This window comes from Eurosta solidaginis, chromosome 2 (genome assembly GCF_040869045.1).
Source record: "Eurosta solidaginis isolate ZX-2024a chromosome 2, ASM4086904v1, whole genome shotgun sequence".
Classification (NCBI taxonomy): Eukaryota; Metazoa; Arthropoda; class Insecta; order Diptera; family Tephritidae; genus Eurosta; species Eurosta solidaginis.
In genome coordinates, this window is record NC_090320.1 from 269,906,174 (window position 1) to 269,978,262 (window position 72,089).

General features: G+C 35.4%; 1 protein-coding gene across 1 annotated transcript; it reads right to left on the reverse strand.

Moving 5' to 3' along the window:
• Positions 1–14,350: 14,350 nt before the first annotated feature.
• LOC137242765 (apolipoprotein D-like) lies at positions 14,351–43,449 on the reverse strand. The gene is made up of 6 exons (XM_067770016.1): positions 43,367–43,449; positions 24,293–24,407; positions 22,412–22,545; positions 20,663–20,742; positions 17,345–17,437; positions 14,351–14,656 (listed from the first exon to the last, which is right to left on the reverse strand). Exons 1-6 carry the CDS (start codon positions 43,387–43,389, stop codon positions 14,511–14,513), a joined length of 591 nt encoding a protein of 196 aa, XP_067626117.1. The 5' UTR covers positions 43,390–43,449; the 3' UTR covers positions 14,351–14,510.
• Positions 43,450–72,089: the final 28,640 nt, after the last annotated feature.

A 72,089-nucleotide genomic window follows, 5' to 3' on the forward strand; every position in this document is an offset into this window, starting at 1 on the left:
ATGACAACATCAGATGAGGCGGCTCTGAGAGTGTTCGAGAGAAAGTTCCTCGAAAGATTTATGGACCTCTTCGTGTTGGCGATGGCGGATACCGAAGAAGATTTAACGATGAGCTGTACGAGCTATTCGCAGACATCAACATAGTCCAGCCATGTTATGCGAATGAAAGATGACGCTCCGGCCAAGAAAGTATTTCTATCGGAACCCGCCTATGCAAGCAGAGCTAGAGGGCGGCCCCCACTTCGTTGGAAGGACCAGGTGGAAAACGATTTAAACTCCCTTGGTGTGACCAATTGGCGCCGGTTGGCAGAGAGAAGGAGCGACAAGCCTTGTTGGACGGCCATAACCGTTTAAACGGTTAAGCACCAATTAAGTAAGTAAGTAATTCAACGAAAGCACAATATTTGTACTTGAGAAATTTAACGAACGAACGAAAATGTTTTGTGTTTCTAACATATTACAAAGTGCAAGAAGTTAAAACTACTTGCGATCCACCACCTTCAGCTATAGAAATGAGAGACACAAGTGCAAAAATAGTAAGACTTCAAGATTTATTAGATCACAGCTAGAATTCTGACAGTAGATTCAGTGTATAGGATTGGATTGAATAACTTACTTCTATACAGTAAAAGAAACGATAACGAAGCAAGATAAGAAAACCCTGGTACAAAGGCGTTTTCGTGAAGAGCTAGGATTTATCATCGACAAACCAAAACAAGTAAGTTGTAATACTTATGACGGTAATACTGCCAGAAGATTTTTTCACAATGCAAGCTGCTCTTCTGAAATTACAGGAGTGGATATAAATTTGATTAAACGACTTTACATAATTCTGCAAGCTCTTTCATCCGGTGTAATGATAAATGCTGAAAAATTTGGCAGTTATGCTACGGAGAGTACCAGGATCATGCCGTCTACAGTTCACAAAATTTTGATTCATGGAGAAAGTGTCATAAAGCATTTTGCAGTACTTCCTATTGGTCAACTTTCGGAAGATGCACAAGAATCCCGTAATAAGGATTATAAAAATTTTCGTCTACATCATGCTAGAAAATGCTCAAGATCCTTACATAAGAAAATGTTCAGATCCCTACATAATCAGCATTAGAAAACTGTATACTAAAAACGTAAAAGAACTGGATGAAGACACCTTAGATCTTTTGAAAATGAACGAATTAATTTTAGATCCCGAAGTTCATCAAGTATAAATAACATAATAAACATATATGTACAATAACAATAGTAAACATTACAATTACAATTAATTAATTAATAAATTTCAATCACAATTTTTTTATGTTTTTATTATTTAAATTGATTTTTATTTCGATGTACAATTTGATATTTGGCTTTTGTAGGCATTAAAATAATAGTATTCATTGTTAAAAAATAAATATTGGATATTTTTGATAATTTTGAATTTCTTTTACTTTTTAAGGTATGGTTTTAAATTAAGTCATAATAAATCACATTCCTTTTGAAGCCATATACCCTTTTCTATATTTGTGCAAAGTTTTAGAACATAATATTCAGAAATAAAAAAAAGGACGTGTGGCACTCGGGGTGTTATATATGAATCATAAAAGATTATAGATTCTTTTTGTTTATCACTTAGTTAATCATTCACTATGGTATAAGTCCCATCTTTTGTACACATTATTAAAATACTATTGAATATCTAACATACTTTAATATCTGTTACTTGATAAAAATGTTATGTTATCTGAAAATGTATTTTGAAGAAAAATATTGAAGTATGATAAATGTTATAAATATGCGCAACGCCAAGAAAAATTTGTTCATTTCACATTTCAAACTGAAAACTTCAAGAATATAAAATTTGTTCTTAAAATAACAAAATTATTTTCAAATCCTTTTTTGAACAATAATTTTGGAATTGGCGCAGTCGGTAGGATACTCTTTGTAAAATAAGCAAAGAATCCTTACAACAAAAACAGATTTTTAGTACAAAAATTTAAATTTTTTAAAATCGGAGAAAGTATAAATTGAGCTGTCATATATCGTGTATGCAATACCAATAACTGAATGCAACAATCAAAGGACCATACCAACGAATTGAATGCAACATTAGTAACTGAAAGCAACAATCGAAGGCAGTATCAACAATTGAATGCAACAATTAAACGGCAGTATCAATAATTGAATGCAGCAATGAAGCGGCAGTATCACAATCAATACTTATTACATGCAAATATCATTCACTCATTAAGGTTTGAAGCACGAAGCAATCAGAAAGCCTGAATATCTTTCCATATTGTGAACATCCATAGAGGAGCACTTCCAACAAAATGAGTTTTCAACCAGCAGATAATATTCCAGGAGCAGCAGCAAATGAAGGAGCTAATACACATGATGATAACAGTAGTTTGAGAAATTTAGATTTAAATCCGTTTAAATATATAGAAAGGTTACAAAATTTTGATGGAAAGAAAGAGGATTTACCAATTTTCTTATCAAATATCGATGATATTATTCCGACGTTTAGTCTATACAATGAGCAGTCACAACGAATGTGCATTAATGTGATTAAGAGCAAGCTAGTAGGTCGTGCTAGGCAAGTAATTGAAATACATATCCATTTGTGTACGTGGTCAAGCATAAGAGAAATGCTTATACAAAATTTTAGTAGTTTCAAAACAAGTTCACAACTGTATGAAGATTTGCGATCTGTACAGTATAGAGGCGACGTCTTTAATTTTTTTTCAAATATTCAGAAGGCATTAACGATTTTAAATCAAAAATGTTTACAAGAAAATAATAATGCCGATATTCCTAGAAACATTGAGGCAGCTTTAAAAATATTCAAGGAAAAATTACCTGTTCATATGAGAACAATATTATATGCATTAAAACCTTCGACCATAGAAGAAGCTTTACATGAATTAACAGCAGCTGGATTAATGAATGAATCGCAGATACCTAATAAGCCGCACTACCAAGGTGGTAAAAATGATAGAAGTTTTAGAAATGATGTCAGACAAAATAGTACACAGATCACAAAACAAACACAACATTTTAGGAATACTCCTCAACATACGACATGGCAACCTAGAACATATAGTCATAATCATCAATACAGTAGTTTTAGAAACAACAATTTTAGGCATAACACATCACATAATCAAATGTGCAATCAACCTAGAAATACTAATGAACCCATGGATGTGGATATTTCTGGCCAGACAAGAAAACCACAAACTAACTTTAGCGAAACTAGTAAGGATTTTCAATTAACAGCCTCGGAAATGAATCAAGTTTACCCTATATTCGACTAATTAAAAATAATTTGAAAACAAAATTTTAATTGACACAGGTAGTACAGACAGTTTACTAAATAGGCGAAATTGTCCACCTTGTACAATAAAGGATCGTATGGTACCATTAAATATAAAAACTGCTTCAGGAAATATTAGAATTTTTCAAGATGCAATAATACCACAAGGGCGTATAACTTTGCCCATAAAAAATGATTGCATCTTTCATATTTATGATTTTCATTCCAAATTTGACGGACTGATAGGAAATGATATATTAAAAGAAAATAATGGTATAGTAAATTACAAGCATAAAACTTTGATTTTGAACGACCAAATCTTACCAATATTTTTTGATATCGAAGATGAAAGGGATTATAATTCTAATATAAATCATATGGAACAAATTGATCCATATCCAGAAATAATGGATATAAAAAAGGATATTAGAATCGAACATTTGAATAAAGAGGAGAAAGAAAAATTAATTGATCTTTTAAATAATCATAAGAAAACATTTTATAAGAAAAGAGATGACTTGACTTTCACTCATGAATTAAAACATGCAATACCAACTAAAGATAGTTCCCCGATTTATTCACGAATCTATCGATATCCCGAAATACATAAAAAAGAAGTTAATAAACAAATTAGGGAAATGTTAGAACAGTGCATAATTAGTCATAGTACTTCCCCATATAATGCACCTATTTGAGTGGTGCCTAAGAAGGAGGATAACGCTGGAAATAAAGAATGGCGTATAGTAATTGATTATAGAAAGCTTAACGAAGCAACAAAAGAAGACAAATATCCGATACCTAATATTGAAGGAATTTTGGATAAACTAGGAAGAGCGAACTATTTCACAACACTAGACTTAACGAAAGGATTTTACCAAATAGAGGTAAAGCCAGAAGATCGTGAAAAAACAGCATTTAGTACTCTAGACGGACACTATGAATTCAATCGTATGCCGTTCGGACTTAAAAATGCACCAGCTACATTTCAAAGGTTGATGAATAATGGTTTACAAGAATTTATCGGAAAAATTTGCTATGTGTATTTGGATGATATAATTATATATTCTACAACCTTGGAAGAACATATAAAAAGTCTAGCAGAAATTCTAAAGACCCTTCAAAACGCAAATTTGAAGGTATCCTTAAATAAAAGCGAGTTTTTAAAACACGAGACAAAATTCTTAGGTCATGTAATAATTCAGGATGGTATAAAACCAAATAGCGATAAAATTGAATATATAAAAAGGTTTCCTATTCCCAAAAATATTAAGGAAATACAATCCTTTCTTGGGCTCACAGGCTATTATAGAAAATTTATACAAGATTATGCTAAAATAGCAAAGCCACTTACTTTGCGATTAAAAAAAGGAACAAAAATTAATATTAACGATAAAGATTTTAAGGAAGCATTTGAAAAATTAAAATGTCTCTTATCCAGCGATTTAGTGATACAATATCCCAATTTTCAAAAGGAGTTTACACTTACTACAGATGCAAGTGAATTTGCGATAGGAGCTGTGTTATCTCAAACACATGGACCAATAGCTTTTATATCTAGGACTTTGAATCAACATGAAATTAATTACTCTACTATTGAAAAAGAATTATTGGCAATTGTTTGAGCGACTAAGCAGTTTAGACATTATCTTTGGGGAAGAAAGTTTCAGTTAAAAACTGATCATAGGCCATTGATTTGGTTAACTAATTTGAAAGAGCCAAATTCTAAAATTCAGAGATGGAAAATCTTACTTAGTGAATATGATTTTGATATTACATACTTAGAAGGTAAAGAGAATAAGGTAGCAGATGCATTGTCTAGAGTAAAAATTAGTTTAAATGAAGTAAATGTATTCGAATGTGAACAATGTAGTAAATCTTTTATAGATAGGCATAGTTTAAATAACCACATAATCCTGCCCAAAAAAAAAGTATACCAATGCCAGTATTGCAGAGCGAATCTTAAAAATGATGAAAGTAAAGTTCGACATGAAGAAGAATGTGAAAATCGTAACAATATATGCTCTTTATGTAATAAACGTTATAAGCGCATAGATACACTTCGACAACATATGATACGAATACATTATCAGAGCAATAGACAAGAAACCAAAGAATTAGAAACTGTTCATAGCGCACAGGATGATTCTATAAAAGGGATTAGAATAAGTGAAAAGCCGCTCAATATGTTTAAAAAACGAATTTTAGTATTAAGCACAGAAGATTTATCGCTCCGCGATACAGTTATATTTAAACAACCTACATACTCTAGAAACCAGTTGAAGGAAATATTGAAAAATTGTGGAACAAACAACACAGGCATATACTTTGATAACGATGATGTATTCAGAGATTTTCAAAAATTATATAATGATTTAAAATCCTGCCCAAATAAAATATATAGGTGTTCAAAGGTATTACCACAATATTCAGAAGAAAAAACATTTGAAATAATTCCTCAAAAACACAGGGAAACATATAATCATCCAGGCATAGATAAAACATATGAAGAATTAAGAAGGGAAATTTATTTTCCAAATCTAAAAGAAAAAATCACTAAAATTGTTAACAATTGCAAAATATGTTCAAAGAAAATTGAAAGAAATCCAATTAAGTTACCATATGAGAAAACACCCACTCCTACACAACAATTTCAACACTATCACATGGACATTTGATACCTTAATAATAACGAAAAATATATTACTATAATAGATAAATTTTCTAAATTTGCGGCTATAGAGCCTTACGATGAAAACAGTTTCATAAATTTAATCAATGTCATGACTAAAATTTTTTCTTATATGAATAAACCCAACTTGATTACTCTCGATAATGAAACAACATTTAAAACACAACCATTTTTAGAATTTCTTGAGAATCTTAATATTCAATATCACTTTACAACTCCTAATCGACATACCGGTAATTCCGACATAGAGCGATTTCATAGTACCTTAAATGAAAATATTCGAATTTTGAAACATAGAGAATCAATCAATGACATCATTTTAAAAACAAACAATGTTTACAAAGCACTAGCAGATTATAATAACTTAATCCATTTATCTACCAAAGAAAAACCAATTAATATTCATCACGGACTTGTGAATAATGAAGTTATTTATCAAAGATTAGAAAATAAAAAGGATCAAGTAATTAACAAAATTAATGAGAAGCAAAATAGGATAGACAAACCTATTGATGAAACAATAGTAATCGATTATAAAGCGCGCACTGCAAATAAAACTGCACCTAGATATTTGGAAGCAAAGTAATAGAAAAACAGGATAGAGAATATAAAGTTAAAACTTCTAGGCATGCTAAACCTACTAAATTTTACACAGGTCAGTTCAGAAAACTGAAGAGGTATCAAAATACTTCTACAAAATCTATAGGTGATGTTGGAAATAATGATGACAATGAATCTAATATTGTAAATCGAGGCTCGATAGCATAACAAATTGTTTAACAATTTAAACACAATTAATAAATGATAAGTGAGGTTAAAATATTTTTAAGAAAAATATTGGACAAACTATTTCGACAAAGAACTAGTGCAAGGGGAGTGTAAAACTAAAAAATAATACTAATGAAATTGAAACAAAAGATTTTACTTAACAACAAATCAACATAAACATATAAATACTATGTAGAATCAAATTTTAAAAATTCCTTTATACGTACAAATATTTAGCTTTATAAAATAAATAAGATTTCAATATGAAGTTAATCTACATATAAATATGCAAACATGTATATAAATGAATTGAACTATCATATTATATGTTGATAATATTACAAAAACTACTGATACTAATTATTTAAGAAACTATGTAATTTAATAGAATTCATTAATTTCAACTTCAGTTTTAATTATAATTATTTTTATTGTAAAGATCGTGTGAAAAAGTTGTGACTTATAAATATTTCCATAGTTGGAACGCATCTTCGGAGGGAGGTGTTATATATGAATCATAAAAAATTATAGATTCTTTTTGTTTATCACTTAGTTAATCATTCACTATGGTATAAGTCCCATCTTTTGTACACATTATTAAAATACTATTGAATATCTAACATACTTTAATATTTGTTACTTGATAAAAATGTTATGTTATCTGAAAATGTATTTTGAAGAAAAATATTGAAGTATGATAAATGTTATAAATATGCGCAACGCCAAGAAAAATTTGTTCATTTCACATTTCAAACTGAAAACTTCAAGAATAAAAAATTTGTTCTTAAAATAACAAAATTATTTTCAAATCCTTTTTTGAACAATAATTTTGAAATTCGGGGGCTGCCACGGTAAAGCTATTGCATATTATCAACTTATGCAATTATAATATTTATGCAACATTTTGCTTTCTTTGATATTAAATCAAGTTTTGTCTTTGATATTAATTCAAGTCAAAATTTTTAAGCGTGGTGACCGATAAGAAAACAAATTTCTTACTTTTATTGAATAAATGAGAAGTTAATATTGATAAAAAAATTTTTATTACTGTCTTACAAGATATGTACATACATAGCTTATTCAGTAATATTTATAATGGAAATTATGGGTTTACGGTAGGTAGGTAGGTTGAACTGGCCGGTCCATGAGGACCTCACATAGACTGATTGAGTCCGTAGTGTTACCAGAAATTTGTTTTAACGACCAAACTGAAAAACCCTATCAAAAACCAGGACCTACGTTATAAAATAACTCCGTCCTCTTGGCAAATACTAGAAGCTTCCTAGGACTTAAGCCACTTGCTGCTTCTAGACCTGACAGCTGTATCACTCCTAATAGCTGGAGTCTTAGCCTGGCAAGTGCAGGGCACGAGCACAGAACGTACTCGATCGACGAGCCTAGTTTAAAGGCATGTGACGCCAGAAGGCAGTGTCCAGTCAGAATACCCGTCACGAGTCTACAGTCCTCTCTTTTTAATGATAGGAGCAACTGTGTTAGTCTAAGATTGTAAGACCTACACATAATCTTCGACACTTTACAGCCCCGCGCTTGAACCCACGCCTTTCCCGCTTGGTCGATCATGTGCACCTCTCGCATTCACTTAATCTCGTCCAATCTAATTGGGACATCTACGGAGCAAGCTTCAAGGGATGCGCCCTTTTTAGCTAGTTCGTCCGCTTTTTCATTCCCATCTATTCCCATATGCCCTGGGACCCAATATAGATGTATGCTTCTCCCTGTCCCGATTCTCTCCAGAGACTGCTTACACTCTAACACGCATTTAGATGCTGTGCTATGCGATATTATTCCCTTAATTGCTGCTTGACTGTCAATATAAAAGTTAACATGGTTGCAGCTTAAGCTAATCTCTTCTAGGGTTTCTACTGCTTTGGTTACGTCTAATATTTCCGCTTTGAAAACGCTACAGTAATCCGGCAGCCTATAGGATCTGCTTATTTCCGGATCAGCGCAGTATACCGCAGATCCTACTCTTTCCACTACTTTGGAACCATCGGTGTACACATGTATCGCCTCGTCCCCCATTTGCGCACCCTTGCGCCAACCGTCCACCTCTATTGTGGCCTTAAGATCTCCCTCGAAGCGCAGATAGATAATCATGTAGTCTGTTTGTCTTGTGATTGATGACGCTATACTACTACGGTCATATGGTCGGCGCTCAAGCTGCCCCGAAGCACCGAGCCTGGTTGCGGTCATTAACGCTTTGTTCTTTGCTACCAGGTCTACAGGTGGTATGTGCAAAATGACATACAGTGCAGCCGTCGGGGTTGTTTTCAGGGCTCCCGTAATGCTAAGCATCGATAGTCTGCATACCCCCTCTAATTTTTTAAGGTATGTTGTTTTTTGTGTGGCTTTCCACCAAACAAGAGCTCCATAATATAGAATAGGGCTTACAATCGCTGTAAAAACCCAATGAGAAAGAGAGAGCGATAGGCCCCACGTACACCCCAGCATTCTTTTACATGCATAGAGTGCCGTTGATGCCTTTTTGACCCTTTCCTCCACGTTGAGCTTCCATGACAGCTTACTGCCTAGGATGATTCCTAAATATTTTGTACGTTTACGGTAACTGAAATAGGAAACATACGTTTGAGACTTGATATCCTCTAAATATCTTGAAAATACCGCGTCAATGGTGGTAACATATTTTGTTGTGGATCCTTTTGGATCATTATTTATTTTCAAATTGAATTTTTCAAAAAGAAAACTTGTCAACCGCTTTGATTTTTTATCAGCGAAATTGATGTTGAAATCGCCGGCCAAGATAAGTGGAAATTTATTAGCATTTGTACTAAGTATTTTTGCCCCTTCTTCAGAGTACTCCAGTAAAGTGCGATGAATAAAATGCTCTACCTCGTCCAATTTTGTATTCGGAGAAATGTAAATTGCTACCATGACAATGTGTAGACCATTTCTAAGTTTACATAAGCACGCACAAATATCTCCAACAAATGAGCACCTAAAATTAACATCGCTAACGTGTGCAATATTTGTTTCAATATTCGGAGTCATAATATTCGTAACGTTATTGTTATTTTGGTAAATAGCTATACCACCCTTTGGAGCAGTATCTCGTTTGAATTGAACAATACATTTGAAATTAGGTATTTCAATCGGATTATCACGCGTCACGCAAGTTTCGGTAAGAAGTAAGACATTTATTTGTCTCATAACTTAATCTTGTAAATCGTATTTGTGACTATTTAGACTTTGGCAATTGAAAGTAATTATTGAAATGCCATTTCTATTACTAATGAAATCTAAGACAATTTGAGCTATCGTCTGATCACTATTTAAAGACAGTCTTTTGAATTCTTGCAACAAAGATGCAGTCGATGCAGCTTGCTTTCGATTATGATAAAACTTAAATGCGGCATTATCGTTTTGTCGTGATATACAATTTTTCAATATTTGTCACCCGAGAGAGCGCATCATAAACATTCCTGAGAATGTGCTTTACTATACTCATATACTATTTCGTCAAAAGTTCCACCTTGCGACTTATGTATAGTTCGAGCAAGAGCTGAAGCTAATGGAAAATGTTTGCGTTTGGCTATACATTTTCTATCCGATGTTAATGAAATATTTGCTGTTCGTAATTCAATGGGTGCCATCTACAGCGCAGTAGTGAAGATAAATGTACACCAAAGACAACAACCAATATTCGCATAAGTAGATCCAATTTTATGTAATCAGCCTGTTGCTAACACCGAAACTTTTGCTGTTATTAACAGATGTTATTCCATGATTTTATGTACATATATCAGTTACGGTTTTTTTTGATTCAGTCGCCACGCTCAAAGCCCGCGATAAAATCTATGCAATAGGTTAAAATCAAAGGGAACAACTATGTACGTAATTACTGTACTAAGTTCAACAGCAACAAAGGCAATTATGTACAGCGCGTGTGTGTTTGTTGGTGTGCATCATCTACAATGCAGGAATCTGGCATCTGGCGGTTACCAGTGCCATCTACAGCGCAGTAGTGAAAATAAATGTACACCAAAGACAACAACCAATATTCGCATAAATAGATCCAGTTTTATGTAATCAGCCTGTTGCTAACCCCGAAACTTTTTCGAACCTTTTTGACAAATATCCGTTACGGTTTTTATTGATTTAGTCGCCAAGCCCGCGATAAAATCTACGCAATAGCTAAAAAGTTATTGATTTTTAATCAGAAACAGGCCTTTATTTTCAAATTTTTATCAAGAGTCTTATTATCAGTCCACGCGTCAAATTTCAACATTCTACGTGTATTATTTACTAATGGGCCGTGGTTATCATCCGATTTTGCTCATTTTCAATACCAATCTCTTCTGAGTCCAGAAAAGCTCGTGTACCAAATTTGGTGAAGATATCTCAATATTTACTCAATTTATCTTGAAAAGGCGCCCACCTATAGAACTAAGGCTCACGCCCTTTTAAAATACTCATTAACACCTTTTATTTGAGAACCATATTCTACAAACGCATTCTAGAGTCACCCCTGGTCCACCTTTATGGCGATATCTCGAAATGGCGGCCACCTATGGAACTAAGGATCACACCGTTTTAAAATACTCATTAATACCTTTCATTTGATACCAATATTGTACAAACGCATTCTAGAGTCACCCCTGGTCCATCTTTATGGCGATATCTCGAAACGGCGTCCACCTATAGAACTAAGGCCCACGCCCTTTTAAAATACTCATTATCACCTTTCATTTGATACCCATATTGTGCAAACGCATTCTAGAGTCACCCCTGCTCCACCTTTATGGCGATATCTCGAAACGGCCTCCACCTATAGAACTAAGGCCCACGCTCTTTTAAAATACTCATTAACACCTTTCATTTGATACCCATATCGTACAAACAAATTCTAGAGTCACCCCTGGTTCACTTTTATGGCGATATCTCGAAAAGGCGTCCACCTATAGAACTAAGGCCCACGCCCTTTTAAAATACTCATTAACACCTTTCATTTGATACCCATATTGTACAAACGCATTCTAGGGTCACCCCTGGTCCACCTTTATGGCGATATCTCGAAAAGGCGTCCACCTATCGAACTAAGGCACACGCCCTTTTAAAATACTCATTATCACCTTTCATTTGATACCCATATTATGCAAACGCATTCTAGAGTCACCCCTGGTCTACCTTTATGGCGATATCTCGAAACGGCGGCCACCTATGGAACTAAGGATCACACCCTTTTAAAATACTCATTAATACCTTTCATTTGATGCCAATATTGTACAAACGCATTCTAGAGTCACCCCTGGTCCACCTTTATGGCGATATCTCGAAACGGCGTCCACCTATAGAACTAAGGCCCACGCCCTTTTAAAATACTCATTAACACCTTTCATTTGATACCCATACCGTACAAACAAATTCTAGAGTCACCCCTGGTCCACCTTTATGGCGATATCTCGAAAAGGCGTCCACCTATAGAACAAACATATTCCAGGGTTACCCTAGGTTCTTTTTACAACATGGTGATTTTCCCTTACTTTGTCTCCACAGCTCTCAACTGAGTATGTAATGTTCGGTTACACCCGAACTTAGCCTTCCTTACTTGTTTCAATTGTCATCAAATTGTCGCTAATACAGGTAAATTCATATAGAAACAGAAATCGTACAGAAAATGAGTGATGACAGTGTAATTGAACCATAAGATAGCCCATGTAGCTCACCGGAAGTATATGTAAAACGAAATCTTGGGTGAATGGGTGGCTCGCCTACTACACAGAAGGTCCTGGGTATTCCAGGAGGAGTAGCACCAAAATGGGAAAAAAATATTTTTTGGGGCTACTCGCGCATCCCCTTCTTGGGGACTGACCAAAGAACACTGAGATTCCAATTGTCGGCCGTGCTCTCGGTCGACCATATTTTGCATAGAAGTTGATGTATGTTCCTCTCCGTCGTATTTGAATAGCTTCGCCATGTTGATTTTTAGTCTGATTTTAAGGAGGGGTCTGCAAACTTACATCACCTCTTCGCCGCCTTCGGCAGCCCCAGAAGGAGCTGCCTATATGATGTTTTTTGTGCATTAGGTTTTCCTGCGAAACTTATACTTCTGTGCAAAATGACGTTGAACTACATCATCAGCTCAGCAGAATCGTGGAAATTATTATTTAATTTGTGCAAGAGGTACAATAGTCTATCAGAGCTAATAATTAGAGTGTGATGAAGACATTGATGTCGTCGGCATGAACACCCGCATCATAAGTTCTGCTTACTCCAAGCTGGCAAAAGACAAAATGAAGTACCTGCTGTCATCAAGCAACGAGTCAGCGCATTTGCGCCTGTGGCAACCATGCCACTGTTGGCAGTCATAATTTCGAAATAGTAAAAGATTTCATTTATTTGGGAACCAGCATTAACACAAACAAAAACATTCGCTTTCGAATCCAGCGAAGAATCATTATTGTTCATAAATGCTACTTGGAATTAGGTGGGCAAAATAAAATTATGCTGTACCGAAGAAGACTTAATGATGAGCTGTACGAGCTTTATGCAGACACGTACATAGTCCAGCGAATTAAAACAAAGTTGTAACGCTGGCTAGGCCATGTTATGCCAAGCTCCGGCCAAAAAAAATGTTCTTATCGGAACCCGCCTATGAGAGCAAAGAAAGACGGCCGCTGACGGCCCTCTGCGCTGGAAAGACCAGGTGGAAACACATCTAAACTCCCTTGGCGTGAACAATTAGCCCAACGAAGAAGCGACTGGCGCGCCTTGTTGGATGACCAAAAGTATTCGCCGATCAAGTTCTAGAAGGCTCGTCCGATGTATCGCCTCTTGTGCTTTATTTGTCGTTGTTGTTTTAGCTGAATATATAGCGGCTATCAAATAAAATTTCGTCATTTAATTTCTTCTAATTTTTATTTTTATAATAAGAAACAATTTTCTATTAATTTCGTAACAGAAACTATGCAACCAAACCTGAAGACGGTTTTTTTTTTAAATAAAACAAAATGTTCCATGTTTTTATTTAAAGTTCTCTGAATTTTTGGGAGTTTGTAACCCAATAAATTTAAGCGGAATTAAATACAAGTAATAGGTTTCTAACAAGTCGCATTGATTTTTGACAACCTTTTTTCGTGCGGTATTTTAGATTTTCCTCCATACAAAGGATGAAACGTTTAAATTTTGGAGTATGAAGAAAATCTTAGACAGGCTTCGGAATAAAGAAATTCCAAATACTTTTAAATTGCACTTTCTAAGACTAGAGATGTTTGGGCTACGAAACTGCTACTCAAAAATATTCATTAAACTCCAAATAATAATTTCGAAATTTTTTCAAAATTTTTCGACTTTTTTCGAGCACATCTGCTTATGTTAAGAAATTCGTAGAAGTTTTTTCGTAAAATATCTAAAATGCACAAACTAAAAATCTATTTGCCACAATAAAAAAAAAAAATAGACTGCTAATTTTCTGTTCGCTGCTGTATATTTAGTGGGGAGAGCTGCATAGTGATGTGAAACACTCGATAATAATAAGTAAAAGTATTTTATTGCATCTTTCATATTATTCGATTTTCTTTACATGTTTGTGACTGATTAAAAGAATTTAAAAACCTAAGTTCATTTCTATGAAGAATTTTTATTTTACACCAAATTGCGTAAAAAAACATTCAATAATGCATATAATTTCTTGGTTGTAGTTCCACCATCAAAATTTTGTAGTCGAATTTCCTGTGATTGTCATCCATAGTTGAATCGGGTGCTTGCGCACGAACAACATCAGTTTACACTATAATTTGTGCAATTTGCTTGACTTGTCATTACTAGCTCATTTGTGGATATATTTTGAGCCTTAAGATCAGCGAGGAAAGTATCTACAACCTCTTGTGATGGATTAGGTACTCGTACTCGGATCCATACGTATTCTGATTTTCGAAAGAGAAAATATTATAATAATTATTATTATTATATGTTTATCATTTGTTTAACACTGGTCCGTTCGTTATATATTTTGTGTCCTTATCGCTACCCCCTTACACCTATCTGTACCACCTTACACCGTTCCCATATTACATCTTCATTACATATCCATATTAACACTTATTTGCAAACTTAAATATGAGCTCGTACGTCTTTTCTGGAAGGTGAAAAGAAATTATAAACAATAGGACTTTGAGGTCTCCATATTTTATCTTAAGCACCTGTTTTCTAACAAAACATTTAACGTTTTTATTTAAAAACAAAATCAAGAAGTATTCTGTGAACAATAAATCTATAATTTCAAAGTTGGTTTAAACCAAAAAGTTATAGTAAAAATAAAAAAAAATAAAAACAATAAAAATATAAATGGACAAAAATCAGAAAAAAATGTCTCCTTGTATAAAGACATATTCTTGCTAAACTTTGATTTTTAAATTTTGACATAGAAATTACAAAAGTATTTATGAGAAGTAGAAATATAAAAGTGGAGCGCACATTACTTGGATTGGAAAGTTGATTGATTGGAAAGGAGATATTATTAGTCAACCAATTGTTCCTTTGTCATGGCGTCTTAACCTATCTGTGAAGTTTCATGTTTGTAGCTCAATGAGAAGTTACTTAAAAATCGATCTCAAAACTCCAAATTTTCAAATTCTTATCTAAATATTTCGATCCGTGCGCCATCTAACGGAATTTTTTCTCCTTTTCTCAAATTTTCTCGGCGTTTTATCCTATCTGTGAAGTTTTACAGTTGTCGTTCAATGAGAACTTACGTTAATATCAATACCAAAATTCCCTCCGTTTCGTACGAGTTTTCTAAATATCTCATCCCGTGCGCCACTAGCGAAATTGTTTGTATCGTGTCATCAGCTGTCATCGACCTATGAATTAAGTTTGAAATTTCAAGTCTCTAGATCATCGAGAAGTTACTTAAACGCTGGTTTGAAAATTTTCAAATTCTTATCTAATTATCTCGATCCGTGCGTCACCTACAGGGTGCTCTCACCTATGTGTAAAGTTTCACGTTTGTAGCTCAATGAGAAGTTACTTAAAAATCGATTGCAAGATTTTGCATGAAAAGCGGACAAACATTCAACCGACCTAATATAAAGAAAGTAAAAAGAAACTTTTTTGACAATCGCGCTTTTAAAACAAATCCAAAATTTGAAAAAAAAAAAACTTTTAACTTTAAAACTTTTCCATCATTTGTTAATGGAATTGAAAGTCATATATTACTTCCCAATATTTTTTATTGAAAGCAAGGCTATGATATTTTTGGTTAACCCAGGTGTGTTAGCTAAGTAGGTTGATAATTTTGACTCGACATCTGTATGCTTCTCTGAAACCAAGTTATACAAACATTTTCAAGAAATCCAGAATAATCAAAAGGTTAAGTCGAAATTGGTATGATCGTATATGTTTATATGTATTAGAGCACTCCGCAGACTTTGTTCTGACCGAAAATTTGTTTGCCTACATATAAAAACTGAGCCTGTTCTTCCGTCTTTACTATCTATCCCATTCTCTTCAACTCTTTCTTCCATTTCTCTTATAACTCTCGTCCATACCTTGTTTGATTTGTCTGTCTCTCATTCCTACTCCCACTCCCCAATCCCTTCCCCGCTCGCAATCCCATTTCTACGTCCACATTCACTCCTACATCAGCTAAATGTACATTCCCATTCGCCTTCCAGTCCTAGTCCCACTCCGACTATAACTACCTCTTCCACTCACAATCCCTCTGCCTGCTTCACCTGGCCGACCGATTTCTATATCTTTGTTTGTATAAACTTTTATGAAATTTTATGAAAACAACCAGCTTTTTCAAATGGCTTTCATTTAAAAAAAAAAGAGTATATATAAATAAATGACCCTTTCTCCTGTCCGGTAATGTTCCGCCTTACGATGTAGCTTCTGCAAACAAAAATTTTTTACTTCTTGCCACTACCTGCTTCCCTTCATATTTGGCACCGTTCTCTGCTACGTATATTTTCTCTTTTACCTTTTTGATTTTTCTCTTTTCTGCTCCCATTTTCTTTCCTGGCAGGTCGCCCCTGGTCCACTTCCCGGAAGGAAAAGTTTCTCATATATAAATCTTTGTCAAGGAGGTAGCATTGTACTTAATTTCAATCGAGTCACATCGTAAACAAGATTATTTGGAAAAGGTGGGCTCTGGTCCACTTTCCGGACCAAATATGAATTTCATCAACATCGCTCGAGTCGTTTAAGAGGAGTTCAGTGAAAAACACACGTTCAGAAGAAATATATATTAAAGATATATATACATAAATAAAGAGTTATGTTGTAGCTCGATGGCACAACAGACAGTGTACCATGAGAGTCTCTTATCTTAACTCACATCTTAATGCTAATTTATGGAGACAAGCCTGCCACGTATGCTTGCTGTTCCGAGCACAAAGATAGACGCTTTAGATTTTCCTTTTATTATGTTATGTTCCCTGTTGTTAAATATCTTAAAGGATGAGAGTAAGTTGGTCGAAGAAGCTCTAGAATGATTAATACTTTGGTCTAAGGTACGAGCAAGCTTTTACTATTTCCTATTCCCACCGTAAAGATAACCCCAGTCTTGTATACGCTGTCTGAGAAGATGATGGTCTGGCGACGTTACTTACCGGCATAGGACCACAATAAATTCTGGCAGGCATATATGATAACATAGTTAACATAATCAGTACTTAAAATTGTGTAAGCGAATGGTGGAGCAGCTAAAAAATATAAATTAAAAATGTTTTTTAAACTTTTTAGAAGCAATGGTTTATATACGGTGGAAATTATATGTGAAGACTATCGCTAGATAACTAATGGTTTCGAAATATTCGAAAATTTTACGAATATTTCGAACTTTTTATCTAGAGTTTCCTGAATTTTTTTGAATATCCAGTTTTGTAGCCCAATCAATTTTAGTCTCACATCCTAGAAGTCATAGGTCTCCCCGAAATATTATTGATTTTTGACAATTTTTTTCGGAAAAGCCTTTTTCATTTCATTCATACAAAAGGGGATAGCTTTGTTACTTATAAAGAAAAAAATCTTAAACCCCTTCGGAAAAAAAAATTATACTACCTACAAACACACACCAAATTTGCAATTTATACCATTTGATAATAATAAATCGCCAATTTAAAAAAAATTGATTAATAAATTGTTTCATACTGCAAATGCAACCTTGTAAAGTGTGTTTATTGAGTAGATTTAAAGTCAGTTACGCATGGCTCAACTATATGGTTGGTTCATCTCATCAGCTGATTTTATTTTTTTCATTTAACTGGAGTAGGGATTGTCAAAAGAAGATGGTAAACTCAAAATGAAACCAAAATATTACTATTGTGTAAGCTAAATTGAGTTGTATGAGCACTACTCAATTTAAATCGGCTCAATTTATTTTTCTGTTTGAACATAGTATTAGAAAATGATTTAGGTGTTATGCATAATCAAAAATAAAAAAAGTGTATAGATGATGTTTGATAAAAATATCCAATGGTATTTTCTTGTTCGCTGCTGTAGTTTCATAGATCAAAGCCTCATTATTTATTGTGAAATTAACGTTTGCTTCGCCTTATCAGCAAACAAACAAATAAACAATGGCTACATGTTACTTGACAATTCCTTTCGCCTTCCTCTTTCACATAAAAGTCGTGTCAAACTTGCTGAATCCATATCCATATGAAACAGCTGATCAAACCAACCGTAGGGAAATCAATGTTGTCATACTATAATGCTCTAGCCATAATCATACCATAACCATATGGTTTTTCGCCATATCCATAACCTATAAATATCTGAGTTTGTGAATTTATTAGCTTTTTAGATTTTTATTTTTTGTGGCTTATTATTTATGGCGTTTGTTAGTAATTGTTTGCACCTTCTTCTTTTTTATGAAGTTGACATTTTTTAGGTTAAAGCTCCAACAACCGATTTCAGTAGACATGGTGAAGTAAAAATATTGTAATGACTATAGCGTTATGACTATGTCAAGTTAGCCAGACCCGTAACGTAGAAAATGTAAAAAGCTAACCCGAAATTTAGATTTGTAAATCTTAATCCCATGAAAAGTTTTTGTTGCCAGCTGAGCTAAGAAAAACAGAAAATGCTTAACTCAGCTGACAAGACAAATTTTCCAAAAATCAAAAACATTTTTCATAGCATTATGTTAGTCTTAATAATCTTAATTTTTTGTACTAAAATTCAATGGTACGAAAAATGGCACACTGAAAGAAATGGTGCTAGTAAAATCAACAAATCGGTTCTGTTGTTCTTGACTTAACGGAGATTCGGTGAAATTGATCGAATTTCGGTTAATTCGACCTAGTTCTTTGTCAAACGAGTAATTTCAACAGAAGAGAAATTGTCGCTCTTAAGTTAACAAAATTCTGTAAAATTGACAGATTCCTGGTCAAACTAACTGATTTTTCTGTTAACACAACTGATCTCACTGGTCATTTCAATAGCTATCAACAGTCAATACATGAGCAAATTTCAAAGAGAATTTTACGCTCACTGCGCTCTCTACTTTGTACTTATGCCGATGGTGCCACTTGTTTAAAAAAAAACACCAAAATAAGAAAACCACCAAATCGAAAAAACACACAAAATGGGAAAACAACAAAAAACTAGTTTTTCAGTTATCAATACAAAACGAAAAACCCTTTTTGAATTTACTGTGCAAAAAATTATGAGATACCGGGACACCTATTTATTGGGTACAATTTTGCCACTTCTCCTCCAAGCGAAATGCAAAATTGCGCCCTCTTGTTGCAAAAGTTTTGTTTGAACGAACATGATTTTTCCAAAGTTAGTAACATTTTGTTCAAGTTTTACAAACTTTCACTCACGCGAACCAATTTAATAAGATAATAAAAAGCACCCTTTTTAAATGTTGATGTTTCCGACAACATAAAATTTTGAGTTGTTTTGGAATCGTTTCAACTTAAAGAGTTAAGAAAATTAAACTTGCCTAGTTACGTGAAAAGTTACTCCAGTGGTGAATTACCTTCTAGCGATTTGATTCTTTACTTTTCTATAACTTACAAGTTGTCTATTTAAAATGTTATGTCAAACATTTATACAAGTTTTGTTCGAAACAATCAAGTGTGGCAACTATATGCGAGAGAAGAAATTGAGAATGAGCTGACCTGCAACTGAAAGAATTGAGAATCAGTTTTGTGACTACTATTTTCATTTCTATTTGCAAAGCGAAGTTCAAAACTATAAATTAAATAAATTATAAAATATAAAATTTGGCGGAAGTGCGTTTAATAAAATAAAATAATAAAGTGTATAATGTTTAGTGTGTGCCAGCATATTTGATGTAAGCCGTTTGGTTAGTAAGTGCCACCGTGGTGTGATGGTAGTTTGCTCTGCCTGCCACACCGTATGCCCCGGGTTCGCACACCGGGCAAAGCAACATCAAAATTTTAGAAATAAGGTTTTTCAATTAGGAGAAAACTTTTCTAAGCGGGGTCGCCTCTCGGCAGTGTTTGGCAAGCGCTCGGAATATATTTCTGCCATGAAAAGCTCTCAGTGAAAACTCATCTGCCTTGCAGATGCCGTTCGGAGTCGGCATAAAACATGTAGGTCCCGTCCGGCCAATTTGTAGGGAAAATCAAGAGAAGCACGACGCAAATTGGAAGAGAAGCTCGGCCTTAGATCTCTTTACTTATTTATATGGCAACATAGGTACTTTCTCGTACAAAGCTGTCGCAACAACTTTTTTTGTTCATTTGACTACTAAAACGGTCAATTACGAATCAACTATTTGTGCGCAGTTGATTCAACATCTTGTTGCGATGGATAAAAATTAACAGAAATTTCGGTTGAATTGACCCGTATTTCGGTTGATTTTACCAGTCTTTTTCTTTCAGTGCATACTCAGGAAAATTTGTAGAGTTCGAATTTTTGCGAATTTTGCATAAGATCTTGAAATAACTTACCGTAGGGTTCGTCATATTGAATTTGAAGTTGGCCATTTCGAAAAAATGTTAAGTTGCCAGTTAATATATTCTCCACGTTGCTTGTAAAGGTGAAACAAATTTTTTTAAATTTGCATATATCTATATAAAAAGGTGTGCTTCCGCAAATATCTAAGCTTTGGTTTGTGTTTAGTGATAAAACGATGCAAGTACTGAGTGAGAAGTATATATTTTCCAAAAACTCGAGTATTTTTTTGTACTCGATGCTTTTAACCAAATATTAAATAAAGTATCGATATCTTACTAATTTGATCATTTCCGCGATACTTTACCAAGTGTTGATGGTCTAACGACCATCTCACTGTGAGTGATCTTTCTTACTCCCTCTGCTCCGCACCTTTCTCCACTCTACTTCTCCGTTTGTATTTGTATTACTTACTTAATTAATTGGCGCTTAACCGTTTAAACGGTTATGGTCGTGCAACAAGGCGCGCCAGTCGCTCCTTCTCTCTGCCAACCGGCGCCAATTGGTCACACCAAGGGAGTTTAAATCGTTTTCCACCTGTTCCTTCAAACGGAGTGGGGGCCTCCCCCTACACCTGCTTCCATAGGCAGGTTCCGATAGAAACACCTTCTTGGTCGGAGCGTCATCTTTCATTCGCATAACATGGCCTAGCCAGCGCATCCGCTGCGTTTTAATTCGCTGGACTATGTTGATGTCTGCGTATAACTCGTACAGTTCATCGTTAAATCTTCTTAGGTATTCGCCATCGCCAACGCGTAGAGGTCCGTAAATCTTTCGAAGAAATTTTCTCTCGAACACTCCCAGAGCCGCTTCATCTGCTGTTGTAATGGTCCATGATTCTGCCCCATATAGCAGGATGGGTACGATAAGTTACTTGCAGGGTATGATTTTCGTTTGCCGAGATAGGACTTTACTTTTCAACTGCCTACCTAGTCCAAAGTAGCATTTATTGGCAAGAGTGATTCTTCGCTCTATTATTTCGCATTTGTATGCTCTTCCATAATGGAGCGCTTTCATTCTCACGCATAGTTTATTGCGTGTCTATCATCCTCCTAATCAAACTAAGACCTCGAGTCTCACGTCGTCGCACGTGGACTCAGTGGCTCAGTATTAAATATGGGGAAAGAACGCTCCGCCACAGCAGCTCCCCATACTGTGATTAGGTCATAAATACCGCCCGCTGTGGCTCGGTATCTGTAAATCTTCGAACGAGGCCAAAATAAAGTCGAAAGTACCCTCTGGTTGCAAATCAGCCAATTGACACGGTCTGCATAACACCCTGGACGGCGGTTGGCAACAACGTCAAAAAAAGGACAACAACATTCCTTCCGGTTTGTCAATAAATAATTCGAACAAAATTTCGAAAGCAAAAACAACAAGCAACGAAATACAATTAATGAATGTTGTGCGATCTTCCTGCCGTTCGTTTAATTGTGTGGCATGCTGGCTATCACTATTAATAATTTGAATTCCATTCAAATTTCATAGCATGTCGGTTATTTATGTGTTCTTGTGTTGAAATCAATTTCGTTATTGGGAGCAAGTGATGTTGCTGGGAGCCATACGGAGCCAAAAGAGTCATTGCGTGGGCACCCTTGGTATAGCTAGTTTGTGCAGCAAAGGTGTAGTACTAAATTGAAATTAACCTCGAGGGTCTGCTGAACTGTGCCAATACTTGGCAGTCAAAAAGCTTTCTCCTCCAACCAAAAGCTAAGACATATTGCAATTGAATGTAAAATACTTACTTTATATTACTTATTTCAGTGTTTCTTACTGAATATTCTTGGTTAGGACCAAGAAAATAATCAAATTTTTGGCAGCGCTTATCCTGTTCGAATATGAAGAGATATCGAGAATATAAATACCAGGAGCCAAGGTACTGAAAATAATAAAAATTTAATAGTTGAAAGATAAGTAAGTATGTACTAATATTATCTTCTATAAATCTTATAAAATAAAGTCGCTAAATGACATGTATGCACATAACTTCACACAGAATGCTCCGATTTTAAAACGGTTTTTGCATTTGAGAGCTTAGCTACGTAAGAGGGTACAGTTAATATAATTTGAAGATATATATCATAGGGGCGTGGCAAATTACCAAAATGTAGTAAAAAATCATAACATTTTTGTGCACATAGCTATATCTCTTAAACGGATGGATGGATTTAAAAAATTCTACTTTTCAGTAAAACTTTGAAATATTTACCTTCGATCTGCATCAAAAAAAAAAAAAAAAAAAAAAAAAAAAAAAAAAAAAAAAAAAAAATACTTGATTCATCATTGAGTCGGCATAAAACATGTAGGTCCCGTCCGGCCAATTTGTAGGGAAAATAAAGAGGAGCACGACGCAAATTGGAAGAGAAGCTTGGCCTTATATCTCTTCGGAGGTTATCGCGCCTTACCTTTATTTTTATTTTTTTAATTCTCTGGTAAAAAAATACATCTATTGTTACCAAAAAATGTGTTTGTGTGGTTGTTCGCTGTGAACTGTGCGCGCTAATTCCTTTTGAGTGAGGCATGATGCGACACCTACATATGTAAATATATAGCATTCGCTGCGTTATTTAACTTCGGGCGTCGGTTTATAGGTATGTATGGATGTACATCACTACATAGTAGAAAACAAAGTCGCTTTTTCTGTCCCTATGTCCCTTTGAATGCTTAAACCTTTAAAAATACGGAACGGATTTTGATGCGCTTTTTTTTTAATAGATAAAGAGTGATTGAAGAAGAAGGAACGGATGAAGATATTTGGCTGAAAATTGGTGGAGGGGTAGCTTAGATCCAGGAGACCGACATAGGCTAATTTTTATCCCGTTCTGGATCGGGTCTTGAGATCAAAACGTGGACCTGGGTAATCCTGGGATATGTTTGTACAATATGGGTATCGAATGTAAGCTGTTTATGAGTACTTTGATACGGGGTATTTTTCGTACCCGCGGGTAACTAGGGTCTCGAGATATAGAAAGTTTTTATAGAATATGGATAACATATGAAAGCTGTTGATGAGTGCTTTAGTACAGAGTAATTTTTATTTATTTTTTTATTTTAATTTTTATACCGCTGGGTGACCACGGTGTCAAGATATAGGCCAAAATCTGGACCCGGATATCCCCAGAATGTTTGTGTAAAAGGGATATCAAATGGAAGCTGTTGCTGAGAGCTTTAAAGTAATTTTCATTATGATATTCGATTTAGTCGCATCAATCTGGCAAAACTGATAAATATGCATGCGAAGCCGAATTAAAGACATGACTTAATAATACCCACATAACTATTTATATACGCCCTATTCGATTTGCCTGACAATAAGGGATGAAGGTTAATGGGAAAAACTTGAGAGAAGAGAAAAGATGGAAGGAGAAGGAGACTGAGAAAGAGATAGAGTGCGACGAAGATAGAGATAGATGAAGCAAAAAGATGGAGGGAGGAGTGAATAAAAAGATTAAGAAAAAGTGAGGGGGGGGGGGGGGAGAAGAGTTAGACGGAAAAAGCTTATTAAAATTTATGTAGATAGACCAATTTAAGGCAGAACAACGCCTGATGGGTCTGCTAGTATAACTTAATTGTACAGCTAGCACTTAACGATGGATTTCTTTATTTATGTGAAACTTAATACTCACCGCAGTTTCGTTCAAGTTTTGCACAGATTTTATTTTCGGACACGAAAGTGGTCTGATAACTTGTCCTGCCACCAAACACGATGATGTCAAGATAATTAAAAGTGGCAAGGGAGCACTGAAAAAAAAAAATTATTATTTAACAATCACTTTCGTGATTTCAATTGTATATATAGTTTAAGATTTAAGTGAATAAAACAGAATAAACTCAGCACACATATTTTTTTCTTTTTGAAAATTCCTGCTACTTTTATAAGGTTTCCTATTCATCAGCATAAAAGCCCATGCATTTATAAAGAATCCGTAAAAAATAACCCACACTCAGACAGAAACGTTTAATGAAATATTTTTGTTTTTACAATCAAAACATGATTAAGTAATGTATAAGTTTTTATGTTAACGAAGAGCTTGAGGCAGGTAACAAGCTTTAACTTAAATTTTGAAGTTTTATTCATACAAATTTGTGGCATACTTCAGCAATTCAGAAGAAATTGAAAGGGGAGATATTTTATTTCCTTTCTTATTTACTTGGCGGCCACCGTGGTGTGATGGTAGCGTGCTCCGCCTATCACACCGTATGCCCTGGGTTCAACTCCCGGGCAGAGCAACATCAAAATTTTAGAAATAAGATTTTTCAATTAGAAGAAAATTTTTCTAAGCGGGGTCGCCCCTCGGCAGTGTATTTCTGCCATGAAAAGCTCTCAGTGAAAACTCATCTGCTTTGCAGATGCCGTTCGGAGTCGGCATAAAAAAAAACATGTAGGTCCCGTCCGGCCAATTTGTAGGGAAAATCAAGAGGAGCACGACGCAAATTGGAAGAGAAGCTCGGCCTTAGATCTCTTCGGAGGTTATCGCGCCTTACATTTTTTTTTTTTTTGTTTTCTTTACTTCTCCCTCCCGCATTCGTCAACATGGATGATATAGGTATGTAGCTTGTATGTTTGTGATAATTAATTAATGGGTACCGTTTGATAATTTTTACTACTGTAAAAAATCAAAAGATCCTTAAATAACTGTTAATTAATAGTACTATTTTATTTAATAAATCATAAAAAATACCAAGCTTTTTATTACTTATATAGAAAACATTTTTTGTTTCTGCGGCTTTTTACTTAACTGACACCTAAGTAGTAGAGAATATGACCAAATATTAAACCATCAGCTTCAACATTAGAATGTATGATCTTTAATTTTGTGTACACCTTTTATATGTAAGTATTTATCTCTAGCTTCGTAAATATTTTTTCAGCGGGAATCGTAAACGCACTTAGCACATTAGACCGGAAAAAAATATGCTTAAAAATCAGGAAATTTTTTATGCTTCGTTGTCACTAGGACAAATTTGTCATATCAATGAAACGGCTTGTCATACAACGTCAAATGCCTTGTTGGTTGCTCCCCGAAGGCTCTGGGGAGTGTTATCGATGTGATGGTCCTTTGCCGGATACAGATCCGGTACGCTCCGGTAACTCAGCACCGTTAAGGTACTAGCCCGACCATCTCGGGAACGATTTATATGGCCACATTAAACATTCAGGCCGTACCTTCCTCCCACCCCAAGTTAGATGAGGAGCTTGGGGTCGCCAGAGACTCGACTGTTAATGAAACAGGATACGCCACGGATATGTGAGGTTGACAATTGGGTTTGGAGAAGCTATATATTGTGCTGGCAACCTGAAAAGGTTGCGCTACACAACCCCTTGAATCTGGTATTTTAGTCGCCTCTTTCGACAGGCATAACTAGCGCGGGTATATTCTAACCACGTGACCCGCTGGGGACGTCAAATGCCTTTGCAGGCCGTTTTGACAACAAAGTGATAACTTACTTGACCAATAAGTGAAAATGGCAATTGGCCAATGGTTTGGCAAATTTGATATTAAAATTTAATTTCATTAAAAATTAAGTAATTTTCAAAATTCGTTGCCTTTATATTTTTTATATATGTAAATATCATGAAAATTGCTTTATAGGTGAACGTTTTCACTCTCAGTTTTCTCAGTTTCCATTTACAGCTTGTCAGTGGTGGTTGGTTTTCAGTAGTAACTTTGTTGTTTGCTGGAATATATACCATTGTTTTTTAGGAATATGTCGAAGAGACGTATCGTTATCTTTTATGTGACTAAGAATTTAATATGTAATTCTTGCCCATAATGGTAATTTAACCTAATATTTTTTTAAATATAATTTAAAACAGTTAACTCATTCAATTCAAATACAAAAAATGTATTTATTTTTAAGAGTTTTGCCATAAACTGAGGTCCTTCGAAAAAGATTGATTTTTGTAATGAATTTTTAATACAAGTCAAACTTAATTTTTAATATGTTAAAGAAACCATATTTTTCTTTAAAAAACATTTAAAACCAGTGAATATATATCAAGTAAATGATAAAAAAAAGTGTAAGTTTTTTAAACTTGAACACGCATCTCAGACGTACGATATTTTTCTAGTATAAAAAAATAACGTTATATCAGCAGAGTTAAAGTAAACAAGGTCTCAACAATCATAATGAACAATTATAATGAAATTCTAATATTATTTTATTTTGCTTGTGATTTTATAAATTTTTTTAACTAAAATTTATATATTTTTATATAATTTTTTATTTCGTTTTATTTTGTTTTATTATATTTAATTTTATTTTATTTTGTGTTGTCTTATATTATTAAATTTTTATTTATTAATTTTTTTGTTTTATTATATTCCCCTTTAGAAAATTTCATTTTATCTTATTTTGTTTTATCTCATTTTTTTAATTTTATTTTACTATATATATTTTTATTTATTATTTTTCATTTTATCTTTTTTTCCTTTTTATACTCAGCTGAGCAGAGCTCACAGAGTCTATAAATTTTGTTCGCATAACGGCAATCCGTAACGGCATAAACTAATCAAGATAGATATAGACTTCTATATATCAAAATGATCCGGGCGAAAAAAGAAATTTATTTAGCCATGTCCATCCGTCCGTAAACACGATAACTTGAGTAAATTGAGGTATCTTTATGAAATTCGGTATGTAAATTCCTGGGCACTCATCTCAGATCGCTATTTAAAATGGACGAAATCGGACTATAAAACCGAAAAAGTGCGATAATTCATTACCAAAGACGGATAAAGCGATGAAACTTGGTAAGTACGTTGACCTTATGACGCAGAATATAATTTGATTCCCATATCATACAAACACATTCTAGAGTCACACCTGGTCCACCTTTATGGCGATATCTCGAAAAGGTGTCCACCTATAGAACTAAGGCCCACTCGCTTTTAAAATACTCATTAGCACCATTCATTTGATTCCGATATCGTACAAACACATTCTAGAGTCACCCCTGGTCCACATTTATGGCGATATCTCGAAAAGGCGTCCCCCTATAGAACTAAGGCCCACTCCCTTTTAAAATACTCATTAACACCCTGTCATTTGACACTCATATCATACAAACACATTCTAGAGTCGCCCCTGGTCCACCTTTATGGCGATATCTCGAAAAGGTGTCCACCTATAGAACTAAGGCCCACTCCCTTTTAAAATACTCATTAACACCATTCATTTGATTCCGATATCGTACAAGCACATCCTAGAATCACCCCTGGTCCACCTTTATGGTGATATCTCGAAAAGACGTCCACCTATAGAACTAAGGCCCACTCCCTTTTAAAATACTCATTAACACCTTTCATTTGATACCCATATCGTACAAACAAATTCTAGAGTCACCCCTGGTCCACCTTTATGGCGATGTCTTGAAAGGGCGTCCACTTATAGAACTAAGGCCTAATCCCTTTTAAAATACTCATTAACACCTTTCCTTTGATACCCATATCGTACAAACACATTCTAGAGTCACCCCTGGTCCACATTTATGGCGATATCTCGAAAAGGTGTCCACCTATAGAACTAAGGCCCACTCCCTTTTAAAATAGTCATTAACACCATTCCTTTGATTCCGATATCGTACAAACACATTCTAGAGTCACCCCTGGTCCACCTTTATGACGATGTCTCGAAAAGGCGTCCACCTATAGAACTAAGGCCCACTCCCTTTTAAAATACTCATTAACACCTTTCATTTGATACTCATATCATACAAACATATTCTAGAGTCACCCCTGGTCCACCTTTATGGTGGTATCTCGAAAAGACGTCCACCTATAGAACTAAGGCCCACTCCCTTTTAAAATACTCATTAACACCTTTCACTTGATACCCATTTTGTATAAACACATTCTAGAGTCACCCCTGGTCCACCTTTAAGGCGATATCTCGAAAAGGCGCCCACCTATAGAACTAAGGCCCACTCCCTTTTAAAATACTCATTAACACCTTTCATTTGATACCCATATCGTACAAACACATTCTAGAGTCACCCCTGGTCCACATTTATGGCGATATCTCTAAAAGGTGTCCACCTATAGAACTAAGGCCCACTCCCTTTTAAAATACTCATTAACACAATTCATTTGATTCCGATATCGTACAAACACATTCTAGAGTCACCCCTGGTCCACCTTTATGACGATATCTCGAAAAGGCGTCTACCTATAGAACTAAGGCCCACTCCCTTTTAAAATACTCATTAACACCTTTCATTTGATACTCATATCATACAAACACATTCTAGAATCACCCCTGGTCCACCTTTATGGTGATATCTCGAAAAGACGTCCTAGAACTAAGGCCCACTCCCTTTTAAAATACTCATTAACACCTTTCATTTGATACCCATATTGTACAAACACATTTTAGAGTCACCCCTGGTCCACCTTTATGGCAATATCTCGAAAAGGCGTCCACCTATAGAACTAAGGCCCACTCCCTTTACTCATTAACACCTTTCATTTGATACCCATATCGTACAAACACATCCATAGTCACCCCTGGTCCACCTTCATGGCGATATCTCGAAAAGGCCTCCACCTATAGAACTATGGCCCACTCCTTTTAAAATACTCATTAACACCTTTTATACGGCGGCCACCGTGGTGTGATGGTAGCGTGCTCCGCCTACCACACCGTATGCCCTGGGTTCACACCCCGGGCAAAGCAACATCAAAATTTTAGAAATAAGGTTTTTCAATTAGAAGAAAATTTTTCTAAGGGGGGTCGCCGCTCGGCAGTGTTTGTCAATGGCTCCGAGTGTATTTCTGCCATGAAAAGCTCTCAGTGAAAACTCATGTCGTTCGGAGTCGGCATAAAACATGTAGGTCCCGTCCGGCCAATTTGTAGGGAAAATCAAGAGGAGCACGACGCAAATTGGAAGGGAAGCTCGGCCTTAGATCTCTACGGAGGTTATCGCGCCTTATATTAAAATTTAATTTTATTTTAACACCTTTTATTTGATACCCATATCATACAAACACATTCCAGGGTTGCCCTAGGTTCATTTTTCTTCATGGTGATTTTCCCTTTTTCCTCCAAAGCTCTCAGCCGAGTATATAATGTTCGGCTACACCCGAACTTAGCCTTCCTTATTATATTTTGTTTTATTTCATTTCATTTTATTAATTTTTTAAATTATTTAATTAGATTTTCTTTTATTTAATTGATTTAATACACATCATTTTATTTTTTTTATTACCTGACTATTTTTTATTTCATTTTACTTTATTTAAAGCTATTTTTAATTTTTTATTATTTTTCCATTTATATTATTTTGGTTTATTTTATTTTCCTATATTGTTTCAGTGGTTGTTTTGGATTTTCCGCCAGACTTTCATCAGCTTCTAACAAAAATTAAGGAATAGTCGAGTTTTTTGTAGTTCACGGAGATAAATGCTCAGTTTGAGTAAGCACCCAATGTGATGGCGGACGCCGTGGTGTGATGGTAACGTGCTAATCTACCACGTCGAAAATCCTGTGGTTAAGGACCGTAAAATGCAACTTCTTAATCTTTAAAAAAAGGGGATTTTTCCAGAAAAAAAGTTTCAATCGGTATAAGTAACCCATTTGCAGTAATTTGGAATTTCTGCCATTCAAATGTCCTTCTCTTACATGGTGCTAATTTATATTCGATTGCCCAGAGACCTTCCATCAATAAATAATGCCAAAGCGTGTGAAATAACCAGAAATAACTGCTTTATCGATTTCGAGTCAGAATGTGACCTAATGGAAACGCTTTTGACCACAACAGTCCACGGGTCAGCTTTGAGCAGTTTTTATTGTCAGTTCCTTTGATATAATGAAAACCAATCATAGGTTTGACAAACAATCCGCACGTATTTCTTCGTCGCCTAAGCTACTCGAATGCAAATCACGCCAAGTATTAATTTTTGTGTCCACGTTACAAAGTGTATTCATTTTCACAAGTTACTGTTTGGCTTTAATTAGGACAAAGTGACTGACATCAAAACTACCCAAAGCTGATCCGTTTTTATGTTATATTTTATAATTGAATGAATGTCGGTAAATCAGTATATATAGGACCCGATCTATGAAAAGGTGGCTTATGACTAAAAAAAAAGCTGTTAACAGCTGTTTCTCGCAATTTCTTTTTTGAGTCGTAAGCCACCTTTTCATAGACCGGGTCACATATGGTGAAAACCCTATCTAAAACCTTGTGTTAATTTATTTATAAACCCGTTTCATTGTTATACCTTTCATGAACATGAAATGGTATATTAACTTTGGTCCGTTGTTTGTAACGTTGAGAAATATAGAAGATAAACTCACCATTAAGTATACCGAATTGATCAGGGCGACGAACTGAGTTGATATAGCCATGTCCGTTTGTCCGTCCGTCCGTCCTTCTGTCCGTCTGTCTGTTTGAACGCAAACTAGTCCCTCAAATTTGGGATATCTCAATGAAATTTGTCACAAGGATGTATTTTTGTATTATATTAGACATTTGTCGGATCCGGTAGGATCGGACCACTATAACATATATGTATCTCCCATACAACCGATCGTTCAGATAAGACGACTTTGGTCATCCCTGCCGCAATTTAGAAAGTATAAACGTGAAACTCGATGATATATATTCTAATATATCATTGAAGGTATCCTGAAAAAATCACTTTGATCGAAGCTATATATAGTATATATCCCATACAACCGATCGTTCAGATAGAAAGATTTTTGGCCATTTCTGCTTTAATTTAGAAAGTATAAATGTGAAACTAAGAGATATATATTTTAATATATGATAGAAGATTTCATGAAAAAATCATTTCGATCGGAGCTACATATAATATATATCCCATACAGCGGATCGTTCAGATAGTAAGATTTTTAGAAATTTCTCCCTTAATTTCCAATATAAAAACGTTAAACTTGGTGATATTTATTTTAATATAGCATAGAAGATTTCCTGAAAAAATTATTTCGATAGGAGCTATATATAATAAATATCCCATACAACCGATCGTTCAGATAGAAAAATTTTTGGCATTTTCTCCCTTAATTTCCTATATAAAAACGTTAAACTTGGTGATATTTATTCTAATATATCATAGAAGATTTTATGAAAAAATATTTCGATCGGAGCTTTCAGATAGGAAGATTTTTGGCCATTTCTCCCTTAATTTAGAAAGTTGTAACGTGAAACTCTGTGATATATGTTTTAATATATCATAGAAGATTTTCTGAAAAAATCACATTGATCGGAGCTATATATAGTATATATCCCATACAACCGATAGATCAAATAGAAAGATTCTTGGCATTTTCTCCCTTAATTTCCAATATAAAAACGTTAAACTTGATGATATTTATTCTTATATGTCATAGAAGATTTCATGAAAAAATCATTCCGATCGGAGCTATATAATATATATATCCCATACAACTGATCGTTCAGATAGAAAGGTTTTTAACCATTTTTCCCTTAATTTCCAATATAAAAACGTTGAACTTGGTGATATTTATTTTAATATATCATAGAAGATTTTCTGAAAAAATCATTTCGATCGGAGCTATATATAATAAATATCCCATACAACCGATCGTTCAGATAGAAAAATTTTTGGCAATTTCTCCCTTAATTTCTTATATAAAAACGTTAAACTTGGTGATATTTATTCTAATATAACATAGAAGATTTTACGAAAAAATATTTCGATCGGAGCTATATATAATATCCCATACAACCGATCGTTCAGATAGGAAGATTTTTGGCCATTTCTCCCTTAATTTAGAAAGTTGTAACGCGAAACTCGGTGATAAATGTTTTAATATATCATAGAAGATTTTCTGAAAAAATCACATTGATCGGAGCTATATAGTATATATCCCATACAACCGATTGTTCAGATAGAAATATTCTTGGCATTTTCTCCCTTAATTTCCAATATAAAAACCTTAAACTTGGTGATATTTTTTCTTATATATCATAGAAGATTTCATGAAAAAATTATTCCGATCGGAGCTATATATAATATATATCCCATACAACTGATCGTTCAGATAGAAAGATTTTTGGCCATTTATCCCTTGGTTTCCAAAATAAAAACGTGATACTTGGTGATATATATTCTAATATATCATAGAAGATTTCCTGTAAAAATCATTTCGACCGGAGCTATATATAATATATATCCCATACAACCGATCGTTCCGACAAGGGGGTTTTTTCCCATTTTTTATTTTATATTTATCTTAAAAATCGTTTAGGTATGTACATCTGTTCACTATATATTCCTTATCTTATACATCCGATTATTTGGAGATTACGAACGGGATAAGATTATTGTTCAGCCCCATTCATGAAAGGTATGACAGTCCCGTCCTTAGTTTTTTCATTTGTTTCACATTTTCCCTTTGTTTCACATGCTGTGGCATTTTAAATTGATGTAACGTCAGTTGGCAAACAATAATTGCTAACGTGTTGGCAATGTAAAATTTTAATCACAGACGTAAATCTATACAGTAAGAGAAATTATCAAACTGGCGGTAGGTAATTTCCCACAAGATTACTTAAAGATTACAAAAGCGCGGTCTTTTCGTTAAAATTTCACAAAAAATTATTGAAAAGGCAAACAAATAGTTAAATTATGGTTATTATATCAAAATAAAATTTTTCTAGCGTTGGAATTGACGAATTTCGTGCCACATTTCCCCAATGGTGAATTACCTATCCGGGATTTGATGGTTTACCGTTTACCATTATTCGTTCTGTTGGCGGTTCTCTATTTTTATACGTTCTCTGGTTTTAATGCCATATTTTCTACAGCTTGGACGTTTTTAGGTGTTGGGCAGTTCAATTGCCACTCTGTAGTCATTTTGATATACGATGCTATTTGATTTACTACTCACACATTTACACACCTTCACGCTGCCGTTACCGTTAGTTCGATGACTTTTTTGTTTACCTCAGACTTTGTTTTATATATATTTTATACTAGGAGACCCGGCAGACGTTGTTCTGCCCTAAATTTGGCCTATCTGCATACATTTTAATAAGCTTTTTCCGTCTGACTCTGCCCTCCCCCCTCTTTACTTTTTCCTAATCCTTTTATTCACTCCTCCCTCCGTCTTTTTCGCTTCATCTATCTCTATCTTCGTCTCATTCTATCTCTTTCTCAATCTCCTTCTCTAGTTTCTCTTCTCTCAACTTCTTTTCATTCTTCTGCTCCCTTATTGCCTGTCCCAGAGGGCAGTATGTATTTTATTCCAGCCCCAGTCCCACTCCGAGTCTCAGTCCCAGTCCTAGTTCTAAGCAAAGTCCCAGTCCGTCTCTGGATAATATATTACTCTGTACTAAAGCACTCATCAACAGCTTTCATTTGATATCCATATTGTATAAACACTGTCTAGGCATTCACTGGCCCACCTTTTGGCCTATATTTCGAAACCCTGTACGTCGATCGCAACCAAACCTATGTAGTAACCACCGCGTGAGGTTTACGCAACTTGTGTGAAACTTTGAACAAAATCGACCGACGCATCTCTTCAAACACCGGCGACCAACTTACACACATTTTAGCCTTTCTTTCTATATATATAGATTTTTATTTTTCACACTTCACTATAATATTAAAACAAAATGCAGATTTTCGTTGCTTTTGAAATTCGGCTTAAAAATTGCACATGGAACAACTAAAGACTCTCCTGAATTAAAAAAAAATGTCGTAGTACTTCTAAATCGCGGGCCCCCTCAGAAACCCCGGGCCCGGTTCTAATCCCCCCCCCCCCCCCCCACCTTTTCGACGGGCCTGGTGATGTCCTATACTTGATATCATTCGCTAATATATTTTTTATTGATAAGCACGTTGTTTAATTAAACTCCATCCAATTACATGTAAGTATATCCGCACCACCTGAAAATGTGAGTGCCGGTGCGTATACGTAACATATTATTATTACGTATAAACAAATAAAAAAATTTGCAATAAAATAATATTGCGACTATAAACTGAGATATAACCTATCCTATATTTCAAGTTAGATTGAACTACATACCGGGTGCAAAACAAATTCAAAATCGGTTCAGTAGTTTAGGAGTCCATCGGGAACAAACATAGTGATTTTTATATATTAAGATTATGTGTATAGATAATATGCCCGTTAGTACCGTGTTTGGTTAAAATATTTATTTTCTATAGAAAAACTATTTTTACTTTCAACATTTGTTTAATGGGGGTATAAGAATACATTTTCACCGAACCCAAAATAAGTGTTTGTCAACTCTTTAATGCAAAATATCTCTTGACAAAAATTAAATTATTGCTTTTCGTTTTCGGTTTACTGATACAAAGGGTAAAACACGTCTTTCCTCTATACCGCTCTCGATTTTTTTAGACCGGGTTTAGCAGTCGCGTAAAAAAAACACAAACACGGGATGACGGTTGATCAGGATGAAGAACTGAGTTGATTCAGCCATCTCCGCCTGCCCGTCTGTCAGTATGTATGCAAACTAGTCCCTCAATTTTTGAGATATCTTGATAAAATTTGGCGAGCTGGTATATTTAGATTTCCGATTAGACATTTGTTGGAACCGGCCGGATCGGAACACTGTAGCATATATCCCCCATACAAACGATTTTTCAGAAAAGAGGACGTTTGTTATATCTTCTTCAAAGTATCAGATTGAAGCTTCAAACTTCACCACATACTTTCGAATATTGCTCATATTGTTGGCTGAGAAAGTGGTGAGATCGGTCGTATATATAGCATATGTCCCCTACAACCGATTGTTCATATAAGAAGCTTTTCGTAATTACTTCCCCATTTTAACAGCTCGACGATTCAAATATCACCGAATGCTTACGTATAGACCATTCATTGTTGTCTGAAAAAATTATATAGATCGGTGGTATATACAGTATATATTCCATTCAACCGATTGTTCTAATAAGAACCTTTCGCAATTTCTGCCCCATTTTAACAGCTAGAAGCTTCAAATTTTATCAAATACTTACGTTTACGCCATGTATTTTTGCGATAAGTGATTTATGGTCACAGCTATTGCATGCAAACCACAAAAAACGTGAAACTGTGCATCCTCACAAAAACTAGAAGGCAACTTGCCTGATTATTTGAAAAGTAAGATAAAATATGTAAGAAGTGTTCATTCCGTAAATACAAGGAGAAGAAATGATTTTATTTTACCTGCTTATAGAACAGAAGCAGACAAATATAATTTGTACTATAAAAGACTAAAATTCTACAACGAATTACCAAATGATGTTAAATCTAGTAACATAAGGGTATTTAAACACAAATTGTACAATTACTGCAGAACACTGCCATTCTAGTGCAAGATGGGCACACTTTCGACTCATCAATACCATTCCATACATCGCGATTACTCTACGCTGGCACTAGGAAGCCTTCCCACGTACGCAAAAAGTAGCCGAATACTGTAACGAATCACTCAACCAAATGAGTGCATCGCCGTTCAGATGTTGCCTTCGCACTTTAAATACGTTAACAGCGTCAGATACAACTGGCAAGATCCTTGCATTGGTTGTTGTTGTTGTTGTAGCAGTGCTTCGCCCCACCTAATAGCTGCGACCGATCACAAATTGTCAGCAATATTCCCTAACGGGAGTCCAAGGAAACTTGTTGTTTCAACAGGGGTAGACCAAAATGAAAGGGGTGTTTAGAGGCGTTTCCTTGCATTGGTGTCATTCGTCTGCTATCCATATGTTACTCCATTTTGCATATAAATTACTTTAATTAGATTATATATTAATTACTTTATATAGGTATAAGCTAGGCTTAGTATAAGCTATAAGAAATAAATAAATAAAACAACCTAAAGACCTATTTTACTTCCTTTATATTAGGTCGGTTGAATGTTTGTCCGCTTTTCATACATATCTTGTAATCGATTCTTAAGTAACTTCTCGTTGAGCTACACACGTGAATTTTTACAAATAGGTTAGAACACCATTACAATGCAACAAAAGGAAAAAAAAATCCGTTAGGTGGCGCACGGATCGAAATAATTAAAAAATAATTTGAAAATTTACAAACCAGCTTTTAAGTAACTTATCGCTGAGCTAGAGATTTGAAATTTCAAACTTAATTCAGAGGTCGATGACACGATACAAAAAGATTTGCTGGGAGGCGCACGGGATGAGATATTTAAAACTCGTACGAAACGGAGGGAATTTGGGATTGATTTTTATGTAAGTTCTCAGTGAGCTACAACTGTAAAGCTTCATAGATAAGATAAGACGCCGAGAAAATTTAAGAAAAGGAGAAAAAAATTCCGTTAGATGGCGCACGGATCGAAATATTTAGATAAGAATTTGGAAAGTTGAAGTTTTGAGATCCATTTTTAAGTAACTTCTCATTGAGTTACAAACATGAAACTACACAGACAGGTTAAGACGCCGTGACAAAGGTGGAGCGCAATTGATGGACTAATAATATTTCTTTTCCTACCAACTTTCCAATCTAAGTAATGTGCGCTCCGTTTTTATATTTTTACGTCTCATAAATATTATGCAATTTATAAGTCGAAATTTAAGAATCAAAGTTTAGCAAGATTATTTACTTATATAAGGAGACATTTTTCGCTGATTTTCGTCCATTTATATTAAGGAAGTGCTTAACATTTTTTTATTTTATTTTTAGTTTATTATATTCAGCTATGCAGAGCTCACAGAGTATATTAATTTTGTTCGCATAACGGAACCCCGTAACGGCATAAACTAATGGAGATTGATATATATAGACTTCTATATGCCAAAATGATCTGGGCGAAAAAAGAAATTCATTTAGCCCTGTCCTTAAACACGATAACTTGCGTAAATTTTGAGGTATTTTAATGAAATTTGGTATGTAAGTTTCTGAGTGCTCATCTCAGATCGATATTTAAAATGAATGAAATCGGACTATAACCAGGCCCACTTTTTCGATATCGAAAATTTCGAAAAACAGAAAAAGTGCGATAATTCATTATCAAAGACGGATAATGCGATGCAACTTGGTAGTTGGGTTGACCTTATGACGCAGAATAGAAAATTAGTAAAATTTTGGACAATGAGTGTAGCACCGCCCACTTTTAAAAGATAGTAATTTAAAAGTTTTGCAAGCTGTAATTTGGCAGACGTTGAAGATATCATAATTCCGCAGTAACGTTACTCCTATTACTACGTGTGTTCTGTATAAAAATTGAAAAATCGGATGACAAACACGCCCTCTTAAAAAAAAAAATTTTAAGTCAAATTTTAACAAAAAATTGAAAATCTTTACAGTATATAAGTAAATTATGTCAACATTCAACTCCAGTAAGGATAAACTGCCAAAAAATACAAAAATTTAAGAAAATTTCAAAAGGGGGGTGGCTCCACCCTTTTTCTTTTAATTTGTCTAGAAATCTTTTAATACCATAGTCGAACAAAATCTACCAATTCTTGCGAAATTTGGTAAGGCCATAGCTTTTGTGGCTATAAATGTTTTCTGTAAAAATGGAAGAAATCGGTTGAAGCCACACCCAGTTTTTATACACAGCCAACCGTCTATCCTTCCGCTCGGCCTTTAACACGATAACTTGAGCAAACATCGATATATGTATCTTTACTAAACTTCGTTCACTTTCATTCTAAACTCACCTTATCTCTTGGTATTAATAATGGCAGAAATCAGACTATGACCACGCCCACTTTTTCGATATCGAAAATTTCGAAAAATGAAAAAAATGCCATAATTCTATACCAATTACGAAAAACGGGATGAAACATGGTGATTGGATTGGTTTTTTGACACGAAATATAACTTTAGAAAAAACTTGGTAAAATGGGTGTGACATTTACCATATTAAGTAGAAGAAAATAAAAAAGTTCTGCCCTTGGAACTATGACAGGAATACTGTTCGTGGTATAACATATATAAATAAAACTAGTAACGAAAGCTAAATTCGGGTGTAACCGAACATTACATACTCAGCTGAGAGCTTTGGAGACAAAAGAAAGGAAAATCACCATTTCGCAAAATGAACCTAGGGCAACCCTGGAATCTGTTTGTATGGCATGTGTATCAAAGGAAAGGTGTTAATGATTATTTAAAACGTAGTGGGCCTTAGTTCTATAGGTGGACTTTTTTTCGAGATATCGCAATAAGGGTGGACCAGGGGTGACTCTAGAATGTGTTTGTACGATATGGGTATCAAATTAAAAGTATTAATGAAGGTTTTAAAAGGGAGTAGCCCTTAGTTGTATATGTGAAGGCGTTTTTGAGATATCGACCAAAATGTAGACCAGGGTCACCCAGAGCATCTTCTGTCGGGTACCGCTAATTTATTTATATATGTCATACCACGAACAGTATTTATGTCAGGATTCCAAGGGCTTTTGATTTCGCCCTGCAGAACTTTTTCATTTTCTTCTACTTAATATGGCAGGTGTCACACCCATTTTACAAAGTTTTTTCTAAAGTTATATTTTGCGTCAAAAAACCAATCCTATTACCATGTTTCATCCCTTTTCCATATTTGGTACAGAATTATAGCATTTTTTTTCATTTTTCGTAATTTTCGATATCGGAAAAGCGGGCGTGGTCATAGTCGGATTTCGGCCATATTTTATACCAAGATAAAGTGACTTCAGATAAGTAAATGAACTAAGTTTAGTTAAGATATATCGATTTTTGCGCAAGTTATCGTGTTAACGGCCGAGCGGAAGAACAGACGGTCGACTGTGTATAAAAACTGGGAGTGGCTTCAACCGATTTCACCTATTTTCACAGAAAACAGTTGCCGTCATAGAATCTATGTCCCTACCAAATTTCACAAGGATTGGTAAATTTGTGGTCGACTTATGGTATTAAAAGTACTCTAGACCAATTAAATGAAAAAGGGCGGAGTTACGCCCATTTTGAAATTTTCTTTTATCTTTGTATTTTGTTGCACCATATCGTTACTGGAGTCGAATGTTGACATATTTTACTTTTATACTGTAAAGATATTAACTTTTTTGTTAAAATTTAACTTAAAAAAAAAAATTTTTTTTTTAAAAGTGGGCGTGTTCGTCATCCGATTTCGCTAATTTTTATTGGCCACACATATAGTAATAGGAGTAACGTGCCTACCAAATTTCATCATGACATCTTCAACAACTGCCAAATTAAAGCTTGCAAAACTTTTAAATTACCCTGTTTTAAAAGTTGGCGGTGCCACGCCCATTTTCCAAATTTTTTCTAATTTTCTATTTCGCGTCATAAGGTCAACGCACTTACCAAGTTTCATCGCTTTATCCGTCTTTGGTAATGAATTATCGCACTTTTTCCGTTTTTCGAAATTTTCGATATCGAAAAAGTGGGCGTGGTTGTAGTCCTATTTCGTTAATTTTAAATAGCAATCTGAGATGAGCACCCAGGAACCTATATCCCAAATTTCATCAAGATACCTCAAAATTTACTCAAGTTATCGTGTTTTCAGACGGACGGGCAGAAGGACGGACGGAGGGACGGACATGGCTAAATGAATTTCTTTTTTCAACCAGATCATTTTGATATATAGAAGTCTATACCTATCTCGATTAGTTTATGCCGTTACGCATTACGGTTATGCGAACAAAGTTAATATACTCTGTGAGTTCTGCTCAGCTGAGTATAAAAAGGCATCCACCTATAGAACTAAGGCCCACTCCCTTTTAAAATACTATTAAATACCTTCCATTTGATACCTATTTCATACAAACACATTCCAGGGTTTCCCTAGGTTCATTTTCCTACTTTGTGATTTTCCCTTATTTTGTCTCCAAAGCTCTCAGCTGAGTATGTAATGTTCGGTTACACCCGAACTTAGCTTTCCCTACTTGTTTTTATAGCCATCTGTACTTTTACAGCTGATTGGATAACGGTTTGTTGTACAGTAAGCCGGGTCGATTTGTGGGGAGGCAAAAAAATCGCCCATTGCCCTTTGAAAATCGTATTCTAGGGATCAAAATAAGAAACTTTGCCGAAGGAACCATACCTCTAAAACGAATTCAGATGTCCCCCCCTTTGAGTTTATTTTTCTCTTCAGAAATATATTTAGTCAGAACATATGTAAATGAAAAAATGAATTTAACTTAGTAATAGAAAAGAAATTAAAAAAAAATTATTAGAAATTAGCGTTTTTACAACCCCCTTTTAAAACCAAGGCATCACTGTGATGCATTTGCATGTCGTAAACATAGTTTTGTGGGTTTTTTATTCAACCGTTTCAAAAAATGAAGGTATCACTGTGACATAATTGCAGATCGTAAAATTGCTTGTGTTGTTTTTTTAAGCCACCACAAGACACAGCAGGTAGAATTGAAATTGCGATCCAAAGGGGGGGACATCAGAATTCGTTTTAGAGGTATATTTCCTTCGGCAAAGTTTCTTATTTTGATCCCTAGAATACGATTTTCATAGACCAATGAGCGATTTTTAAATCGACCCGCCCTATTGTACAGGTATAAAGGAATCGAGATAGATATATACTTACATATATCAAAATCATCAGTATCGAAAAAAAATTTGATTGAGCCATGTCCGTCCGTCCGTCCGTCTGTCCGCTAACACGATAACTTGAGTAAATATTGATGTCTTTACCAAATTTGGTTCACGAGCTTATCTGGACCCAGAATAGATTGGTATTGAAAATGAGCGAAATCGAATGATAACCAAGCCCACTTTTTATATATATAAACACAAAAAACCTGATTATTTAGTAAATAATACACCTAGAATGTTGAAATTTGACGTGTGGACTGATATTGAAACTCTTGATAACACATATAGTTTGAAACAATTTTTTAAAATGGGCGTGGCACCGTCCACTTTTGATAAAATCAATTTTTCAAATATTATTATTCATAAATCAAAAATCGTTAAACCTATCGTAACAAAATAAGGAAAGCTTTTAAGAAAAATTAACGAAATCGGTTAAGGACCACGCCCACTTTTATATAAAAGTTTTTAAAGGGGTCGTGGACGAATAAAATTAGCTATATCTTTGCAAAAAAAGCTTTATATTAATGGTATCTCATGTGGATTTATAACAATGAATAGGAAAAACTTTTTAAAAAAATAGGCGTGGGACCGCCCTTTTATGACTAAGCAATTTTCTATGTTTCGGGAGCCATAACTCGAAGAAAAATTAACGGATCGTAATAACCCTATTTCATTACGATCGCAAATTTTTCTTATAGCAGGACATATTTCTAGAAAAAATGGGCGAGATCGGTTAAAGAGCACGCCCACTTTTATATAGACGATTCTTAAAAGGGTCGTAGATGAAAATAATAAGCTATATCTTAGCGAAAAAGAACTTTGTATCAATAGAATTTTACTTTATAAATTAAATTATAACATTACATTGGAAAACACTAAAATTTTTAAAAATGGGTGTGGCACCGCCCCTTTTATGACTAAGCAATTTTCTGTGTTTTTGGAGCCATAACTCGACGAAATATTAACATTTCGTAATGAAATTGTGTACACATATTTGTAGCAGAAAATATTTCTAGTAAAAATGGACGGGATCGGTTAAAGACCACGGCAACTTAGGTATAAAACAAGTTTAAAAGGGTCATAGACTAGAACAATATCTAAGCTATAACATAGCAAAAAATAGGTTTGAATCAATGACATTTCACTTATCAAGTTTTATTGTAAGAGGAAATGGGGAAACAATTTTTTACGGTCGGTGCCACGTGTTATGTAGAAAAGTAATTTATCTGAAATGAAATGTATAATTGAAGCTCACACTGAGTATATAATGTTCGGTTACACCCGAACTTAGACAACTTTACTTGTTTTCGATACAAATTACTTATTCGATTCGATACATTTCTGAGAAATAATCGCCGAAGATATCGACGTTACTCCGATTTCTTTTCAGCTTTCGGGAAGAACTGTTACCCCAAAGCGAAACGATATTTAGATACGAAAGCGGTACAACATTTGGAAACTATTTTGATAGGAATAAAAAGTACTAAAACGCTAAGACGAAAAGTATCGAGGAAGAAAATATGCCTGTATCAAGAAATTTATACGCGGAACTTCATAGAAATCTATGAAGCCACTAGACTAGAGGAAAATTTTGGGTTTTGCTTAACATTTTAAATATTTTGCAAAAAATCTCTGTTTGGATCATTCGCCATATAAATTATTGAAATAAAAGAAAATTCAAAACGTTACAGTTAACTATCGCCTAAATATCTGCTTGGAGGCCAAAATTATGGTAAATTATTTCTGAAATGATTTTATATCGCCTTAGTAACTGCAAAACGTATCGAATTAGTTACTTCTTGGTGATAGACGATAAAATTATCTAATACTTCCTAGCCGGGAAACTTTGAAAAGGTCTATATAGATATATTTTTCAAACGACTGCAGAAATGAAATACCGATTTGACAATGTGGCCGAATCGATCCGCTTGGTATTTTTAAATTTTGTTCGAGTGTGAGCGCGTTGAATGTAGCTAGTAGCCTATCAGTAGGTACTGTTAGGTTGAACTGGCTGGCCCGCAAGTACATCCATAGACTTAATGAGTCCCAAGTGTTACCATAGTGTTTCTCTAAATTTCAAACACCTATAGCAGTATGTCGTTTACTCATATGTATGTATATCGATTTGACTCTTAAAATATCTTTTAATTTACAACACTATCTTTCAATAAATCTGAAAGGATAACATTAATTTAGTTACTTACATAGAAAACTTTTGTTTCAGCATTTTATATAGTATTATCTTGAAAATCACAAAGATCAAATATCACTTACGTCTTCGACACCAAAAATGACAATGTCATATTAAAATGTGTCACTTCTTTTATATTTGCACTCTTCGCCGATTTTTCAGCAAAAATGCCACACACACACAAAGCACATTATATATATTCAAATAAATAAACAACAAGTAAGGAAGGTTAAGTTCGGGTGTAACCGAGCATTGCATACTCAGTTGAGAGCTATGGTGACAACATAAGGGAAAATAACCATGTAGGAAAATGAACCGAGGGCAACCCTGGAATGTGTTTGTATGACATGTGTATCAAATGAAAGGCATTAAAGAGTATTTTATGAGGGAGTGGGCCATAGTTCTCTAGGTGGACGCCATTTAGGGATATCGGCATAAAGGTGGATCAGGGTTGACTCTAGAATTTGTTTGTGCGATATGGGAATCAAATGAAAGGGGTTAATGGGCATTTTAAAAGGGAGTGGGCCTTAGTTCTATAGGTGGAAGCCTTTTCAAGATATCGCCATAAAGGTGGACCAGGGGTGACTCTAGAATGCGTTTGTACAATATGGGTATCAAACGAAAGGTGGTAATGAGTATTTCAAAGGAGCGTGGGGCTTAGTTCTATAATAGGTGAACGCCTTTTCGAGATATCGCATAAAGGTGGACCAGGGGTGACTCTAGAATGTGTTTGTACGATATGGGAGTCAAATGAAAGGTGTTAATGAGTATTTTAAAAGGGCGTGGGGCTTAGTTCTATAGGTGGACGCCTTTTCGAGATATCGCCATAAAGGTGGACCAGGAATGACCCTAGAATTTGTTTGTACGATATGGGAGTCAAATGAAAGGTGTTAATGAGTATTTTAAAAGGGCGTGGGGCTTAGTTCTATAGGTGGACGCCTTTTCCAGATATCGCCATAAGGGTGGACCAGGGGTGACTCTAGAATATGTTTGTACAATATGGGTATCAAATTAAAGGTATTAATGAGGGTTTTAAAAGGGAGTGATGGTAGTTGTATAGGTGGTCGCCTTTTCGAGATATCGGCATAAAGGTGGACCAGGGGTGACTCTAGAATGTGTTTGTACGATATGGGTATCAAATTAAAGGTATTAATCAGGGTTTTAAAAGGAAGCGGTGGTAGTTGTATATGTGAAGACGTTTTCCAGATATCGACAAAAATGTGGACCAGGGTGACCCAGAACATCATCTGTTGGATACCGCTAATTTATTTATATATATAATACCAAGAACAGTATTCCTGTCAAGATTTCAAGGGTTTTTTATTTCGCCCTGAAGAACTATTTCATTTTATTCTACATAATATGGTGGGTATCACACCCATTTTACAAAGTTTTTTTCTAAAGTTATATTTTGCGTCAATAAACCAATCCAATTACCATGTTTCATCCATTTTTTCGTATTTGGTATAGAATTATGTATTTTTTTTTTTTTTTTTCGTAATTTTCGATATCGTGGTCATAGTCGGATTACGGCCATTTTTTATACCAAGATAAAGTGAGTTCAGATAAGTACGTGAACTGAGTTTAGTAAAGATATATCGATTTTTGCTCAAGTCAAGCGGAAGGACAGGCGGTCGACTGTGTATAAAAACTGGGCGTGGCTTCAACCGATTTCGCCCTTTTTCAAAGAAATAAGTTATCGTCCCAGAATCTAAGCCCCTACCAAATTTCACAAGGATTGGTAAATGTTTGTCTGACTTATGGCATTAAAAGTATCCTAGACAAATTAAATGAAAAGGGGCGGAGCCACGCCCATTTTGAAATTTTCTTTTATTTTTGCATTTCATTGCATCATATCATTACTAGAGTTGAATGTTGACATAATTTACTTATATACTGTAAAGATATTAAATTTTTTGTTAAAATTTGACTTAAAAAAAAATTTTTTTTAAAAGTGGGCGTGGTGGTTCTCCGATTTCGCTAATTTTTATTAAGCATGCATATAGTGATAGGGGTAATGTTCCTGCCAAATTTCATCATGATATCTTCAACGACTGACAAATTACAGCTTGCAAAATTTTTAATTACCTTCTTTTAAAAGTGGGCGGTGCCACGCCCGTTGTCCAAAATTTTACTAATTTTCTATTCTCCGTCATAAGTTCAACTCACCTACCAAGTTTCATCGCTTTATCCGTCTTAGGTAAAGAATTATCGCACTTTTCGGTTTTTCGAAATATTCGATATCGAAAAAGTGGGCGTGGTTATAGTCCGATATTGTTCATTTTAAATAGAAATCTGAGATAAGTACTCAGGAACCTACATACCAAATTTCATCAAGATACCTCAAAATTTATTCAAGTTATCGTGTTAACGGACGGACGGACGGACGGACAAGGCTCAATAAAATTTTTTTTCGATAATGATGATTTTGATATATGGAAGTCTATATCTATCTCGATTCATTTATACCTGTACAACCAACCGTTATCCAATCAAAGTTAATATACTCTGTGAGCTCTACTCAACTGAGTATAAAAACAGTAAGTAATCTAAGTTCGTGTAACATTGTACATACCCTACAGAAAATATGGGAGACAATCACGCAAAGCGAGAGTTATGCCATAAGGTTTGGGTCCGTTTTCATCATCTTCATTTAGTCACCATTTGTGTAAACAAATACCACCTGTTTGGTCAGTTTTCATGTGTTCACGCTGTGATCACCCTGTGTAGGTGAAAATATTAATATTGTAACTAATTTAGTGAAACTCCGCTTATTTAACACCTTCTACTAACGTTCGTATCGCTAAATTGTTGAATAAATAAATAACTCCAAACTTCAATTATGCAAAATGGTCTATATTAGACTACTTTGAAAGTACAATAACACTTATACTTTGCAACCAATAGCGTGCTTAAATCAAACTGATTTTGCTTATACAGATTTTGCTCCTTTTATACTCTGTGCTGTGTAATTCGCATACTTCTAGGCGTTTCTTCTTCTAGAATTTAATACTTGTTTACCAGCTATAAACTCACCAGCTATAAACTACAGATGCACGTTTATAGCTTCTCGCATGGCAATATGCGCGATGATTGCATACTTTTGTGAGTATCTCAGATATATGCAAGTGTATGTATGAGAACTACTTTGCTGACGGTTGCATACTTTTGTGTGTATCTCTCCGCTGCTGTATGTACATATGTGTAGACATAATGATTGATTTGTTTATGTAGATACAAGTGACTGCTTAGTATCGGCTTAGAGATGATATTATGCCTTAGTGTTGCTAATATTCGTCACAATATGAAATGACGATATCTGATAGACTGCTATTCAATCTTAGGTGGTTATGAAATAGGCCCGACCATTGATTACTTCATTTGAATATATATATATGACTCGAACCTAAGCGCTATTGGTACAAGTGTGAGTACTAAATGCGCCGCTCTTCATCCCATTAGCTACCGTTCAGCACCGTACATTTTTCTGTTGGGTATCCATACTCGAAATCATGTCACAAGCTATCTGACTCTTGGAATTACTTAAAATTATTAATTTTTATGACTAAATAATACAAAATTCTACTTTGGTTTCCTTAAAGTGCTTTGAAAAGCTTCTAAAAAAAATTATTAACGATTCAGAAACACGTATTATTTAATTTATCTTGCTTTTTATATATCGAAAATGAGCCAAGCTAGCGGAACATAAAAAATTAGAAATTTGTTTACGTGTTTGCCTATTTAAATAGAGGTGAAATTATGCAACTGTGTTATCATTACCATTGTCTTTCGGGGGACAGTAGCACAAAATCCTGGAGATAGAAAATTTAGTTGTAGAAAAAGTGAAAAACCAATTTTCATCTCTTTTATTTATAAATACAAGCAGACCGGGCAGACGTTGTTCTGCCTTAATTTTTGTCTACCTACATAAGTTTTAACAAGTTTTTACCTTTTACTATCCCTCCCCCTTTTTCTTGTCCTTTTATTCAGTCCTCCCTCTGTCTTTCCCTTTCAATGCGTTTGTTTCTCCCACTTCGTCTTTTCCGCCACTTCTCTTCCGCACTATCTTTGCCTCACTCTATCTCTTTCTGACACGCTTTCTCCATCACTATTTTTCTTCTCCATCCTTTATTCCCAGTTCTAGTCCCAGTCAAAGCCCAAGTCCCAGTCCCCTTCCTGGTCTATTTCCCGGAAAAAAGTGTGCTAAATACTAATATAGGCAAGAGGCTACCTATGTATCAAATATCAGTCAAATACATATATATATCAAGAACCATGAATATACATAATATGTTCGTTTAGATTGGTCCCTGGTCCACTTCACGGAAAAAAGTATCGTATATACTAGTCTAGGCCAAGGGCTGCCCAAATACCAAATTTCAGGCATATCGAGCCGTGAATATAATTTGTTCGAATATATTAGTCCCAAGTCTCCTATTGCGAAGCGATTTCACACGAATTCTCTTCGATTTGCCATGAAGCGACCCTGCAAATTTGAAAAAAATCGGGAAGAAGTTTCGGAGTTCGTAAGCTACATACAAACACACATCCTTCTTTATGTGCATAGAGATGGATAGATTAAATCTTTTTAGTGCACAAACATTAGAAAAAATAGAACGTTTCTTTAAGAGAATCTTAACGAAATGTTTTAAATATTTTAACGAAAGAGTATTTTTCAAAAGATGTATGAATTCTTAACCATTTACGTTGCATTAACCTGGCAATACGCATAAATATGTACATACATATATCAAGCGGATATGAAATGAAAATACATACATATGTACGGAATCTCGGGATATGGAGATAACAGAATGTATTGGGAATCACAGGATTTTTATATATATAGTCCCGGGATATCGGGATGACAAAATAGATCGAACATCCCGTGATTCGGGATGGGGATTGCGGGGGATCGATGCCTTAGTATCTAGGGCTTACATTACGTTCTTCATTCGTACAGTAAAGGATTTAGTTATAAACATGAAAAGGACCAGTCAAAGGATATAAAAAATAAAAGATTGTTCTGAAACATTTTCAGCTCCAACAGCTTCAACAAACTTCAAATTTGGTGACTGACCTTAAAACTTTTTTTGCTACCGGTTTATTAGGCAATATTTTGTTATTTTAATGTTATTATTTTTTCAGCTTTTGCCATTTGTTTATATGTACATTCTTCTTCAAAGCACATTATTTATGGTCTATTTATTTGAAAAAAAAAAAATATTGTTTTAATATTTTTCACCTGGTTCAAAAGTAAACAAAGAACTATTTCTTAGAAAATAAAGAAAGTGGCATTAAACCTGCAGAAATTGTTCACTTATTCCCAGCATCAAATCCTTTGCAAATGACTAAATCGACGTTATAGCAATCTATGATCGGTTTTCATTTGGTCGAATTTGACCACTAATTTGGTCAAATTAATAAAAAGGGCTTGTTATACAACGTCAAAAGCCTTTGCCATCCGTTTTGACTCCAAAGCTACAATTCAATTGGTCAATAAGTCGCTGTTTCCACACAAATGTTTGATTGCTGATTATCGGCAACTTTTCTTTTGAAGTTGTTAATCACATTTACACACGGCGCATTGTGGAAAATAAAGGCCTGTTTCTGATTAAAAATCAATAACTTTTTTATTTCTGAATATTATGGTCTAATATTTTGCAAAAATATAGAATAGGGTATATGGCTTCAAATGGAATGTAATTTATGAAGATTTAATTTAAAACCATACCTTAAAAAATAAAAGAAATTAGAAAATATCAAAAATATCCAATATTTATTTTTTTTTAACAATGAATACTATTATTTTAATGCCTACAAAAACCAAATATCAAATAGTACATCAAAATAAAAATCAATTTAAATAATAAAAACATAAAAAAATTGTGAATGAAATTGATTAATTAATTAATTGTAATTGTAATATTTACTATTGTTATTGCACTTATATGTTTATTATGTTATTTATACTTGAAGAACTTAGGGATCTAAAATTAATTCGTTCACATTCAAAAGATCTATGGTGTCTTCATCAAGTTCCTTCACGTTGTTAGTATACAGTTTTCTAATGCTGGTTATATAAGGATCTGAAGCATAAAGAAGAGTACGAAATACGTCCTCGTTTGTAGCGGATCTTGAGAATTCTAGCATGATGTAGATGAAATTTTTTATAATCCTTATTACGGGATTCTTGTGATTCCACTCAGAGCAGCTTGCATTGCGAAAAAATCTTTTGTCAGTATTACCGTCATTAGTATTACCACTTACTTGTCTTGGTTTGTCGATGATCAATCCGAGCTCTTCACGGAAACGCCTTTGTACCAGGTTTTTCTTCTCTTGTTTTAGTCGTTTCTTTTCTTCGCTTGTGGCTGAACATATTTGGGAATGACAGATTATAGAAAATATGTAAAATCACTTCCATACAACGAATCCAGGCGTGCAAAGTAGACAGTCCGTTTTGATAATAATCTTCATTTTCAGGCCTAGCAGTCACTTTAGTCAAATCGTTCATTTGTCGTGGAGTAGCTCCGCATATTGTACATGTGGAACCCGAAGGCGTATCTGTTAATACCTGAGCTAATTTGCCATCTATAATTTTAAGAAATTGATCGTGCTTCATTTGCACGCCCCCACCCTCTTTGTTAATTAATGATGGCCCCAAAGAAATTATTTGACCTTTTATTTCATCCACAACAGCTTTAGTTTTCTTGGGAGTTTTTTGCTAAATTCTATTAATATAGGCCGACAAAAACGAACAGATGAAGGTACCGGATTTTGCCAAATAACATCACCTGTTAGCTCGTTAATTAACTTACTAGGCAACAAAGAAGTGATAAATAAGTTTGCATCAGAAATTAGTTCGTACTCTTTTGGAAGTTTTTGTTTGTACTGGCTTTGACCGGATGACTCATCACAGCCCAATGTACTGTATAGAAGTAAGTTATTCAATCCAATCCTATACACTGAATCTATTGTTAATATTCTAGCTGCAGTGTCAACTAATAAATCTTGAAGTCTTACTATTTTTGCACTTGTTTCTGTAATTTCTATAGCTGAAGATGGTGAATAGCAAGTAGTTTTAACTTCTTGCACTTTGCAAATATGGTGGTATCGTTAAATTTCTCAAGTACAAATATTGTGCTTTCGTTTAATCCAGGTCAATAAATACGCTCAGTGCTTCTTCATCCGTTAACATTTTTGTCTGCCTTGCCTCTTCTATAAGACTCGAGAATAAGGTCTTATTTTCACTGTCAGCAAACCCTAATGTTTCCACAAGTTTAGCTTCTGTTCCTTCTCCGTATCGACAGTAACCCTTGAAGATATGCATTACAGATGTGTTCAAATCCATATTCATTAAGTAGAATTGTATTTTTTCTTCTTTTACTGGATTCTGACAATTCTCTATAAGATACGCACAGTCTCCCACGTTTTCCAGAAGAAGTAGATGGTGTGGCCACGAAATCCGATTATAAGCACGCCCACTTTTTCGATATCGAAAGTTTCAAGATATGAAAAACTGGGACAATGCATTAACAAGTATTGTTAAAGTGCGTAAAATATTTCGGCCGAATTAAATTCTTTGCGTAAAATTCAAATATAGGAAAACTTTTTATATTGATTTTACAAGCTTTGTGCGTGATCTCTTACTGTGTAAATAATGTCAACTGTTGTACGTACAGTTGTTTTAATCCAAATAAACTCTTAAACAAAAACATTACTATAAGAGTGGAATAGATAGGGGAATACGAATAAAGTAGAGCTTAAAGTAATAGGAAATCTGAATTTAAAAATAAATTCAACAAGTAAAGGTGTCTAAGTTCGGGTGTAACCAAACATCATGCACTCAACGTGAACTTTAATTGTACATTTCATTTCAGATAAATTACTTTTCTACTTAACACGTGGCACCGCCCGTTCAGAAAAAGAATGTCTCCCCATTTCCTCTTACAATAAAACTTGATCAGTGAAATATCATTGATTCGAAACTATTTTTTGCTAAGTTATAGCTTATTATTTTAGTCTACGATCCTTTTAAACTTGTGTTATATCTAAGTTGCCGTGGTCTTTAACCGATCCCGTCCATTTTTACTAGAAATATTTTCTGCTACAAATATGTGTACACAATTTCATTACGATATGTTAATTTTTCTTTGAGTTATGGCTCCCGAAGTATAGAAAATTGCTTAGTAAGAAAAGGGGCGGTGCCACGCCCATTTTTTAAATTTGAAGTTTTTCCCACTTATTGTTATAAATCCACTTGGGAAATGAAATACCATTAATATAAAGCCCTTTTTGCAAAGATATAGCTAATTTTATTCGTTCACCACCCTTTTAAAAATCTTTTATATAAAAGTGGGCGTGGTACTTAACCGATTTCATTAATTTTTCTTCAAGGCATTCCTTGCAGTAAACACAACCTCTCTGCCGAATTTTGTTATGATAGGTTTAAAGATTTTTGATTTATGATTAAGTGAGCGGTGCCACGCCCATTTAAAAAATTGTCTTCAAATTTTTATCAAGAGTTTCAATATCAGTCCACACGTCAAATTTCAACATTATAGGTGTATTATTTACTAAATAATCAGGTTTTTTGTGTTTTCCAAAATGTTATATATATAAAAAGTGGGCGTGGTTATCATCCGAATTCGCTCATTTTCAATACCAATCTATTCTGGGTCCAGGTAAGCTCGTGTACCAAATCTGGTGTAGATATCTCAATATTTACTCAAGTTATCGTGTGTGCAAAGCACGCTGAGTATAAAAATACAATTTTACAGTACTCAAACCGATAACTTTTCAGTTGGAAGTTGTGTACGTATTCAGTAGTTTAATGACAGCTCTCATCGACATGGTAGCTTTTTACAACGCTTACTAAGTCAATTGCCAAAGAATTGATGTTGGGAATAAGTAAACATTTCTGCGGTTTCAAGGCTGTCACTTTCTTTCTAAGAAGTAGTTCTTTGTTTACTTTTGAACAGGTGGGAAATGTTTAACAAATAAATTTATTTTTCAAATAAATAGATTAATAATTTTAAAAACTCATGATTGAAACAAACATTAAAGTTCTTTAAGAAAAATGTTTAAACAAGTGGCTAAAGCTAGATAAATATTACCATAAATTTAACATGCTTTTGTCCATTAAACTGGGTAGAAAAAAAAAGTCCGTCACTAAATTTGAAGCTTATGTTGGATGATTTCGGAACAATCCTATATTTTTTATACTCAGTTGAGCAGAGCTCACAGAGTATATTAAGTTTGATTGGATAACGGTTGGTTGTACATATATAAAGGAATCGAGATAGATTTAGACTTACATATATCAAAATAATCAGGATCGAAAAAAAATTTGATTGAGCCATGTCCGTCCGTCCGTCCGTCCGTCCGTTAACACGATAACTTGAGTAAATTTTGAGGTATCTTGATGAAATTTGGTATGTAGGTTCCTGAGCACTCATCTCAGATCGCTATTTAAAATGAACGATATCGGACTATAACCACGCCCACTTTTTCGATATCGAAAATTTCGAAAAACAGAAAAAGTGCGATAATTCATTACAAAAGACCGATAAAGCGACGAAACTTGGTAGATGAGTTGAACTTATGACGCAAAATAGAAAATTAGTAAAATATTGGACAATGGGCGTGGCACCGCCCACTTTTAAAAGAAGGTAATTTAAAACTTTGCAAGCTGTAATTTGGCAGTCGTTGAAGATATCATGATAAAATTTGGCAGGAACGTTACTCTTATTACTATATGTACGCTTAATAAAAATTAGCAAAATCGGAGAGGGACCACGCCCACTTTTAAAAAAAATTTTTTTTTAAAGTAAAATTTTAACAAAAAATTTAATATCTTTACAGTATATCAGTAAATTATGTCAAGATTCAACTCCAGTAATGATATGGTGCAACAAAATACAAAAATAAAAGAAAATTTAAAAATGGGCGTGGCTCCGCCCTTTTTCATTTAATTTGTCTAGGATACTTTTAACGCCATAAGTCGAACAAAAATTAACCAATCCTTTTGAAATTTGGTAGGGGCATAGATTTTATGGCGTTAACTGTTTTCTGTGAAAATGGGCGAAATCGGTTGATGTCACGCCCAGTTTTTATACACAGTCGTCCGTCTGTCCTTCCGCATGGCCTTTAACACGATAACTTGAGCAAAAATCGATGTATCTTTACTAAACTCAGTTCACGTACTTATCTGAACTCACTTTATCTTGGCATGAAAAACGAACGAAATCCGACTATGACCACGCCCACTTTTTCGATATCGAAAATTACGAAAAATGAAAAAAATGCCATAATTCTATACCAAATACGAAAAAAGGGATGGAATATGGTAAGGTAATTGGATTGCTTTATTGACGCGAAATATAACTTTAGAAAAAACTTTATAAAATGGTTGTGACACCTACCATATTAAGTAGAAGAAAATGAAAAAGTTCTGCAGGGCGAAATAAAAAACCCTTAAAATCTTGGCAGGTATTACATATATAAATAAATTAGCGGTATCCAACAGATGATGTTCAGGGTCACCCTGGTCCACATTTTGGTCGATATCTGGAAAACGCCTTCACATATACAACTACCACCACTCCCTTTTAAAACTCTCATTAATACCTTTAATTTGATACCCATATCGTACAAACTCATTCTAGAGTCACCCCTCGTCCACCTTTATGGCGATATTTCGAAAAGGCGAACACCTATAGCACGAAGGCCCACTCCCTTTTAAAAATACTCATCAACACCTTTCATTTGATACCCATATCGTACAAACAAAGTCTAGAGCCACCCCTGGTCCAGAAAGGCCCACTCCCTCTTAAAATACTCATTAACTCCTTTCGTTTGATACCCATATTGCACAAACGAATTCTAGAGTCACCCCTGGCCCACCTTTATGGCGATATCTGGAAACGGCGTCCACCTATGGAACTAAGGATTACTCCCTTTTAAAATACTCATTAACACCTTTCATTTGATACCCATATCGTACAAACGCATTCTAGAGTCACACCTGGTCCATCTTTATGGCGATATCTCGAAAAGGCGTCCACCTATAGAACTAAGGCCCACTCCCTCTTAAAATACTCATTAACTCCTTTCGTTTGATACCCATATTGCACAAACGAATTCTAGAGTCACCCCTGGTCCACCTTTATGGCGATATCTCGAAAAGGGGTCCACCTATAGAACTAAGCCCCACGCCCTTTTAAAATAATCATTAACACCTTTCATTTGATACCCATATCATACAAACAAATTCTAAAGTCACACCTGGTCCATCTTTATGGCGATATCTCGAAAAGGCGTCCACCTATAGAACTAAGGCCCACTCCCTCTTAAAACACTCATTAACTCCTTTCGTTTGATACCCATATTGCACAAACGAATTCTAGAATCACCCCTGGTCCACCTTTATGGCGATATCTCGAAAAGGCGAACACCTATAAAACGAAGGCCCACTCCATTTTAAAAATACTCATTAACACCTTTCATTTGATACCTATATCGTACAAACAAAGTCTAGAGTCACCCCTGGTCCACCTTTATTGCGATACCTCGAAAATGCGTCCACTTATAGAACTAAGGCCCACTCCCTCTTAAAATACTCATTAACTCCTTTCGTTTGATACCCATATTGCACAAACGAATTCTAGAGTCACCCCTGGTCCACCTTTATGGCGATATCTCGAAAAGGGGTCCACCTATAGAACTAAGCCCCACGCGCTTTTAAAATAATCATTAACACCTTTCATTTGATACCCATATCATACAAACAAATTCTAAAGTCACCCCTGGTCCACCTTTATTCATGAGGATTTCAAGATCAAGCTCGTCAATTTCCTTTGAGTACAAATGTAGAATCGCGATATGGTTCAGTCGATCTTGCGCCATAGTCGATCTCAAATATTTTTTACTCCACGTAAAACAGAGAAACTTCTCTCGTTAGAGCAAATTGATCCCGGAATAGTAAAGAACAGTTGTATAAAACTTAAATATTCAGGAACAAGTCCTCTACGCCAATTATTTTCTTTCATAAATTGCACTATATCTTTCAATGCTTTTGGAAATCTTTTGTACGTTTCATTAAATTCAATGCCACATCTCTGTCACTGACTAACCTGAACTCGTCAAAATCACTTTAATAAAACAGTACGATTTTTTCCACGTTAACAGTGTCACCGACTGCAATTTGTTCCAATGTTCGAAAAAATTTGGATGAATCTGTGTCGAATCTACAAAGTACTTGGTCATAAATTTCACAGTAAATTTTACGATAATATTCTTTTGGAGTGTTGAAAACATGGTCTTTATCATTTTTACCGTCAATTCGCTTTGAAATTTTCCGTCGACGTGGCAAATTCTGTTCCCTGATTTCGAATTTCTTTGATAACTCTATGCATTTTAGCTAAATTGATTCAAATTTGGAGTCGCGGGAAATTTCCAGCGTGTATGTTAAAGTTTAATTTTACGAGACGAATGTATGACTTTAATGTAAAGTATTACTTTCTATACGGGTTTTTGTGACAACCGGTTACTTTATAGTACTATGCAAAGCGAACATGCCAATGCCGGCAGTCAACTGTGATACAATACTTTTTTGATCTGACAATAGAACAAAACAAATGAATGGGAATGCATATGATATGTTCAGTCTATTCCCGTTTGTAGCGAACTCTTCCTCACGACGCTGTTCAAATAAGGAAACTTTAGAAAGGTGCGTTTGGACTGAAGCGAGGTGGCATATCTAGCTACGCTTCAGCTTAGCTCAGGGAAATCGGGGGTGGGGGTGCTTCGGCCTTACGCAAAAAGTATTTAAATATATGACTACGGCAGCAAGGGTGTATTCCATGCGGAATTGTACCAGCAAATTGACAATGCAAAACAAAAAAAAAACAAGTAAGGAAGGTTAAGTTCGGTTGTAACCGAACATCACATACTCAGTTGAGAGCTATGGTGACAACATAAGGGAAAATAACCATGTAGGAAAATGAACCGAGGGAAACCCTGGAATGTGTTTGTATGACATTTGTATCAAATGAAAGGCATTAGAGGGTATTTTATGAGGGAGTGAGCCATAGTTCTATAGGTGGACGCCGTTTCGAGATATCGCCATAAAGGTGGACCAGAATTTGTTTGTAGAATATGGGTTTCAAAAGAAAGGTATTAATGAGGGTTTTAAAAGGGAGTGGTGGTAGTTGTATAGGTGGTCGCCTTTTCGAGATATCGCCATAAAGGTGGACCAGGGGTTACTCTAGAATAAGTTTGTACAATACGGGTATCAAATGAAAGGTGTTAATGAGTATTTTTAAAAGGGAGTAATCCTTAGTTCCATAGGTGGACGCCGTTTCGAGATATCGCTATAAAGGTGGACCAGGGGTGACCCTAGAATTTGTTTGTACAATATGGTTATCAAAAGAAAGGCGTTAATGGGCATTTTAAAAGGGAGTTGGCCTTAGTTCTATAGGTGGACGCCGCTTCGAAATATCGCCATAAAGGTGGACCAGGGGTGACTCTAGAATGTGTTTATACGATATGGGTATCAAATTAAAGGTATTAATGAGGGTTTTAAAAGGGAGTGGTGGTTGTTGTATAGGTGGTCGCATTTTCGAGATATCGCCATAAAGCTGCACTCTAGAATGCGTTTGTACGATATGGGCATCAAACGAAAGGTGTAAATGAGTATTTTAAAAGGGAGTGGGCCTTAGTTCTATAGGTGGACGCCGTTTCGAAATATCGCCATAAAGGTGGACCAGTGGTGACTCTAGAATGTGTTTATACGATATGGTTATCAAATTAAAGGTATTAATGAGGGTTTTAAAAGGGAGTGGTGGTTGTTGTAGAGGTGGTCGCATTTTCGAGATATCGCCATAAAGGTGGACTCTAGAATGCGTTTGTACGATATGGGTATCAAATGAAAGGTGTTAATGAGTATTTTAAAAGGGAGTAATCCTTAGTTCCATAGGTGGACGCCGTTTCGAGATATCGCTATAAAGGTGGACCAGGGGTGACCCTAGAATTTGTTTGTACAATATGGTTATCAAAAGAAAGGCGTTAATGGGCATTTTAAAAGGGAGTTGGCCTTAGTTCTATAGGTGGACGCCGTTTCGAAATATCGCCATAAAGGTGGACCAGGGGTGACTCTAGAATGTGTTTATACGATACGGGTATCAAATTAAAGGTATTAATGAGGGTTTTAAAAGGGAGTGGTGGTTGTTGTATAGGTGGTCGCATTTTCGAGATATCGCCATAAAGCTGGACTCTAGAATGCGTTTTACGATATGGGCATCAAACGAAAGGTGTAAATGAGTATTTTAAAAGGGAGTGGGCCTTAGTTCTATAGGTGGACCCCGTTTCGAAATAGCGCCATAAAGATGGACCAGGGGTGACTCTAGAATGTGTTTATACGATATGGGTATCAAATTAAAGGTGTTAATGAGTATGAGTGGACCAGGGGTGACCCTAGAATTTGTTTGTACAATATGGTTATCAAAAGAAAGGCGTTAATGGGCATTTTAAAAGGGAGTTGGCCTTAGTTCTATAGGTGGACGCCCTTTCGAAATATCGCCATAAAGGTGGACCAGGGGTGACTCTAGAATGTGTTTATACGATACGGGTATCAAATTAAAGTTATTAATGAGGGTTTTAAAAGGGAGTGGTGGTTGTTGTATAGGTGGTCGCATTTTCGAGATATCGCCATAAAGCTGGACTCTAGAATGCGTTTGTACGATATGGGCATCAAACGAAAGGTGTACATGAGTATTTTAAAAGGGAGTGGGCCTTAGTTCCATAGGTGGACGCCGTTTCGGGATATCGCCACAAAGGTGGACCATTGGTGACCCTAGAATTTGTTTGTACAATATGGTTATCAAAAGAAAGGCGTTAATGGGCATTTTAAAAGGGAGTCGGCCTTAGTTCTATAGGTGGACGCCGTTTCGAAATATCGCCATAAAGGTGGGCCAGGGGTGATTCTAGAATGTGTTTATACGATACGGGTATCAAATTAAAGGTATTAATGAGGGTTTTAAAAGGGAGTGGTGGTTGTTGTATAGGTGGTCGCATTTTCGAGATATCGCCATAAAGGTGGACTCTAGAATGCGTTTGTACGATATGGGCATCAAACGAAAGGTGTACATGAGTATTTTAAAAGGGAGTGGGCCTTAGTTCCATAGGTGGACGCCGTTTCGGGATATCGCCACAAAGGTGGACCATTGGTGACCCTAGAATTTGTTTGTACAATATGGTTATCAAAAGAAAGGCGTTAATGGGCATTTTAAAAGGGAGTCGGCCTTAGTTCTATAGGTGGACGCCGTTTCGAAATATCGCCATAAAGGTGGGCCAGGGGTGATTCTAGAATGTGTTTATACGATACGGGTATCAAATTAAAGTTATTAATGAGGGTTTTAAAAGGGAGTGGTGGTTGTTGTATAGGTGGTCGCATTTTCGAGATATCGCCATAAAGGTGGACCAGGGGTGACTCTAGAATTCGTTTGTGCAATATGGGTATCAAATGAAAGGTGTTAATGAGTATTTTAAAAGGGAGTAATCCTTAGTTCCATAGGTGGACGCCGTTTGAGATATCGCCATAAAGGTGGGCCAGGGGTGGCTCTAGAATTCGTTTGTGCAATATGGGTATCAAACGAAAAGAGTTAATGAGTATTTTAAAAGGGAGTGGGCCTTAGTTCTATAGGTGGGCGCCTTTTCGAGGTATCGCAAAAAAGGTGAACCAGGGGTGACTCTGGACTTTGTTTGTACGATATGGATATCAAATGAAAGGTGTTAGTGAGTATTTTTAAAAGGAAGTGGGCCTTAGTTCTATAGGTGGACGCCGTTTCGAAATATCGCCATAAAGGTGGACCAGGGGGACTCTGGAATGTGTTTATACGATATGGGTATCAAATTAAAGGTATTAATGAGGGTTTTAAAAGGGAGTGGTGGTTGTTGTATAGGTGTTCGCCTTTTCGAGATATCGCCATAAAGGTGGACCAGGGGTGACTTTAGAATATGTTTGTACGATATGAGTATCAAATGAAAGGTGTTAATGAGTATTTTAAAAGGGCGTGGGGCTTAGTTCTATAGGTGGACGCCTTTTCGAGATATCGCCATAAAGGTGGACCAGGTGGTGACTCTAGAATGAGTTTGTACGATATGTGTATCAAATTAAAGGTATTAATGAGAGTTTTAAAAGGGAGTGGTGGTAATTGTATATGTGAAGGCGTTTTCCAGATATCGACCAAAATGTGGACCAGGGTGACCCAGAACATCATCTGTTGGATACCGCTAATTTATTTATATATGTAATACCTGCCAAGATTTTAAGGGTTTTTTATTTCGCCCTGCAGAACTTTTTCATTTTCTTCTACCTAATATGGTAGGTGTCACAACCATTTTATAAAGTTTTTTCTAAAGTTATATTTCGCGTCAATAAAACAATCCAATTACCTTACCATGTTTCATCCCTTTTTTCGTATTTGGTATAGAATTATGGCATTTTTTTCATTTTTCTTAATTTTCGATATCAAAAAAGTGGGCGTGGTCATAGTCGGATTTTGATCATTTTTTATACCAATACAAAGTGAGTTCAGATAAGTCCGTGAACTAAGTCTAGTAAAGATATATCGATTTTTGCTCAAGTTATCGTGTTAACGGCCATGCGGAAGGACAGACTGACGACTGTGTATAAAAACTGGGCGTGTCATCAACCGATTTCGTCCGTTTTCACAGAAAACAGTTAACGACATAAAATCTATGCCTCTACCAAAAAGGATTGGTTAATTTTTGTTCGACTTATGGCGTTAAAAGTATCCTAGACAAATTAAATGAAAAAGGTCGGAGCCACTCCAATTTTGAAATTTTCTTTCATTTTTGTATTTTGTTGCACCATATCATTACTGGAGTTGAATGTTGACATATCTTACTTATATACTGTAAAGATATTAAATTTTTTGTTAAAATTTTACTAAAAAAAATTTTCTATTCTGCGTCATAAGTTCAACTCATCTACCAAGTTTCGTCGCTTTATCTGTCTTTTGTAATGAATTATCGCACTTTTTCGGATTTTCGAAATTTTCGATATCGAAAAAGTGGGCGTGGTTATAGTCCGATATCGTTCATTTTAAATAGCCATCTGAGATGAGTGCTCAGGAACCTACATACCAAATTTCATCAAGATACCTCAAAATTTACTAAAGTTATCGTGTTAACGGACGGACGGACAGACATGGCTCAATCAAATTTTTTTTCGATCCTGATTATTTTGATATATGGAAGTCTATATCTATCGCGATTCCTTTATATATTTACAACCAACCGTTATCCAATCAAATTTAATATACTCTGTGAGCTCTGCTCAACTGAGTATAAAAAACAAGATTTATTTATTTATTACGACTCTTAGAGCCTAAATCAACACTTAAAAGCATTATTGCATTAATTAACAATATGTAATATATATGAAATTGAACTTAAATTAGTATTTGAATTTGAAACATGAATTTGAATTTGAAGGGGGAGTGGGCATGAGGTCTATAGGTGGACGCCTTTTCGAGATATCGTCATTAGGGTGGGCCAGGGGTGACTCTAGAATGTGTTTGTACGATATGGGTATCAAATGAAAGGTGGTAATGAGTATTTTAAAAGGGAGTAATCCTTAGTTCTATAGGTGGACGCCTTTTCGAGATATCGCCATAAAGGTGGACCAAGGGTGACTCTAGAATGTTTGTACGATATGGGTATCAAACGAAAGGTGTTACTGAGCATTTTAAGAGGGAGTGGGCATTAGGTCTATAGGTGGACGCCTTTTCGAGATATCGCCATTAGGGTGGGCCAGGGGTGACTCTGGAATGTTTGTACGGTATGGGTATCAAACGAAAGGTGTTACTGAGCATTTTAAGGGGGAGTGGACATTAGGTCTATAGGTGGACGCCTTTTCGAGATATCGCCATTAGGATGGGCCAGGGGTGACTCTAGAATGTGTTTGTACGATATGGGTATCAAATGAAAGGTGGTAATGAGTATTTTAAAAGGGAGTAATCCTTAGTTCTATAGGTGGACGCCTTTTCGAGATATCGCCATAAAGGTGGACCAAGGGTGACTCTAGAATGTTTGTACGATATGGGTATGAAACGAAAGGTGTTACTAAGCATTTTAAGAGGGAGTGGGCTTTAGGTCTATAGGTGGACGCCTTTTCGAAATATCGCCATTAGGGTGGGCCATGGGTGACTCTAGAATGTTTGTACGATATGGGTATCAAACGAAAGGTGTTACTGAGCATTTTAAGAGGGAGCGGACATTAGGTCTATAGGTGGACGCCTTTTCGAGATATCGCCATTAGGGTGGGCCAGGGGTGACTCTAGAATGTTTGTACGATATGGGTATCAAACGAAAGGTGTTACTGAGCATTTTAAGAGGGAGTGGTCATTAGGTCTATAGGTGGACGCGTTTTCGAGATATCGCCATTAGGGTGGGCCAGGGCTGACTCTAGAATGTGTTTGTACGATATGGATATCAAATTAAAGGTATTAATGAGGGTTTTAAAAGCGAGTGGCCCTTAGATGTATATGTGAAGGCCTTCTCGCGATATCGATCAAAATGTGGACCAGGTTATCCAGAAAATCATCTGTCGGGTATTGCTAATTTATTTATATATGCAATACCACTAACAGTATTCCTGCCAAGATTCCAAGGGCTGTTGATTTCGCCTTGTAGAACTTTTTCGTTTTCTTCTACTTAATATGGTAGGTGTCACACCCATTTTACAAAGTTTTTTCCAAAGTTATATTTTGCGTCAATAAACCAATCCAGTTACCATGTTTCATCCCTTTTTTCGTATTTGGTATAGAATTATGGCATTTTTTTCATTTTTCGTAATTTTCGATAGCGTGGTTATGGTCGGATTTCGGCCATTTTTTATACCAAGATAAAGTGAGTTCAGATAAGTACGTGGGCTAAGTTTAGTAAAGATATATCGGTTTTTGCTCAAGTTATTGTGTTAACGGCCGAGCGGAAGGACAGGCGGTGGACTGTGTATAAAAACTGCACGTGGCTTCCACCGAATTCGCCCATTTTCGCAGAGAACAGTTAACGTCATAGAATCTATGCCCCTACCAAAGTTGAGAAGGATTGGTAAATTTTTGTTCGACTTATGGCATTAAAAGTATTCTAGACAAACTAAATGAAAATGGGCGGAGCCACGCCCATTTTGAAATTTTCTTTTATTTTTGTATTTTGTTGCATCATATCATTACTGGAGTTGAATTTTGACTTACAGTAAAGATATTAAAATTTTTTGTTAAAATTTGGATTTAAAAAAAATTTTTTTTTAAAAAGTGGGCGTGTTCTTCATCCAATTTTGCTAATTTTTATTTGACACATATATAGTAATAGTAGTAACGTTCCTGCCAAATTTCATCATGATATCTTCAACGACTGCCAAATTACAGCTTGCAAAACTTTTAAATTACCTTCTTGTAAAAGTGGGCGGTGCCACGCCCATTGTCCAAAATCTTACTAATTTTCTATTCTGCGTTATAACGACAACCTATCTACCAAGTTTCATCGCTTTAAACGCCTTTGGCAATGAATTATCGCATTTTTTCGGTTTTTCGAAATTTTCGATATCGAAAAAGTGGGCGTGGTTATAGTCCGATATCGTTCATTTTAAATAGCGATCTGAGATGAGTGCCCAGGAATCTGCATACCAAATTTCATCAAGATACCTCAAAATTTACTCAAGTCATCGTGTTAACGGACAGACGGACGGACGGACGGACGGACATGGCTCAATCAAATTTTTTTTCTATACTGATGATTTTGATATATGGAAGTCTATATCTATCTCGATTCCTTTATACCTGTACAACCAACCGTTAACCAATCAAAGTTAATATACTCTATGAGCTCTGCTCAACTGAGTATAAAAACAAAGCAATTTACTAGGAAAATGAAAAAGCAAGAAAGATTTAGATTTAGATTTATTTATTTATTACGACTCTTAGAGTCTAAATCAACACTTAGAAGCATTATTGCATTAATTAACAATATGTAATATGTATGAAATTGAACTTAAATTAGTATTTGAATTTGAAACATGAATTTGAATTTGAAACATGTAACACAAATTCATTCGAATCCAAATATTTATTTTATATTAATAGATTTCGCGGGAGCATTTAATCTTTTCTTAAATAAGTTATTATCACAATTCTTAATATTTGCAGGTAATTCGTTGAAGTATTTTAACACCCTTTGTTAAAAATACTATTTTTTTCAGACTCCGTTTTGTAATTTAAAATCATTTCTCTGCCTCGTATTTCTGCCATGAACCTCGTAGTAAAATTTAATACTTGTTTTTAGATAATCAGGCAAATTTCCGGTTTTTATATTGTATATAAACTTCATACTATGGAAAAATATTTGCTGTTTTACGATCATCCAATTCAAACTTTGTAGCATATCTTTAATAGGGGATCAAAACGTTTACCAATATAAAGCGCATAGCTTTATTCTGCATTTTTTGTAGTTTATCGATTTGCGAATCCTTCAACATAAAGAAAATAGTAGAACAATATATTAAGTATGGCTCAATTATGGACCTATATACTTTTGCTTTATAATAACTACTCAAGTTATTACAGTTTCTTTGAATGAAATATATTTTTTTAGCTATTTTACCTGTTATATAATCAACATGGCCATCAAATTTTAGTTTGCAATATATTTGAATGCCGAGATATTTAATCGTCTGCGCCTTTTCAATTTTAGTATTATTTATTTTAATAGTTTCAAAATGAGCAATATTCTTCCTTGTTATTATAATATATTTAGTTTTTTCAATAATAATTTTTAGTCTGTTATCACACAGCCAAATATAGAGAGCATCTAAATCTCTTTGCAGTTTTTCTCTTATTTGGTGTTCATTCCTACCATTTATGGAAATTAGTGCATCATCCGCAAATAGTTTTATGGTACTGAATTTCACTATAGACTTAATATCATTAATATAAATGTTAAATAAAATTGGAGCTAGCACAGAGGAAAAGGGAACGTTACACCAATCGTCGTTTATGGGGAAGAAAGGCTGGAAGCACTCCCCATGCCTCTACCCACCCAACCTGTTAACCTGTAAAAAAAAAATGTTAGTCGGTTAACCCTTTTAATACTTACTTCATCTTAACCACCAATATCCCTACATTTCGTCGACGGCCAAATAAAACCCTAAAATTCCATCTTTAGCAATTCACAATTTCTCATTTTATTCATAGAGAATCTCTATCCCTGCTTCCTAATTACTAGCTTTTAATAGTTATCTATGTAAACGCTATACTTTAGATTCAATCAACTTAATCCTCATGTTCAACACGGTGAGCCTTTCAATTTAAATAACCCAAAAATGAATAGGTATTAACAAACAGCTATTTAATAGAAATTCAATAAAATTGTAGTTACTATTCCAAAAGGTAATTATAACGTGGGTTTACATTGGATTGGTATGAGTATCGCTAAATATTTGTTAAGCTTACTACCATAATTATCGTTGTAGTATTTTCTTCAATACACATTTAGTTAACTTGGGTGCAAATTGTTTCAACCATGAAATTTTTAAATCGATATACACATGCGCTCAAATGTGCATATCAATGTAAAGGTAATATCTTTTATATCGTGGTTAAAACTTAAGGATTGAAAATTTCAGCTTAAGAGGCTATTGAAAATAATATCCTCTTGAATTTATAAAAAAATGACATAAAACATGTGCATGCATATGTAAAATAGAAAGTGAACTAATTTACTTACATGATTACTCGGCTACACGATCGATGCGACGTTGGTACCAGCGACGACGAGATTTCAAACCCGATAGGTTTAGGCTGCAATCAAACATGCGTGTAGTTGGAGAATCATAATCAATTCAAACGAGGGGTTGGATATCGAAATAGGTAGCCGAAATTATATCTGCGTAACTCACCTACACACATATATGTATATGTACACCAAATGTTTTGCATGTTAACGCGCCTGAAACTATATCTCGCGAATTTCTAAGAATTTGATATAATTTTTACATATGAAATTACACATAACCTTTAAAGTATTTTATTACATTATTATTTATGCAAGATTGCGTAACTCAATTAAGTGACTTTTAATGTATACAAATTTAGGTGCAAGAAACCTAAAACCCATCATTGAAATCACCATAACGAAATGCTATATCAAATAAACATCCGCTCAATGGAACTAATCAAATTTTTAAATTTTAGAACATTGTTACAACCTCATTATTTATGGGAGAGTTGTGTCCGTTTTAACAGAATTGCACTGAGACATTAATTATATTTATGTATAAGTGACCTGGAATCATGAAAAGATCCTATTGTGCGAAAGCAAGTTTTCGAGAAAAACGCGTTTAAAGTTTTTGTTTAGCATGACTTTGTGTAGCGGCTGGCCGTTGTGAACGAATTTTGTAATTAAAGATTAATTAACTTCCCGAAAAGCTACAAGCTTGAAACTTGGAATATAGTTTAGAACCCGATGACAATGCAATAATAAGAAAAACACTCCGATAGGTGGTGCATGGATCGAAATATTTCAAAAAATCGTATTTGTGGTTCGATTTGGATTTAAATGCGATTTGTGAAAAAACTAAGAAAGAAAGAAAACTACTCCATTGGAAAGAGCATTAAATTTCCTATAAGAATCACTCAAAAAGTTGAGAACGGTATTTTCGCACAATAGGGTCGTTTCATGATTCCAGGTCACATATATTGAAAAAAACAAAAACAAGTAAGGAAGGCTAAGTTAGGGTGTAACCGAACATTACATACTCAGCTGAGATCTATGGTGACAACATAAGGGAAAATAACCATGTAGGAAAATGAACCGAGGGAAACCCTGGAATGTGTTTGTACTATGTGGGTATCAAATGGAAGGTATTAAAGAGTATTTTATGAGGGAGTGGGCCATAGTTCTATAGGTGGACGCCATTTAGGGATATAGCCATAAAGGTGGATCAGGGTTGACTCTAGAATGCGTTTGTACGATATGGGAATCAAATGAAAGGTGTTAATGAGGGTTTTAAAAGAGAGTGGCCCTTAGTTGTATATGTGAAGGCGTTTTCGAGATATCGACCAAAATGTGGAACAGGGTGACCCAGAACTTCTTCTGTCGGGTAAGGCTAATTTATTTATATATGTAATACGACGAACAGTATTCCTGCCAAGATTCCAAGGGCTTTTCATTTCGCCCTGCAGAACTTTCTCAAGAAAAAAAAAGATTGTTAAGGTTTTTTTATAACATACTTAAAAAATTTTCATTCGATTTTAAAATTTTCATGTATACCCGACTCAAAATTTTCCGCTAAAAACTTTGGCGATAACAATTAAAAAAAAAAACTATTTTTTGGGTTTTGAGGAGTGTTTTGGTGAAAAATTTATTTTTTGCCATTTTTTTAAGGGTTTCTTTAGAAGCGAGCAAAAGTGTTGCCGATGAAAACGAGTTTGTCTCATAGTTCGTGTCCCACTTAAAATTATGCGATAAAAACGTTGGCATTAACAGTTTTAAAAAAAAATTTTTTTTTGGTTTTTGGGACTTGTTTTGGTCGAAATCAATTTTTTTCATTTTCAAGGCTACAAATCGTTTTTTATGTATATGTTTCCGTTAGAGCCACAAATAAGTATAACAAAATGGTCAGGGGACGAGCTAAGTTAATTTAGCCATGTGCGTCTGTCCGTCCGTCTGTCCGTTTGTTTGAACGCAAGCTAGTCCCTCAATTTTTGAGATATCTTAATGAAATTTGGTAAGCAGGCAAATTTTATTGGGGGATATGACGTTTGTAGGAATCGACCGGATCGGACCATTATAGCATATACTTCCCATACAATAGATTTTTCAATTGTGCTCGACGCCAATTTACTGTGTTGGAGGTTTATCTGTAGGACTCGCAGCACCATTAGGCTGTTTGTCCCCCTCCAGCACCTTCGTCGTGACATCGCCGTCCTCCCCTTGGCCCTTTTGGTTTAGAGTAATCGAGGCCCCCTTCAACCTCACGTAACTGTTGTGCCGAGTGTTCCTCTGTGCGAGTAACAGCACCATTTGGCGGTTGGTCCTCTTCTAACACTTTCGTGATGACGTCGCTTACCTCCACCTGTCTTTTTTCTCTTAGGCTTTTGAGGTACTTTTCGACTTCGCCCACCTCTAGCGTGTTAGGATTTTTATCCTCGGGACCACTTTTCCTGAGTCGTATGTAAATTCTGCTGTGCCAAAGGACATTTTGCCAAGCTGCGTGTACAATATGTCCTCCGCCTGCTTGTTTATTTGGAAGATGTAGAACGGAACTTCCTCCGTAGGTCGAGATACAGTTAGTACCTTCCAATCCTGTGTCGGTATGTTCGGATTCTGATTCTGCAGAAGTCGCAGTGTATCCTCCGACTTCATCACGCATGGTATCCTTACCTTAACTTTTGGTACCGTGGGATTTGCACTTTATCTACCACCTCAAACCGCGCGTTCGTGCCTTGCCTTTGGAGGTTTGGAGCCACTTCCTCCAGCCACCGCAAGCTTGCGATGTTGTCGCACGCTATCATCTTCACACCGTGATACCATCCCCCCGAATCAAATGTTGGAAGGGGCTTACTTGGTTGTTCCCGCATCATCTTAAGCATTAAGCTAATAAGCTCCCTTTCTACAGATCTTCACCTTTCAGTAGTCATCTGTCCGAAAGGACTGCTACGATCAACCAGCGCCACAGTCAGTGACTGCTTTGCATCATCACTCATCTTCTCGAGAAAAGCCGGATTCTTAGTGCTATCTCCCTTTGGCACCTCCGAGATAGCCGAAGTCTTAGCGTTAACTCCCTTTAGCACCTCCGAGAAAGCCGAAGTCTTAGCGTTGTCTCCCTTTGGCGTATCTCCTACTTCCGTTGTTGGAACTTCCCTCTGATTCGCAGCTTTCGAGGTAGTTGCTACCTCGCTATTGGGGTCCATCTGTCTTACAGCTTTGGGCCTACTTGTCTTGTCTATGCGACTGCCCTGCCTCGCGGCTCTGGGACTGGGTCCTTTCTGCCTCTTGAAAGCAGGCTTGCCGCCTTCCGCCGAACGTTGCCTCTTCATTCTGCCATTCGACGCTTCTTCCTCTTCGTACCGGTTGCAGAACCGAGGGTTTCTCGCAACAAACCTTTTGAACTGCCTCCGACCTACTTCTACAGCCTCATGGGCCCATTCCAAGTGCTCGATCTCCACTTCTGTTGGGTCGACCACTGCTTCCAAACGTTGTACAGTACTTAGTGCTGCACGCTACTGCGAGAGAGCTCTTTTACTTCCTCTGCTCCGTACCCTTCTCCACTCTTCTACTCCCTTTTATTTGCGTGCTTTTCCACCACGGAGTTCATTGAATCAGCTCTGCTCCCGCTCCCCGAGTCCGACGCATCGCTTGATGCGTATTTGTCGTCCTTGTCTTGCGACTCAGTCCTCCTCTTTACATCGTCCTTATTACAATCAGGTAATAAATCGTTCATCTTGGTCGTACGACCACCTTCCCGACAAGGCGGGCTCGGCGGTCCAGTATTATATGCGGGGAAAGAACCGTCCGCCACAGCAGCGCCCCTTACTGTGGTAAGGCCATCAATACTTCCCGAGGTGGCACGGTATCGGGAAGGCTCTGTTCGAATACAGCCGAATTTATCCCCTGGCTGCAAATCGTCCGATAGGCACGGTCCGCATAACACCCTGGATTAGGGGGTTGACAGTTCTTGGTCACCGACACCTATGAGGCGACACGGCGTAGATGTCAGTCCTAAACAGCTCCGCCTCATAGTCGGACGCTATGGAGTTCGGCTAAGCCCTCACACCAACGACAAGGTGCCTACCTTAGTGAGGGTTCTGCAGGTTTAATGCCACTTTCTATATTTTCTAAGAAATAGTTCTTTGCTTACCTTTGAACAGGTGAAAAATATTTAAAAATTCGTTTTTTTTTTTTTTTTAAATAAATAGCCGATTAATTTTAAAACCTCATAAGAGAAACCATAAAAATTGTGCTTTGAGTAAGAATGTACATATAAACAAACGGCAAAAGCTGAAAAAATAATAACATAAAAATAACAAAATATTGCCCAAGAAATGGGTAGCAGAAAAAGTTTTAAGGTCAGTCACTAAATTTGAAGTTTGTTGAAGCTATTGGAGCTGAAAAGGTTTCAGAACAATCTTTTATTTTTTTATATCCTTTGACTGGTCCTTTTCATGTTTATAACTAAATCCTTTACTGTACCAATGAAGAAGATATATTAACTAAACAAATGTAAGCCCTAAATACTAAGGCATTGATCCCCAGCAAACCCCGTCCCGAATCACTGGATGTTCCATCTATTTTGTCATCCCGATATCCCGGAACTATATATATAACAATCCTGCGATTCCCAATACATTCTGTGATCTCCATATCCCGGAATTCCGTAAATATGTATGTATTTTAATTTCATATCAGCTTGATATATGTATGTACATATTTATGCGTATTGCCAGGTTAATGCAACGTAAATGGTTAAGAATTCATACATATTTTGAAAAATACTCTTTCTTTAAAATATTTAAAACATTTCGTTAAGATTCTCTAAAGCAAACGTTCTCTTTTTTTTAATGTTTGTGCACTAAGAAGATTTAATCTATCTATCTCTATGCACATAAAGCAGGATGTGTGTTTGTATGCAGCTTATGGACTCCGAAACATCTTCCCGATTTTTTTCAAATTTGCAGGGTCGCTTCATGGCAAATCGAAGACAATTCGTGTGAAATCGCTTCGCAATAGGAGACTTGGGATTAATATATTCGAACAAATTATATTCACGGCTCGATATGCCTGAAATTTGGTATTTGGGCATCCCTTGGCATAGACTAGTATATACGATACTTTATTCCGTGATGTGGACCAGGGACCAATCTAAACGAACATATTATGTATATTCATGGTTCTTGATATATATATATATATTTGACTGATATTTGATACATAGGTAGCCTCTTGCCTAGATTAGTATTTAGCACACTTTTTTCCGGGAAATGGACCAGGAAGGGGACTGGGACTTGGGCTTTGACTGGGACTGGAACTGGGAATGAGGTATGGAGAAGAATAAGAATTAAAGAGATGAGAAAAGAGTGACGGAGAAAGCCAGTCATAAAGAGATAGAGTGAGACAAACATAGAACGGAAGAGAAGTGACGGAAAAGACGAAGAGGGAGAAAGAAACGCATTGAAAGAGAAAGGCAGAAAGAGGAGTGAATAAAAGGACAAGAAAAAGTGGGAGGGATGGTGAAAGGTAAAAATCTGTTAAAAATTATGAAGATAGACCAAAATCAGAACAACGTCTGCCCGGTCTGCTTGTATTTATAAATAAAAGAGATGAAAATTGATTTTTCAGTTTTTCTACAACTAAATTTTCTATCTCCAGGATTTTGTGCTACTCTCCCCCGAAAGCCAATGGTAATGATAACATTGTTGCATAATTTCACCTCTATTTAAATAGGCAAACACGTAAACAGATTTCTAGTTTTTTATGTTCCGCTAGCCTGGCTCATTTTCGATATATAAAAAACAAGTAAAGGTGTTTAAGTTCGGGTGTAACCCTACATTATATACTCAGCGTGAGCTTCAATTGTACATTTCATTTCGGATAAATTACTTTTCTACATAACACGTGGCACTGCCCGTTTAAAAAGAATTTCTCCCCATTTCTTTTTACAATAAAACTTGATAAGTGAAATATCATTAATTCAAAACTATTTTTTGCTAAGTTATAGCTTACAATTCTAGTCTACGATCCTTTTAAACTTGTGTTATATTTGAGTTGCCGTGGTCTTTAACCGATCCCGTCCATTTTTATTACTATTTATTTTCTGCTATAAGGAAAATATGTGTACACAATTTCATTACGGTATGTTAATTTTTCTTCGAGTTATGGCTTCCGAATCATAGAAAATTGCTTAGTCATAAAAGCCACGCCCATTTTTCATAATTTGAAGTTTTTCCTATTTATTGTTATAAATCCACTTGGGAAGGGAAATACCATTGATATAAAGCTCTTTTTTCCAAAGATACAGCTTATCTTATTCGTCCAGGAGCCTTTTAAAAATCTTTTATATAAAAGTGGGTGTGGTCCTTAACCGATTTCGTTAGTATTTCTTCAAAGCATACCCTATTGTTAAGGCAACCTCTCTGCAGAATTTTGTTACGATAAGTTTTACCGTTTTTGATTTATGATTAATAATATTTGTAAAATTAATTTTATCACAAGTGGGCGGTGCCATGCCCATTTTAAAATTTTTTCTCAAATTTTTATCAACGGTCTCATGTCAGTCCACACGTCAAATTTCAACATTCTAGGCGTATTATTTACTAAATAATCAGGTTTTTCGTGTTTTCAAAAATGTTATATATATAAAAAGTGGGCGTGATTATCATCCGATTTCGCTCATTTTCAACACCAATCTATTCTGGGTCCAGATAAGCTCGTGTACCAAATTTGGTGAAGATATCTCAATATTTACTATAGTTATCGTATTAACGGACAGACAGACATGGCCCAATCAAATTTTTTTTATCCTGATGATTTTGATATATGGAAGTCTATATCTATCTCGATTCCTTTATACCTGTACAACCAACCGTTATCCAATCAAAGTTAATATACTCTGTGTGCAAAGCACGCAGAGTATAAAAAGTGTACGAATGAGTCGC

Bases quoted from the DNA above. Each gene is read 5' to 3' on its own strand.
- LOC137242765 (XM_067770016.1), bottom strand. From the start codon at position 43,389: ATGCTGAAACAAAAGTTTTCTAT. The intron at 17,438-20,662 runs GTAAGTTATTTC...TATATTTTTTAG, and splicing joins TCAATATGACGAACCCTACG to CTGCTCCACCATTCGCTTAC. The intron at 14,657-17,344 runs GTAAGTAACGTC...TTCGAAAATCAG, and splicing joins TTTATTGTGGTCCTATGCCG to AATACGTATGGATCCGAGTA.